The sequence below is a fragment of the Miscanthus floridulus genome, chromosome 12, assembly GCF_019320115.1.
Source record: "Miscanthus floridulus cultivar M001 chromosome 12, ASM1932011v1, whole genome shotgun sequence".
NCBI lineage: Eukaryota > Viridiplantae > Streptophyta > Magnoliopsida > Poales > Poaceae > Miscanthus > Miscanthus floridulus.
This window is the reverse complement of record NC_089591.1, coordinates 65,550,376-65,622,464: the sequence shown is the minus strand read 5'-3', so window position 1 is coordinate 65,622,464 and position 72,089 is coordinate 65,550,376. Positions and strand designations below refer to the sequence as shown.

The 72,089-nt window shown below is 45.2% G+C and overlaps 2 protein-coding genes across 2 annotated transcripts; one reads left to right on the top strand and one right to left on the bottom strand.

Moving 5' to 3' along the window:
* Positions 1 to 58,399: 58,399 nt before the first annotated feature.
* Positions 58,400 to 61,261, top strand: LOC136498407 (uncharacterized). The gene is made up of 2 exons (XM_066494341.1): positions 58,400 to 58,843; positions 60,517 to 61,261. The coding sequence occupies exons 1-2, from the start codon at positions 58,495 to 58,497 to the stop codon at positions 61,050 to 61,052; spliced, it is 885 nt and encodes a 294-aa protein (XP_066350438.1). The 5' UTR covers positions 58,400 to 58,494; the 3' UTR covers positions 61,053 to 61,261.
* Positions 61,262 to 61,607: 346 nt separating this feature from the next.
* On the bottom strand, positions 61,608 to 64,065 carry LOC136498406 (polyphenol oxidase I, chloroplastic-like). Its single transcript, XM_066494340.1, has 3 exons — positions 63,469 to 64,065; positions 63,039 to 63,300; positions 61,608 to 62,866 (listed from the first exon to the last, which is right to left on the bottom strand). Exons 1-3 carry the CDS (start codon positions 64,002 to 64,004, stop codon positions 62,006 to 62,008), a joined length of 1,659 nt encoding a protein of 552 aa, XP_066350437.1. The 5' UTR covers positions 64,005 to 64,065; the 3' UTR covers positions 61,608 to 62,005.
* Between the last annotated feature and the right edge of the window lie 8,024 nt (positions 64,066 to 72,089).

Sequence of the window (72,089 nt, the reverse complement as noted above, 5' to 3'; positions counted from 1 at the left end):
ATCCCCGAAACACTTAAGCATGCAGCGTTGGTACATATAGACCTTGCTACCTCCATCTATCAGCACCTTGGTGAGTAGCTTTGTGTTAATGATCGGGTCGATCACGAGCGGGTATCTTCCCAGCTGTCGGTCCGATCAAAAGTTATGGTGGACTCCAACCATCAGAGGAAGGAAGGCGTGGCCAACTTGGACGTATAGACCTCACGGTGCACATGCTTCTAGCGGCGCTTGAAATCGTAGGCTGTCGACCCTCTATAGATCATGAGGCAGCCATCTAGCGTCAAAAATCCATTGTCCTTCCCCTCGGCGTCATCTGCGTATGGCTTGGCCTCCTTCCTATGCTCCCCTTGTTGGAGCCTCTGGACAAGAACCGCTTCATGATGACGTAGTTCTTGTATAGGTGTTTGACGGGAAAAGCATGGTTTAGGCATAGCCCTTCGAGCAGCTTCCCAAAGTGGTCTAGGGTACCCTTAGTAGGCTTCCGACGCCCTTGTGGTCGACAGTGGCCATGAGCGAGCCCTCATGCCGCTGCTTGTTCTTGTTCTTGTTGGGGTAATTGGGGGCACCTTCGCCGGCATCCTCATCCCACTTTGCCTTGCCCTTGGGGCGGATGATGATGGAGATGAGTGGGAGGGCTTTGGCTAAGCTCACAAGGTTACTATGTCAATGCAAATAGCCAAGAGGGTGAGCTTGAGCCGGCCATGGGGCTTAAATAGAAGCCCCCACAAAATAGAGCTATTATACCCCTTCACTGGGCACAACATGGGGAGACTAGACGCCTTGATCATATTGATCGGACGCTGGACCCTAGCGTTCGGTCATGCGATGCACGTCATGTGTCCCCTCTCTTCAAATACTGAGCGCTCAATCTCAACAGTCAAGTGGTGACCGGACACAGCAGCTCAAAGTGATCGGACGCTGAGCCCTAGCATCCGGTCATTTCTAGTAAGCATCCAGAGACAACTTTTCACGACCGGACGTGTTCGGTTATGCTCGATCGGACTCACTCAGTGTCTGATCACACGGTGACTCTTCTGTGTGCTGCCACATTAGCCAGATCGAACGCACCCTGTCAGTGTCCGGTCACCAAGTGACCCCGCATCTGGTCGAAGACCGACGCCAGTGTCTTTGCTGTATCATTGACTGGACGCACCGGTCCTACTGAGACCGACGTCCGATCACTGCATGACCAGCGTGACTAATTCCTTTTCAACTCTATCTTCTTCACCCTTGCTCAAATGTGCCAACCACCAAGTGTATCACCTTGTGCACATGTGTTAGCATATTTTCATAAACATTTTCAATGGTGTTAGCACTCCACTAGATCCTAAATGCATATGCAATGAGTTAGAGCATCTAGTGGCACTTTGACAACCGCATTTCAATACGAGTTTCACCCCTCTTAATAGTATGTATATCGATCCTAAATATGATCACACTCAATAAGTGTTTTGATCACCAAAATAAAATGGCTTCTACCATTTATACCTTTGCCTTGAGCCTTTTATTTTTCTCTTTCTTCTTTTCAAGTCCAAGCACTTGATCATCACCACGGCATCACCATCATCATGTCATGATCTTTATTTGCTTCGCCACTTAGAATGTGCTACCTATGTCATGATCACTTGATAAACTAGGTTAGCACTTAGGGTTTCATCAATTCACCAAAAGCAAACTAGAGCTTTCAATCTCCCCCTTTTTGTAATTAATGACAACCCTTTCACAAAGATATGAATTTGAAATTAAATTGAATCCATGTTACTTGTCCAAGCATATTTACCATGAACCCCAATTGGTAGCAATTGCTTCCCCTATATATGTGCTAAGAGTTTAGATTGAAGCTTACACATATGCTTAGATAGGAAATATAGGAGACAATGTCTACCAAATGATGCTAAGGTATAAAGATGGACCTTTGAAGTGTGATACCAATTGGAGTGCACTATTATACCATCCTTAGCATGATGATTAGCTTGATACTACTTGAAAACACTTAGAAATAAAATCACTAGATAACCTATGCATGCTAGATTTTCATTTCATCATTCAAACCTATAACTAGCATTCACCACATAAGCATGGATATTGAAATTTAAAACTTGTGCCATGCAAACAAACATATGAGATGCACATTCAAATGCACCATATAAGTTTATGAGCTTGCTCCCCCTAATTGTGTGCTCAAAATTTTAATTGATCATTTTTCTTTGTCATATCTCTCTCCCTATGTCAAGTTCTCCCCCTTGTTATCTTTTCACTATCTTTGTACACTATTTCTCCCCCTTTGTCATCAATGACCACAAAGGTTCAAAATATAAATAGGTTGAGATTATCAATGTCAATCAATGGGGTGAGGATTGGTCCAATCTAGATAATTTGCCAAAGATATTTAACTCAGTTTGATCCAAGGACAAGCTTCTTCACATCTCCAAATCTGGGTTATCTTGTACCATATTGAGTTAAACACTTAGAGCTCATTTTCTAGATTAAACACTAGGTTTACAAGCCCACAAACATGTTATATGCTACCACTAGATCAAGTCAAGCATAGAAGCAATAGTGGTACCATACAAACATCAAATTCATTTGATTTTCATGAATGAGCCTATTAAAATTGAGAGATGACTAGATGCACTAATCATGTCCTTAGCAAGGATATATGCCATGCCAATCAACTTTTAACTTGGATTGCTCGAAGGAGAGGCATGTCATATAAATGGGGGGTGCATCAACACATATTTGAGAAATCCAATATGTTCAACTCATTCCTTAGCTTGCAAAACCTTTTCTCATCCAATGGCTTGGTAAATATATCGGCAAGTTGATCTTTGGTGCCTACACTCTCAATACAAATGTCTTCTTTTTGTTGGTGATCTCTTATGAAATGGTGGCGAACATCAATGTGCTTTGTTCTTACATGTTGAACTGGATTGTTGGTCAATTTGATTGCACTTTCATTGTCACATAGCAATGGCACTTTCTTGAACTTAATTCCAAAATCATTCAAAGTGGCCTTCATCCAAAGTATTTGTGCACAACAACTACCGGCAGATATGTATTCGGCTTCGACGGTTCATAATGCAACACTATTTTGCTTCTTTGATGACTATGAAACAAGTGATCTTCCCAACAACTGACATGTGCTCGAGGTGCTCTTCCTTTCAACCTTGCATCCCGCATAATCCGAGTTGGAGTAACTAACTAGCTCAAACTTTGCTCATTTGGGATACCACAAACCAACATTTTGTGTATGCTTCAAGTACCTTAATATTCTCTTTGTAGTCTTTAAATGACTTTCTCTTGGTGAGGCTTAAAATCTTGCACACATGCATACACTAAACATGACATCTGGCCTTGATGTGGTCACATAGAGTAGGCTTCCAATCATAGACCGATACAATTTTTGATCCCACATATTTTCACTTGCATCACTATCCAAGTTGTCATTTGTTCCCATTGGTGTGCTAATGGCTTTACTATCATCCTTGCCAAACTTCTTGATCATGACCTTGATATACTTGCCTTGACTCACAAATGTACCATTCTTCAATTGCTTGATTTGAAGACCAAGGAAGTAACTTAACTCTCCAATCATGGACATCTCAAACTCATTAGCCATCATCTTTCCAAACTCATCATAAAAGTCTTGATTGGTTGATCCAAATATGGTGTCATCAACATAGATTTGCAACACAAATAAATCTTTTTCAATCTTCTTGACAAAAAGAGTGGTGTCAACCATGCCCATCATAAATCCTTTAGAGAGTAGGAAGTTTCTCAATCTCTCATACCATGCTCTAGGTGCTTGCTTCAAGCCATACAATGCCTTCTTCAACTTGTATACATGATCGGGCTTCTTGTCATCTTTAAAACTAGGAGGTTGCTCAATATATACTTCTTCATTGATGTAACCATTGAGAAATGCACTCTTAACATCCATTTGACAGAGCTTGATGTTGTGGGCATAAGCATAGGCTATCAAGATCCTAATTGCTTCCAATGTAGCAACCGGGGCATATGTTTCTTCAAAGTCAAGACCTTCAACTTGTGTATAGCCTTGTGCTACCAATCTTGCTTTGTTCCTTACCACTATCCCATCTTGATCTTGCTTATTTCTAAAGACCCATTTGGTTCCAATCACATTGTGTCCCTTAGGTCTCTCTACTAATTCTCATACTTGATTTCTTGTAAAGTTATTCAATTCTTCATGCATAGCATTCACCCAATCAACATCCTTTAATACTTCATCTATCTTCTTTGGTTCAATGGATGACACAAACGAGAAATGCTCACAAAATGAAGCCAATCTTGATCTTGTTTGTACACCTCTAGAAATATCACTAATTATAGTGTCTAATGGATAATCCCTTGTAACATTAGTTGGTTGGTGGATTAGAACTTGATTGCTTGCACTTGCTTGATCATTGGGTTGAGATGATATACTAGCCACTTGATCTTGTTCAGTATCATGAGAGCCACTTGCACTAGCTTTATTTGTATCATCTTGAACATTTGAGTTAGAGAGCACTTGCACTTGGTCATTTTCATTATCATTCACTTGCCTAGGCCTCAATTCATCAACATCTATGTTCTTCATGACATTTGAAAGTTGAATGCCTCTAATATTTTCTAAGTTCTCATTCTATACTTTTGAACCCTTGGTTTTATCAAATTCAACATCATGAACTTCCTCAGGAGTACCACTATCCAAATTCTAAACTCTATATGCTTTGCTTGTAGTGGAGTATCTAAGTAGGAATCCTTCATCATATTTCTTGTCAAACTTGCCCAATCTAGTGCCTTTCTTCAAGATATAGCATTTGCAATAAAAACAAAAAAATATGCAATGTTGGACTTTCTACCATTCAAGAGCTCATATGGTGTTTTCTCTTTCAATGGGTGACAATAGTGGCAGTTGCTACAATAGCAAGCCGTGTTGATAGCTTCAGCCTAAAAAGATTGACTCACATTATACTCACTAAGCATAGACCTTGCCATATCAATGGGTGTTCTATTCTTCCTCTCAACAAGGCCATTTGATTGTGGAGTGTACTTGTTTGAGAATTGATGTCTAATTCTAAATTCATCACACAACTCATCAATTCTAGTGTTCTTAAACTCACAACTATTATCACTTCTAACTCTCTTGATGGTTGTTTCAAACTCATTATGAATACCCTTGACAAATGATTTGAATGTTGCAAACATATCACTTTTGTCCATTAGAAAGAATACCCATGTGTATCTAGTGTAATCATCCACTATCACAAAGCCATATTTGTTACCACCAATGCTAGTGTATTATGTTGGCCTAAACAAATCAATGTGCAATAACTCAAATGCTTACTAGTTCTCATCATGCTTTTCTTAGGATGGGTGTTTTTCAACTTGTTTACTGGCTTGACAAGAGCCATAAAGTTTATTTTTTTCAAACGCAGCATCTTTTAAGCCTCTAACCAAGTCATGCTTAACCAATCTATTCAATTGTTTCATTCCAACATGACTAAGCCTTCTATGCCATAACCAACCCATGCTAGACTTAGTGAACAAGCATGTGGATAATTTAGCTTCACTAGCATTGAAATCAACCAAGTATATATTCTCATATCTAAAGCCTTTGAAGATCAAATTAGAGCCATCTACACTTATGATCTTTACATCATCTACCCCAAATATGCATTTGAATCTAAGATCACACAATTGAGCCATGTATAGCAAATTGAAGTTCAAGCTCTCTACTAGCAACACATTGGAAAATGCTCATGTCATTGGATATTGCAATCTTACCAAGCCCTTTGACCTTGCCTTTGCTATTATCACCAAATGTGATACTATCATAACCATCATTGCCATTGGTGTTGATTGAGTTGAACATTCTTGCATCACCGGTCATGTGTTGAGTGTACCCACTATCAAGAACCCAATGCCTTCCTCTGGCTTTGTAATTGACCTACAAAAGAAGATCAATTCTTTTTAGGTACCCAAACTTGCTTGGATCCTTGAAGGTTAGTCACTAAGCTCTTTGATACATAAATGGTTTTATTCTTTGAGCCCATCCATGGTTACCAATGAACTTAGCCTTGACACCATTTGCACCTTTTATAAGCATATAAAAAGAATCAAGCTTAAGGGATGATACATTAGTATTTTTGCTCTTATTTTTGCATTCATGCTCTTTATGACCAACTTGCTTGCAACTAGTGCAAAACTGATCATTGTTCTTCATAAAATTAGTCTTGTGAGGAGAAAAAGCCACCTTACCTTTCTTAGAGGTATAGCCCAATCCCTATTTGTAGAGAGAAGCTCTTTGGCTACCCAAGCACATAAGCAAGCGGTCCTCACCACCATAGGTCTTAACCAAGGTGTGAGTGAGCTTATTGACCTCCTTCTTGAGGGTCTCATTTTCAACAATTAGTGAGGCTTCACAAGTGAAACCATCACTACTAGATGAGGTGGAAGTAGAAATACTACAAGAAGGATTAGTGGGAGCAATAATGATAGGCATAGATACTGATTCATCAATTATATCACAAGTTAAGCCTATATTGCAAGTTTCAACATGCTTCTTTTTATTTTGCTCATCAAGTAAAGAGAAATGAGCCTTTTCAAGCTTTTTGTGAGCCTTCCCAAGCTTCTCATGGGCTTCCTCTAGCCTCTCATGAGATGTGTTTAGCTCATCAAAGGCTTGCTTAAGGGCTTTTAGTTCCTTATGCAAGCTTTTGCATTCCCTTCTCTTGATGTCAAAGTGTTCTTTAGCATCTTCTAGCATGTCAAATAGTTCATCCTAGGTAGGTTCATCATCATCACTATCACTTTCATTTTCATTTTCATTATCATATTCCTCATTACTTCCATCATCACAAATTTGTACCTTAGTGGCCTTAGCCCTGAAGCATGATGGAGTGTCGAAGAGAGAAGGCTTCTCATTGATTGCAATGCTGGCAAGTGCCTTCTTCTTGGTGGTCTTGTCATCATCACTATCATCATCATCACTATCCCAAATGACCACATATGAACCACCCTTCTTCTTCTTGAAGGTCATCTTGTCCTTCTTCTCTTTCTTTTCCTTTTTGTCCTTTTTGTTCTTCTTATTGTCATCATCATTGTCTCTATTATATGGACATTGAGCAATAAGATAATCTTTGCTTCTATATTTGAAGCACCTTCTTGACTCTTCCTTGTTCTTGGATGAAGATTTCTTTCTTCTAGCATGGTACCCTTTCTTCATAATGAACTTGCCAAATTTCTTGACAAAGAGAGCCATCTTCTCATCATCATCATCATCATCATCCCATGAGTCATCATCTTCACTTGATGTATCTTGCTTTGCCTTGCCCTTGGATGATGTGGCCTTGAATGCCATACTCTTCTTCTTCTCATCTTTCTTCTCCTTCTTTTCTTCCTTCTCATCATCATCTATATATGTATCATCGGTCATTATATCTCCTAATACTTGGTTTGGTGTCATGGTGTCCAAACCACTACTCACTAGAATAGTGACCAATGTGCCAAATCTTAAAGGCAAACATCTCAAGAACTTATGGGAGAAGTCCTTGTCCTTCACCTCTTCTCCAAGTGCTTTGAGATCATTGACAAGCACTTGAAGCCTATGGAACATCTCCGGACACACTCTCATCCCCCTTTATCTTAAAGCTTGCAAACTTCTCTTTGAGAATATATGCCTTTGCACCCTTCATGGCTTGAGTGCCTTCAAATGATTCCTCTAATTTCTTCCATGCCTCATGAGCTCTCTCGATATTCTTGATTTGCTCAAATGTTCGTTCATCCAAAGCATCATGGATGGCACTAAGAGCAATGTCATTATTTTAGAGTAGCATTTCTTCGGCGGCAGTGGGAGGCTCTTCATCTTCAATCTTAATCTTTGTCTCTACCACCTTCAAAACCTTCCTATTGATTGACTTGATATAAGTTGTCATCTTAGCCTTCTAATAGGGATAGTTTGAGCCATCAAATTGGGGTGGCTTCTTTGTGTTGTTGATTTGAGCCATTTTACACCGAAGGTTGTTAAGCCTCAAATCACGGTGACCTCGGCTCTAATATCACTTGAAAGGTCCTAATGGCTAGAGGGGGGTGAACAGCCTATTAAAAAATTCTACAACAACACTTAACAAACCGGTTAGACAATTATGAAGCGAAGCAAGTGTTGCGCAAGCCTACTAAAAATGCAAGCCACCGACAACAATTATAGTTTATATAGTTTCTAACCACACAATAGCTATGGCACTACACTAAGTTAGTGTGATCTCAAAGACTAACTAAAGAGCCACATTAACTAAACTAACAAGCTCTCACAACTAGCTACACTAAAGAGCTTGATAACTAGCTTATGGTAATGTAAAGAGAGAGAGCAAGATAGTTATACCGCCATGTCGAGGAGTGAACCAATCAATCACAAGAATCAATATCAATGAAGATCAATCACCTCAGAATCAAATGATGAACATAATGATTTTTTACCGAGGTTCACTTGCTTGCCGGCAAGCTACTTCTTGTTGTGGCAATTCACTCACTTGGAGGTTCACGCGCTAATTGGCATCACACGCCAAACCCTCAATAGGGTGTCGCACAACCAACACAAGATGAGGATCACACAAGCCAAGAGCCATCCACTAGAGTACATTTTGGCTCTCCGCCGGGGAAAGGTCAAGAACCCCTCACAATCACCACGATCGGAGCCGGAGACAATCACCAACCTCATGAGTCAAGGCTTCGCGCCCGTCCATACTGACGCTGAGCTAGATGACATTGAGAAGGAGGTGGGCCCCCCTGGCACATGACCTTTCTTCCAAGGTAGAAGATGAAATCATCCCCCTGAGGGGTTGGTTTAGTCAGATAGGTTAGGCAACACATTTGTAATAAGCGAACAAGTTTCAACCCTTTTGTTTCGTTTAAACAAACTTGTTCTTTTGTTTTAGTTGAACAAATTTGTTCTTTCTCCCTTTTATGTGTAAAAAGGGTTAATGTGTTCTGACCCTTCTCCTATTTATCTAGCATCGATATTAGGGATACCGAAAGCAAGGAGGTTAGTGCCCATGCTGACTTTCCTAGATGAAGCAAGACATATTAAAAGGTCTCCGTCTGACCCTAAGGCCGTGGGGGTCTCACCCAAGGCCGTAGGCTCTACCCTCGTCTGACCCTTTGGGTGCGAGCTCTGTCTCACCCGACCCCAAGGATGTGGTGTTTTGCCTTGCTTGACCCCTTGGGTGTGGGCTCCGTCTCGCCCGACCCCAAGACCACGAGGGTCTCACCCAAGGCTACAGCCTCTGTCTCACACGACCCCTTAGGTGTGGGCTTCACCTCGTCTGACCCCAAGGATGTGGTTTCCACCTCACCTAACCCCTTGGGTACGGGCTCTGTCTTGCTCGACCCTAAGGGCTACAGGCTCTACCTCGCTCGACCCCTTGGGCGCCGTTTCCGTCTTGTCCGACGAAGACCCATACTATCGCCAACCACTCCAGGTCCAAGCGTATGGGCCTAGGTCAAAACTCTAACATCAGAGAAGAGACTAGCATGCCTTGATGTAACATATGCCCACGATGGGACATACCTAAGGATTCACATCAAGAACAGTGTCGGGCGTGCCGGTGCTGTTATGCCTAACCTTCATACGAACACCGACAGGCGTGTCAGTTCACCACGACGTCCGTCGGGATGAATGGAATGCCATGACCGATAGATGATGCCTGTGCATGACGCTAGTGATGAATAGGGCCATGATATGGAGCCATCCCTGTTGACATCTATAGGATTGGTGAGACCAGGATGAAGAAGAAGAAGGACCCGGTGATCCTAGAAGCCTTCTTCTCTCTCTCTCGCTCTCCTCTCGTTCTCGTTCTCTTCTCCTTTTGCTTTGTTGTAACATGTGCTTTCCATTAGCCTATAAAAGGGGAAGCAGGGCACCCCATGAAGGGCGATCCAGATCCGCACGAGACTGAACCATGAGATAAAAGCACAAGAGCATGACACGAGCACACGGCTGAGTAGCGATTGAGCTCTCAGCACTCGTTCACTCCTTTTAACCAGAGACTTGGGATCCCTTCTCTCTCTCGCCTGTTTGTAATCCCAACTACAAACCAAGTACTGGTAACATGAGCAGTAATAAACTGGATGTAGGGATGTTCCACCCTGAACTAGTATAACCCTTGTGTCCTCCGAGCACACCATCTGAGCTAGACGCGCAAATACAAATTTACTCATCGGTGATCCAAAAATGCCGACACTGTTGTTGAGACTATAGAGCTCGAGGTGTGGGGTGAAAAACTTTGATCACACTGGTAAGCAAGAGTGTCATAGCCACTAGGGCCTAGGTTTCTTGCGGTCCGACCAGTTTTACTCAGTGTTCATTTTTGCAAACTTTGCCTCTAGGTTTTTAATGTGAGAAAGGGTCGGGCATGGTGACTATTTTAGAATGCATATATATATACCCTTATCAGCCCTCGAGTGAGGCCTGACTCCTTGCCATTGTCAGGGTCAAGTTTCACTAAAGATCAAGGAGACAATAGCAAAACTGGTAAGAGAAAGCGTTTTTTTGTTTCTAAAATGTTATTCTTAGTTTTTGTACGTACCCCTCCCTAGGATCTGAGCCATCATCCTACAACCGCACATTCGGTCTCCTTGCAAGTCCAACTTCCCTTGACCCCCACACATTGCAGGGGTCCAATTGAGGGGTCAGCTCATCTTTGTGATCGTCATCCCTCAAGTATTTTTTTCGCTAAAACGGAGGGGCTGAGCCGTGCCATGTTTTCCTCGATGGACGAAATATGGTGCTCGGTGAGTTGTTAATGGGCTAGTCTGAGTGGGGCCCTGGGTTCCCATTTGTGGGGGTCCAGCATGGGTCAGTTGGTGACCGACTCTAGATTCTTAGTGGCCAATCCATATAGTTCTTGGGTCCTTTTGACTGGTCCCAAGGGCTCATTGCATTTCTTCGAGGAAACCTCATGGAATGGGAACCGACCAAGACTTGAATGTGGGCCGAGATGCCTGCAGCGCTCATGCACCTAGGTACTAGCCGCTAGTTGGCCCATCTCTTTCCACCCCTCACTCTAAGGGCACCCTAGAGTGGTGGTGAACCCATCGATGGGCTAGACTTCAAACTCCTAGGCCTGAATGGGCCGTAGGAGCGTTTTCAGCTCCATAACCCTCTTTACCTATGATGATTCTCGCGCTTGTCTACACCAATGCTGAGATTGATGACATTGAGAAGGAGATGTCCCCTCTGGCATAGGACTTACCTGTTGAGATAGAGGATGAGATCATCCCCCAAGAAATTAGTTAGGTAGATAAGCTAGGTGGCGAACTTGTAATAAGTGGACAAGCTATTATATTTTGTTATGGCCAAATAGATTTTTAGCTCTTCTCCCCTTTTTGTATAAAAAGGTTAATGTGTTTTAACCCTTTCCATCATTAAAGTTGTAAAGCTTGGGGTGCGGGAGAAAAAACTTTGATCCCGCTGGTGAGCAAAAATATCGTAGCCGCTAGGGCGTAGGTTTCTTGCAGTCCAACCAATTTTACTCGTTGTTCATTTAAGCAACCCTTTCTTCTAGATCTTAACATGAGAAAGGGTCGGGCATAGAGAATGTCTGTCGAATAGATATACTCTTTAATGCATTTTGACTCTTTTAGTAGTTAAGGCTAAAAGACTTGAGGTGCGGGCAAAACACTCTAATCACGTTGATGAGCAAAAACACCATAGCCACTAGGGCGTAGGTTTCTTGCTGTCCAACTAGTTTCACTTAGTGTTTGTTTTGTAACCCTTGCTTTTAGATCTTAATGTGAGAAAGGTTCGGGCATAGAGAATATCTACCAGATAGATACGCTCTTATCAGTCCCTGAGTGAGGCCCAACCCCTTGCTGTTGCTGGGGTCAGGTGTCACTAAAGATCAAGGAGTCGATAGCGAAACCGATAAGAGAAATTATGCGTAGATTAAGGGTAAAAGCGATGTAGTTGTTTGATGTTCTAGGCGTTGATGAAGACTTCACCATCGATGGTCTAGAGCTTATAGGTGCCTGGTTGGAGCACCTCCGCAATGACGTAGGGTCCCTCCCATGGGGGAGAGAGCACTTGTGGTGGTTCTTGTTGCTCTGGACAAGGCAGAGTACCAGGTCCCCAACGTTGAAGGCCCGACCCCACACTCGATGGCTATGGTACCAACGCAACGCTTGCTGGTACTTGGCCAAGCAGAGGAGGACAACATCACATGCTTCATCTAGCTGGTCCATGGCATCCTCAAGGGATGCCTCAGCTCCCTATTCATCATACGCCATGACCCTCGATGCTTCATAATCGAGGTTGGTCGAAAGGATAGCCTCGGAACCGTAGACCATGAAGAATGGCGTGTAGCCGATGGCCCAGCTAGGGGTCGTCCTTAGGCTCTAGACCACTGTAGGAAGGTCCACGACCCATCATCTACCAAACTTATTCAACTGGTTAAAGATCCTAGGATTAAGGCCTTGTAGGACCATGTCATTCATGCACTCGACCTGCCTATTCATGTGGGGGGTACACCATGGTGGCCCAATCAATGTGGATGTGGTATTCATCAGAGAATTGGAGGAACTTTTTCCCGGTGAACTACGTGCCGTTGTCCATGATAATGGAGTTCGGGACTCCAAAGCGATGGACGATGTCAAGAAAGAACAACACGGCTTACTCAGACTCGATCGCAGAGATTGGTCGAGCCTCTATCCACTTTGTAAACTTGTCTAAATGACAAGCAAGTGTGTATAGCCCTTGAGAGGTTTGTTCAGATCGAGCCCCCAAACCGCAAACAGCCACGTTATAAGGATCATTTGGAGTACTTGGGTCGGTAGGTGCATCTACCGAGTGTAGTATTGACACCCTTCATAGGTGCGCATAATCTGTTCAGCGTCAGCTACTTTGGTTGGCCAGTAAAAACCTTGTCGGAACGCATTTCTGACTAGGGTTCTAGGTGCGGCATGGTGCCCATAGACCCCACCATGGATATCACTCAGCAACTGCTTCCCTTGTTCGATGGGGATGCAACGCTGCATGATCCTGATGTGGCTTCTCCTATAGACTTCGCCCTCAATAACAACAAAGGACTTGGTGCGACGCATGAGCCACTGAGCCTTTGTTTTGTCCATTGGTAGTGCCTCATGAAGGAGGTAGTCGAGGTATGGCATCCTCCAGTCGGCCAGAGGGTCGGGCTCTGTCACTGGATCCTCGTCAAGCTCCATGACTTCAGGGTCGAATGGAGCCACCGGCCAATTAGCCCCCGAGCCTAGGGTAGGTGGCTCATCATCGGTCTATTTTGGCTCCTCATAGTGGACTGAGTGTTTGTACTGATCGCTGGTGAAGATGCCTGTCGGCACCGGCTCTCGGCCAGATGCTGTTTTTGCCAACATGTTGGCCGCCTCATTGAGACGCCATGGGATGTGATTGAGCTTGAGACCATCAAACTTGTCCTCTAGCTGGTGGACTTCTTGGCAATACATAGCCATCTTGACAATGTGGCAGCTTGATTCCTTCATGACTTGGTCGATGACTAGCTGGGAGTCACCCCGGACGTCAAGCCATCGGATACCCAACTCAATGGTGATGTGCAGGCTGTTGATGAGTGCCTCATACTCAACCACATTATTGGAGGAGGGGAAATGGATGTGAACCATGTACCTCATACATACCTCGAGGGGCGAAACAAAGAGCAGCCCCATGCTGGCGTCTTTCTTCATCAATGATCCATCGAAGTACATCATTCAATACTCTTGATCAACGACTGCTGGTAGCATTTGGACCTCAGTCCACTCTACAACAAAATCAGCTGGCACTTGGGTCTTGATGGCCGTTTGAGGAGCATATGAAATACCTTGACCTATCAGCTCGAGTGCCCACTTCATGATTCTTCCTATGACATCCTGGTTTTGGACGACCTCGCCGAGAAGGAAGGATGTCACGACCGTCATCGGATGCGACTCAAAGTAGTGACACAACTTCCTCTTGGCAATAAAGATGGTGTACAGGAGTTTCTGGATTTGGGGGAGCGAGTCTTAGAATCGGACAAGACCTCGCAAATGAAGTACATGGGGCACTACACTTTGAGGGTGTGTCCCTATTTTTCTCGCTCTACAACTAGGGCGGCGCTAACCACTTGTGTGGTGGCCGAGCAAAAGCGGTTCTCTGTCGGTTGGGGGGCCAGGATCAGGGCCTTCATCAGGAGCTGCTTGACCTTGTCAAGTGCCTCCTAGGCCTCGGGCATCTATTCGAAGTGGTCGGCCTTCTTCAAAAGCTCATAGAGGGGGAGTCCTCATTCTCTGAGGCATGAGATAAAACGGCTGAGCATGGTGAGGCACCCTATAACTCGTTGTACCCCCTTTTATGTTCTGGATCAGACCCATACTCGTGATGGTCGAGATCTTCTCTGGGTTGGTTTCGATGCTGTGCTTGGAAACGATAAAACCCAGCAGCATACCCCTTGGTACCCTAAAAACGTACTTGTCAGGGTTGAGTTTGATACCATTTGCTCAGAGTTTCATGAAGCTCTGCTCTAGGTCGGCTATGACCTAGTCAGTCAGCTTGGATTTGACCACGATGTCATCAACGTAGGCCTCAATGGTCTGCCCGATGAGATCCCCGAAACACTTAAGCATGCAGCGTTGGTACATATACACCTTGCTACCTCCATCTATCAGCACCTTGGTGAGCAGCTTCGTGTTAATGATCGGGTCGATCACGAGCGGGTATCTTCCCAGCTGTCGGTCCGATCAAAAGTTATGGCGGACTCCAACCATCAGAGGAAAGAAGGCATGGCCAACTTGGACGTATAGACCTCACGATGCGCATGCTTCTAGCGGCGCTTGAAATCGTAGGCTATCGACCCTCTATAGATCATGAGGCAGCCATCTAGCATCAAAAATCCATTGTCCTTCCCCTCGGCGTTGTCTGCGTATGGCTTGGCCTCCTTCCTATGCTCCCCTTGTTGGAGCCTCTGGACAAGAACTGCTTCATGATGACGCAGTTCTTGTATAGGTGTTTGACGGGGAAAGCATGGTTTAGGCATAGCCCTTCGAGCAGCTTCCCAAAGTGGTCTAGGGTACCCTCAGTAGGCTTCCGACGCCCTTGCGGTCGATAGTGGCCATGAGCGAGCCCTCATGCCGCTGCTTGTTCTTGTTCTTGTTGGGGTAATTGGGGGCACCTTCGCCGACATCCTCATCCCACTTTGCCTTGCCCTTGGGGCGGATGATGATGGAGATGAGTGGGAGGGCTTTGGCTAAGCTCACAAGGTTACTATGTCAATGCAAATAGCCAAGAGGGTGAGCTTGAGCCGGCCATGGGGCTTAAATAGAAGCCCCCACAAAATAGAGCCATTATACCCCTTCACTAGGCACAACATGGGGAGACTAGACGCCCCGGTCATATTGATCGGACGTTGGACCCTAGCGTTCGGTCATGCGATGCACGTCATGTGTCCCCTCTCTTCAAATACTGAGCGCTCAATCTCAACGGTCAAGTGGTGACCAGACACAGCAGCTCAAAGTGATCGGACGCTGAGCCCTAGCATCCGGTCATTTCTAGTAAGCATCCAGAGACGACTTTTCACGACCGGACGTGTTCGGTCATGCTCGATCGGACTCACTCAGTGTCTGATCACACGGTGACTCTTCTGTGTGCTGCCACATTAGCCGGATCGAACGCACCCTGTCAGTGTCCGGTCACCAAGTGACCCCGCATCTAGTCGAAGACCGACGCCAGTGTCTTTGCTGTATCATTGACTGGACGCACCGGTCCTACTGAGACCGACGTCCGATCACTGCATGACCAGCGTGACTAATTCCTTTTCAACTCTATCTTCTTCACCCTTGCTCAAATGTGCCAACCACCAAGTGTATCACCTTGTGCACATGTGTTAGCATATTTTCATAAACATTTTCAATGGTGTTAGCACTCCACTAGATCCTAAATGCATATGCAATGAGTTAGAGCATCTAGTGGCACTTTGACAACCGCATTTCAATACAAGTTTTACCTCTCTTAATAGTATGTATATCGATCCTAAATGTGATCACACTCAATAAGTGTTTTGATCACCAAAACAAAATGGGTTCGACCATTTATACCTTTGCCTTGAGCCTTTTATTTTTCTCTTTCTTCTTTTCAAGTCCAAGCACTTGATCATCACCACGGCATCACCATCATCATGTCATGATCTTTATTTGCTTCGCCACTTAGAATGTGCTACCTATGTCATGATCACTTGATAAACTAGGTTAGCACTTAGGGTTTCATCAATTCACCAAAAGCAAACTAGAGCTTTCAATCTCCCCCTTTTTGTAATTAATGACAACCCTTTCACAAAGATATGAATTTGAAATTAAATTGAATCCATGTTACTTGTCCAAGCATATTTACCATGAACCCCAATTGGTAGCAATTGCTCCCCCTATATATGTGCTAAGAGTTTAGATTGAAGCTTGCACATATGCTTAGATAGAAAATATAGAAGACAATGTCTACCAAATGATGCTAAGGTATAAAGATGGACCTTTGAAGTGTGATACCAATCGGAGTGCACTATTATACCATCCTTAGCATGATGATTAGCTTGATACTACTTGAAAACACTTAGAAATAAAATCACTAGATAACCTATGCATGCTAGATTTTCATTTCATCATTCAAACCTATAACTAGCATTCACCACACAAGCATGGATATTGAAATTTAAAACTTGTGCCATGCAAACAAACATATGAGATGCACATTCAAATGCACCATACAAGTTTATGAGCTTGCTCCCCCTAATTGTGTGCTTAAAATTTTAATTGATCCTTTTTCTTTGTCATATCTCTCTCCCTATGTCAAGTTCTCCCCCTTGTTATCTTTTCACTATCTTTGTACACTATTTCTCCCCCTTTGTCATCAATGACCATAAAGGTTCAAAATATAAATAGGTTGAGATTATCAATGTCAATCAATGGGGTGAGGATTGGTCCAATCTAGATAAATTGCCAAAAATATTTAACTCGGTTTGATCCAAGGACAAGCTTCTTCACATCTCTAAATCTGGGTTATCTTGTACCATGTTGAGTTAAACACTTAGAGCTCATTTTCTAGATTAAACACTAGGTTTATAAGCCCACAAACATGTTATATGCTACCACTAGATCAAGTCAAGCATAGAAGCAATAGTGGTACCATACAAACATCAAATTCATTTGATTTTCATGAATGAGCCTATTAAAATTGAGAGATGACTAGATGCACTAATCATGTCCTTAGCAAGGATATATGCCATGCCAATCAACTTTTAACTTGGATTGCTCGAAGAAGAGACATGTCATATAAATGGGGGGTGCATCAACACATATTTGAGAAATCCAATATGTTCAACTCATTCCTTAGCTTGCAAAACCTTTTCTCATCCAATGGCTTGGTAAATATATCGGTAAGTTGATCTTTGGTGCCTACACTCTCAATACAAATGTCTTCTTTTTGTTGGTGATCTCTTACGAAATGGTGGTGAACATCAATGTGCTTTGTTCTTACATGTTGAACTGGATTGTTGGTCAATTTGATTGCAGTTTCATTGTCACATAGCAATGGCACTTTCTTGAACTTAATTCCAAAATCATTCAAAGTGGCCTTCATCCAAAGTATTTGTGCACAACAACTACCGGCGGATATGTATTCGGCTTCGGCGGTTCATAATGCAACACTATTTTGCTTCTTTGATGACTATGAAATAAGTGATCTTCCCAACAACTGACATGTGCCCGAGGTGCTCTTCCTTTCAACCTTGCATCCCGCATAATCCGAGTCGGAGTAACCAACTAGCTCAAACTTTGCTCATTTGGGATACCACAAACCAACATTTTGTGTATGCTTCAAGTACCTTAATATTCTCTCTGTAGCCTTTAAATGACTTTCTCTTGGTGAGGCTTGAAATCTTGCACACATGCATACACTAAACATGACATCCGGCCTTGATGTGGTCACATAGAGTAGGCTTCCAATCATAGACCGATACAATTTTTGATCCCACATATTTTCACTTGCATCACTATCCAAGTTGCTATTTGTTTCCATTAATGTGCTAATGGCTTTACTATCATCCTTGCCAAACTTCTTGATCATGACCTTGATATACTTGCCTTGACTCACAAATGTACCATTCTTCAATTGCTTGATTTGAAGACCAAGGAAGTAACTTAACTCTCCAATCATGGACATCTCAAACTCATTAGCCATCATCTTTCCAAACTTATCACAAAAGTCTTGATTGGTTGATCCAAATATGATGTCATCAACATAGATTTGCAACACAAATAAATCTTTTTCAATCTTCTTGATGAAAAGAGTGGTGTCAACCATGCCCATCATGAATCCTTTAGAGAGTAGGAAGTTTCTCAATCTCTCATACCATGCTCTAGGTGTTTGCTTCAAGCCATACAATGCCTTCTTCAACTTGTATACATGATCGGGCTTCTTGTCATCTTCAAAACTAGGAGGTTGCTCAACATATACTTCTTCATTGATGTAACCATTGAGAAATGCACTCTTAACATCCATTTGACAGAGCTTGATGTTGTGGGCACAAGCATAGGGTATCAAGATCCTAATTGCTTCCAATGTAGCAACCGGGGCATATGTTTCTTCAAAGTCAAGACCTTCAACTTGTGTATAGCCTTGTGCTACCAATCTTGCTTTATTCCTTACCACTATCCCATCTTGATCTTGCTTGTTTCTAAAGACCCATTTGGTTCCAATCACATTGTGTCCCTTAGGTCTCTCTACTAATTCTCATACTTGATTTCTTGTAAAGTTATTCAATTCTTCATGCATAGCATTCACCCAATCAACATCCTTTAATACTTCATCTATCTTCTTTGGTTCAATGGATGACACAAATGAGAAATGCTCACAAAATGAAGCCAATCTTGATCTTGTTTGTACACCTCTAGAAATATCACTAATTATAGTGTCTAATGGATAATCCCTTGTAACATTGGTTGGTTGGTGGATTAGAACTTGATTGCTTGCACTTGCTTGATCATTGGGTTGAGATGATGTACTAGCTACTTGATCTTGTTTAGTATCATGAGAGCCACTTGCACTAGCTTTATTTGTATCATCTTGAACATTTGAGTTAGAGAGTACTTGCACTTGGTCATTTTCATCATCATTCACTTGCCTAGGCCTCAATTCATCAACATCCATGTTCTTCATGACATTTGAAAGTTGAATGCCTCTAATATTTTCTAAGTTCTCATTCTCTACTTTTGAACCCTTGGTTTTATCAAATTCAACATCATGAACTTCCTCAGGAGTACCACTATCCAAATTCTAAACTCTATATGCTTTGCTTGTAGTGGAGTATCTAAATAGGAATCCTTATCATATTTCTTGTCAAACTTGCCCAATCTAGTGCCTTTCTTCAAGATATAGCATTTGCAACAAAAACCAAAAAATATGCAATGTTGGACTTTCTACCATTCAATAGCTCATATGGTGTTTTCTCTTTCAATGGGTGACAATAGTGGCAGTTGCTACAATAGCAAGCCGTGTTGATAGCTTCAGCCCAAAAAGATTGACTCACATTATACTCACTAAGCATAGACCTTGCCATATCAATGAGTGTTCTATTCTTCCTCTCAACAAGGCCATTTGATTGTGGAGTGTACTTGTTCGAGAATTGATGTCTAATTCCAAATTCATCACACAACTCATCAATTCTAGTGTTCTTAAACTCACAACTATTGTTACTTCTAACTCTCTTGATGGTTGTTTCAAACTCATTATGAATGCCCTTGACAAATGATTTGAATGTTGCAAACATATCACTTTTGTCCATTAGAAAGAATACCCATGTGTATCTAGTGTAATCATCCACTATCACAAAGCCATATTTGTTACCACCAATGCTAGTGTATTGTGTTGGTCTAAACAAATCCATGTGCAATAACTCAAATGCTTACTAGTTCTCATCATGCTTTTCTTAGGATGGGTGTTTTTCAACTTGTTTACTGGCTTGACAAGAGCTATAAAGTTTATTTTTTTCAAACGCAACATCTTTTAAGCCTCTAACCAAGTCATGCTTAACCAATCTATTCAATTGTTTCATTCCAACATGACTAAGCCTTCTATGCCATAACCAACCCATGCTAGACTTAGTGAACAAGCATGTGAATAATTTAGCTTCACTAGCATTGAAATCAACCAAGTATATATTCTCATATCTAAAGCCTTTGAAGATCAAATTAGAGCCATCTACAATTATGATCTTTACATCATCTACCCCAAATATGCATTTAAATCTAAGATCACACAATTGAGCCATGTATAGCAAATTGAAGTTCAAGCTCTCTACTAGCAACACATTGGAAAATGCTCATGTCATTGGATATTGCAATCTTACCAAACCCTTTGACCTTGCCTTTGCCATTATCACCAAATGTGATACTATCATAACCATCATTGCCATTGGTGTTAATTGAGTTGAATATTCTTGCATCACCGGTCATGTGTTGAGTGTACCCACTATCAAGAACCCAATGCCTTCCTCCAGCTTTGTAATTGACCTACAAAAGAAGATCAATTCTTTTTAGGTACCCAAACTTGCTTGGGTCCTTGAAAGTTAGTCACTAAGCTCTTTGGTACGTAAATGGTTTTATTCTTTGAGCCCATCCATGGTTACCAATGAACTTAGCCTTGACACCATTTGCACCTTTTATAAGCATATAAAAAGAATCAAGCTTAAGGGATGATACATTAGCATTTTTGCTCTTATTTTTGCATTCATGCTCTTTATGACCAACTTGCTTGCAACTAGTGCAAAACTGATTATTGTTCTTCATAAAATTAGTCTTGTGAGGAGAAAAAGCCACCTTGCCTTTCTTAGAGGTATAGCCCAATCCCTATTTGTAGAGAGAAGCTCTTTGGCTACCCAAGCACATAAGCAAGCGGTCCTCACCACCATAGGCCTTAACCAAGGTGTGAGTGAGCTTATTGACCTCCTTCTTGAGGGTCTCATTTTCAACAATTAGTGAGGCTTCACAAGTAAAACCATCACTACTAGATGAGGTGGAAGTAGAAGTACTACAAGAAGGATTAGTGGGAGCAATAATGATAGGCATAGATACTGATTCATCAATTATATCACAAGTTAAGCCTATATTGCAAGTTTCAACATGCTTCTTTTTATTTTGCTCATCAAGTAAAGAGGAATGAGCCTTTTCAAGCTTTTTGTGAGCCTTCCCAAGCTTCTCATGGGCTTCCTCTAGCCTCTCATGAGATGTGTTTAGCTCATCAAAGGCTTGCTTAAGGGCTTTTAGTTCCTTACGCAAGCTTTTGCATTCCCTTCTCTTGATGTCAAAGTGTTCTTTAGCATCTTCTAGCATGTCAAATAGTTCATCCTAGGTAGGTTCATCATCATCACTATCACTTTCATTTTATTTTCATTATCATATTCCTCATTACTTCCATCATCACAAATTTGTACCTTAGTGGCCTTAGCCCTGAAGCATGATGGAGTGTCGAAGAGAGAAGGCTTCTCATTGATTGCAATGCTGGCAAGTGCCATCTTCTTGGTGGTCTTGTCATCATCACTATCATCATCATCACTTGAGGAAGCATCACTATCCCAAATGACCACATATGAACCACCCTTCTTCTTCTTGAAGGTCATCTTGTCCTTCTTCTCTTTCTTTTCCTTTTTGTCCTTTTTGTTCTTCTTATTGTCATCATCATTGTCTCTATTGTATGGACATTGAGCAATAAGATAATCTTTGCTTCCATATTTGAAGCACCTTCTTGACTCTTCCTTGTTCTTGGATGAAGATTTCTTTCTTCTAGCATGGTACCCTTTCTTCATAATGAACTTGCCAAATTTCTTGACAAAGAGAGCCATCTTCTCATCATCATCATCATCATCCCATGAGTCATTATCTTCACTTGATGTATCTTGCTTTGCCTTGCCCTTGGATGATGTGGCCTTGAATGCCACACTCTTCTTCGTCTCATCTTTCTTCTCTTCTTTTCTTCCTTCTCATCATCATCTATATATGTATCATCGGTCATTATATCTCCCAATACTTGGTTTGGTGTCATGGTGTCCAAACCACTACTCACTAGAATAGTGACCAATGTGCCAAATCTTAAAGGCAAACATCTCAAGAACTTATGGGAGAAGTCCTTGTCCTTCACCTCTTCTCCAAGTGCTTTGAGATCATTGACAAGCACTTGAAGCCTATGGAACATCTCCGGCACACTCTCATCCCCCTTTATCTTAAAGCTTGCAAACTTCTCTTTGAGAATATATGCCTTTGCACCCTTCATGGCTTGAGTGCCTTCAAATGATTCCTCTAATTTCTTCCATGCCTCATGAGCTCTCTCGATATTCTTGATTTGCTCAAATGTTTGTTCATCCAAAGCATCATGGATGGCACTAAGAGCAATGTCATTATTTTAGAGTAGCATTTCTTCGGCGGCAGTGGGAGGCTCTTCATCTTCAATCTTAATCTTTGTCTCTACCACCTTCAAAACCTTCCTATTGATTGACTTGATATAAGTTGTCATCTTAGCCTTCTAATAGGGATAGTTTGAGCCATCAAATTGGGGTGGCTTCTTTGTGTTGTTGATTTGAGCCATTTTTACACCGAAGGTTGTTAAGCCTCAAATCACGGTGACCTCGGCTCTAATATCACTTGAAAGGTCCTAATGGCTAGAGGGGGGTGAACAGCCTATTAAAAAATTCTACAACAACACTTAACAAACTGGTTAGACAATTATGAAGCGAAGCAAGTGTTGCGCAAGCCTACTAAAAATGCAAGCCACCGACAACAATTCTAGTTTATATAGTTTCTAACCACACAATAGCTATGGCACTACACTAAGTTAGTGTGATCTCAAAGACTAACTAAAAAGCCACACTAACCAAACTAACAAGCTCTCACAACTAGCTACACTAAAGAGCTTGATAACTAGCTTACGGTAATGTAAAGAGAGAGAGCAAGATAGTTATACCGCCGTGTCGAGGAGTGAACCAATCAATCACAAGAATCAATATCAATGAAGATCAATCACCTCAGAATCAAATGATAAACACAATGATTTTTTACCGAGGTTCACTTGCTTGCCGGCAAGCTACTTCTCGTTGTGGCAATTCACTCACTTGGAGGTTCACGCGCTAATTGGCATCACACGCCAAACCCTCAATAGGGTGTCACACAACCAACACAAGATGAGGATCACACAAGCCAAAAGCCATCCGCTAGAGTACATTTTGGCTCTCCACCGGGGAAAGGTCAAGAACCCCTCACAATCACCACGATCGGAGCCGGAGACAATCACCAACCTCCGCTCAATGATCCTCACTGCTCCAAGCCATCTAGGTGGTGGCAACCACCAAGAGTAACAAGCGAATCCCACAGCGAAACATGAACACCAAGTGCCTCTAGATGCAAACACTTAAGCAATGCACTTGGATTCTCTCCCAATCTCACAAAGATGATGAATCAATAATGAAGATGAGTGGGAGGGCTTTGGCTAAGATCACAAGGTTGCTATGTCAATGTAAATGGCCAAGAGGGTGAGCTTGAGCCAACCATGGGGCTTAAATAGAAGCCCCCATGAAATAGAGCCATTGTACCCCTTCACTGGGCACAACACGGGGTGACCAGATGCTTCGGTCATATTAACCGGACGTTGGACCCCAGCGTCTGGTCGTGCGATGCATGCCACATGTGTCCCCTCTCTTCAAATACTGAGCGCTCGATCTCAACTGTCAAGTGATGACTAGACGTAACAGCTCAAAGTGACCGGACATTGAGCCCTAGTGTCCGATCGTTTCTAGTAAGCATCCAGAGACGACTTTTCATGACTGGACGCATCCGGTCATGCTCGACCGGACTCACCCAGCGTTCGGTCACACGGTGACTCTTCTATGTGCTTCCACATGAGCTTGACCAGACACACCCTATCAGTGTCCGGTCACCAAGTGACCCAGCGTCCGGTCAAAGACCGACACCAGCGTCTTTGCTGTATCATTGACTGAACGCACCGGTCCTACTGAGACCAGCGTCCGGTCACTCCATGACCAGCGTAACTAACTCCTTTTCAACTCTATCTTCTTTATCCTTGCTCAAATGTGCCAACCACCAAGTGTATCACATTGTGCACTTGTGTTAGCATATTTTCGTAAACATTTTCAAGGGTGTTAGCACTCCACTAGATCCTAAATGCATATGCAATGAGTTAGAGCATCTAGTGGCACTTTGATAACCGTATTTTGATATGAGTTTCACCCCTCTTAATAGTACGGCTATCGATCCTAAATGTGATCACACGCACTAAGTGTCTCAATCACCAAAACAAATTGGCTCCTACCATTTATACCTTTGCCTTAAGACTTTTGTTTTTTTCTTTCTTCTTTTCAAGTCCAAGCACTTGATCATCACCATGGCATCACCATCATCATGTCATGATCTTTATTTGCTTCGCCACTTGCAATGTGCTACCTATGTCATGATCACTTGATAAACTAGGTTAGCACTTAGGGTTTCATCAATTCACCAAAACCAAACTAGAGCTTTTAGCGAGCCCTTATGTCCTAGCTTGTGAACTAGGGACTCATAGGTGGTCTTGAATAGGAAAGCTCCTATGATGTTGACGTCTATGACATCGGGCAGCTCGTTGCACTGCTAAGAGAAGCACCAGATGTACCCACGAAGAGTTTCCTTAGACTTCTATTGGTGATTTTTGAGATCCCATAGGTTCCTAGAGCATGCGTATGTGACCTAGAAGTTTCCCACGAAGATCTCTTTTAGGTCCGCCTAACTTTGGATTCGGTTGGGTGGAAGGTGTACCAACCACGTTCACGTCGAATCTGAAAGCATCTAGGCCCCTAGTTGGATTTCGGTGATTAATGTCAATACAAGATTACTATGACTAACGTGTGTTTTGCAGAGGCAATTAAGTTAGGTCATGGTAATGGAGATCGATTGGGCAATCGAGGTTGTCATGCCCCTACGATGGAAATCGTTTCGGTTTTCAAAGGATGGACGACAAGGTTAAGGATAACTAGTTCTAAGTGTCGATTGGAGTTGGAGAGACACTTAGAGTAGTTTAGGACTTTGTTTTTCCTTTGGCCGTACTATGAAGGGGGGTATGAACGAGTAGCTTGACCTAGTTGAGTCTAGTGAGTTAGGTGTGGTGCACACTTGTTAAAACTAGCTCTAGGTAGCTCCTATGAATGCCTAAGATCCTTTGGAGCAAACTTCATTCACATATGTTCGAGAGTTGAAAGTGAATGGAGGGTCAAACACTGACCGGACGCTGGCTCCGGTGCGACCGGACGCTGGCCGCAGGGTCCGGTCAGTTCGTTTGACTCAGGTGGTTAAGTCTGTTGTGACCGGACGCTGGAGGGTCGTGTGACCGGACGCTGAGAGCTAGCGTCCGGTCGACTCCAGTAAGGGTCCAGACTTGGAAAAGTGTGACCGGACGCGTCCGGTCAGTGCGACCGGACCCTGAGGGTTCAGCGTCCGGTCGAGTACAGTAAGGTTCCAGTAAGGGTTTTATGCGACCGGACGCGTCCGGTCAGTACTGACCGGACCCTGCCAGCGTCCGGTCGACTCTTTAAATACTGGTTCGCGGGTAGAACTGACCGGAGCGTCCGGTCATCACGACCGGAGCGTCCGGTCACCCCGCAGAAGCTCATAACGGATAGTTTTTCAGGCTGCCTTATAAATAGAAGCTCCACTCGTGAGTGGAGTGACTTTTGCTCATTCCAACAGCTGAGAAACACGTTTGTGAGTGCAAAGAAGAGCAAGGTCCTAGTGGGGTGTTTGTGATTTGAGAATCCAAGAGAGTAGCCTCACTAGCAAGTCAAGAGTAGCAAAGTGTGCATCCATCGTCTCATTAGGCTTCGCGTGGTCAAGTGAGAGTTCGTGCTTGTTACTCTTGGTGATCGCCATCACCTAGACGGCTTGGTGGTGATTGGGAGTTTGGTGTTCACCCGGCGGAGCTTTTGGGTGACCCAACTCAAAGTTGTGAGCGGCTTTGGGTGATTCGCCGCGACGGAGTGTCGAAGAATCAACCCATAAAGAGCACTTGATCCTTGCGCGGATCAAGGGGGAGCTACACCCTTGCGCGGGTGCTCCAACGAGGACTAGTGGAGAGTGGCGACTCTTCGATACCTCGGCAAAACATCGCCGCGTTCCTTTCTCTCCCTATTTACTCAGAGCACTTACTTTAAGTATTTACTTTGAGCAATTCAATACTTGTTTTACATCCATAGAATTGCTTGCTTGAGTAAGGTTGGAACATAGGTGGTGAGTTCGTTGTGCATTAGTTTGATAGAAACACTTTTCTAGGCACAAGGGGTTAATTGGGCTATCCGTAGGGTTTGTTTATTGCAAGAGAATTTCGAATTAGCCCAATTCACCCCCCCTCTTGGGCATCTTGATCCTTTCAATTGGTATCAGAGCCTCGTGCTCACGTTTATAAGCTTAATCGCTTAGAGCAAGATGTCTCACGGGGATGGACCTCCTCCTATCTTTGAGGGAGATGATTTTCCATATTGGAAAATCCGCATGGAGGCATACTTAGAAGCTCTAGATGTTGGAATTCTTAGAGCCGCCTCTCAAGGGTTCCCCGCACCTAGGAATGCCGCACAACTTCAAGGCGATGAAGTAAATTATGAAAAATGGAATGCAAAGGCTCGCAACACCATTTTTAGAGGTCTTTGCAAAGAGGTGTTCAATCGTGTAAGGAACCACAAAGACGCCCATGCACTATGGTCGGACGTTTGTGCGCTCCATGAGGGAACCAAGAGTGAGCGTGAGGAACGCTATCATCTTGTGATTAAAAAGCTAAATTCTTTTGAGATGTTTCCCAAAGAAAGTGCTAATGAGATGTATTCTCGATTAAATGTTCTTGTAGAGGAAGTCAATGGGCTTGGACTTACTCAAATGTCACCATCCGACGTTGTGAGAAGAATCTTGAGTGTCCTCCCCATTGACAAATATGGGCACATTGTGACCGTGCTACATCAAGGTGATCTTTCCGCCGCTACACCGACACAAATCTTGGGAAAGATCAATGCTCATGAGATGTACATGCACATCACACCACAAGATGGCTCATCCTCTACAAAGAAGAAAGAGAAGGACTTAGCATTCAAAGCTAGCCAAGACAAGGGCAAAGCAAAGCTTGAGTATGAGAGCTCAAGTGATGAAAATGATGATGAAAGCCTTGCCCTCATGGTGAAGAAGACCACCAAGATGCTAAAAAGGCTAAATAAGAGTGGCATCAAGTTTGATGGCAAGAGAAAGAAGTTCTTCACAAGCTCAAGAAGAAAGCCAATCTCCGAGATGGATTGCTACAATTGTGGCGAACTTGGCCATCTAGCTCATCAATGCACAAAGCCCAAGAAAGACAAGTTCAAGAACAAGGGCAAGAAAGATGATTCAAGTGATGAAGATGAAAAGAAGAAGAACAAGCCATACAAGAAGAGAGATGGCAAAAAGAGGGACTTCTACAAGAAGAAGAAGAGTGGCAAGGCCTACATTGTCGGTGATTGGCTCACGGACATTGATTCATCAAGTGGATCATCCGATGATGAAAGTGACGATGAAAAGGTGGCCGCCATTGCTATTGATCTTGCATCTTCACCACCACCATCGCTATCATCCTCTACACACCTATGCCTTATGGCCAAAGGTGAACGCAAGGTAACTAAGAGTGATGATAGTAGTGATGATGAACATGCTAGTGATGATGATAGTGATAGCGATGATGATGACTCACCTACATATGATGATCTTGTCAAAATACTAAGAAAATATACTAAGATCATTAGAAAGAGTAGAGCTACAAATGAAAAACTTGATGCTAAAAATGATTCACTCTTAGCTAAGTGTGATACATTAGAAAAGGCTAATGATGAGCTCAAAGAAACAAATGATTCTATATCATCCAAACTCAAGGAGCTCAAATCTTCTAAGAAAGAGCTTAAAGATAAAAATGAAAAACTTGAGTGGGTGCACAATGAGCTTGTCACTAGTCACCATAAGCTAAAAGATGAATATACAACTCTAAAGATCAATTATGATACCCTTATTATTGCACAAGAATTCTTACCAAATGAGCCACATGATGCTACTAACCATGTTGTTAAGATTGATATAGCTACCTCATGTGATGATTTAATTGATGAAAGCATTGAGCATGGATCTAGTAGCAAGGGCAAGCAAGTGGTTGAGTGCAATGACTATGATGAGTTTGTCAAGCTCAAGAGTGGCAATGAGAAGCTCATGAAAGATCTTGAAGAAATGAAAAGTCACAACACCATTGTGCTAGAAACTCTTGATCATGACAAAGAGGTGATCCTTGAGAATGAGAAGCTAAAAGAAGAAATCAAGAAACTCAAGGAGGAAAAGAACAATGATATTCTCAAAGAAGAGAACAAGAAGCTCAAGATGGAGAAAGAGCATCTCAAGGTGGGATTGAGCAAGTTTGCTAGAGGCAAGCATCTCCAAAGTGAGCTACTCATGAATACCGTCATGAAGATGGATAGAAGTGGCATTGGATATATGGCAAGTGTAGAGAAGAAGAAGGTTCAAGCTCAACACCAACAATCAAAGCCAAAGCCAAAGCCAAAGAGATGTTTTGAGTGTGGACAAGAAGGCCACTTTGCTCATGAGTGTCAAACTCCACCACCACAACCCTTGCCCAAGCATGCTAGACCCTTTGCTTTCAATGCTCACTACATGCTTAGAAAAGATTCGAGTGGAAAGATGAAAGTCATGTTCTTAGGTCCCCCCAACAAGAGTAGGCCTAAGAAAATTTGGGTGGCTAAGTCACTTGTTGAGAAGGTGAAGGGCCCTCAACAAGCTTGGATCCCTAAAGCTTGAATCTCTTGTGTGTAGGTGAACTACAAGACCGGTGGAAGTCATTGGGTTATTGATAGTGGTTGCACTCAACATATGACCGGTGATCCTCGTATGTTCACCTCACTAGATGAAGAGGTAGATGGTCAAGAGAAAATAACATTTGGAGATAATTCAAAGGGCAAGGTCAAAGGATTGGGCAAAGTGGCAATATCAAATGATCATTCCATCTCCAATGTGCTCTATGTTGCTTCATTGAGTTTCAACTTGCTATCCGTTGGACAATTGTGTGATCTTGGCTTCCAATGCTTGTTCACCGAGAAGGAGGTTGTTGTATCCAAGGTAGATGACAAGCAAGTGATATTCAATGGATTTAGATACAACAACTTATATCTAGTTGACTTCACCTCCGAAGATGCAAACTTGAAGACTTGCCTATTCACCAAAACAACACTTGGGTGGCTATGGCATAGAAGACTTGCTCATGTTGGGATGAGCTCACTCAAGAAGCTAATGAAGAATGATTTGGTGAGAGGATTGAAGGATGTCAAGTTTGAGAAGGACAAGCTTTGTAGTGCATGTCAAGCCGGCAAGCAAGTTGCAAACACTCATCCAACCAAAGCCTTCATGTCAACCACAAGAGTGCTAGAACTCCTACACATGGATTTATTTGGACCAACAACATACAAGAGTTTGGGAGGAAATCTCTATTGTCTTGTGATTGTGGATGACTATTCAAGATATACATGGGTGTTCTTCCTTCATGACAAATCCGAAGTTGCATCATGTTTCAAGAAGTTTGCCAAGAGAGCTCAAAATGAATTTGAAGTGAAACTAAAGAAGATAAGAAGTGACAATGGCAAAGAGTTTGACAACACAAATATAGAAGCTTATTGTGATGAAGTTGGAATCAAACATGAAGTCTCCGCAACCTATACTCCTCAACAAAATGGTGTAGTTGAGAGGAAGAACCGGACTTTGATCACTCTTGCAAGGACAATGCTAGATGAGTACAACACCCCCGAAGCTCTATGGGCGGAAGCAATCAACACCGCATGTTATGCATCCAACCGCCTATTTCTTCAAAAGTTCCTTGTCAAGACACCATATGAGTTGCTCAATGGGAAGAAGCCGGACGTCTCCTTCTTTAGGGTGTTTGGTTGCAAGTGCTACATCTACAAGAAGCGGCAACACCTAGGGAAGTTTCAAAGGCGTTGTGATATAGGTTTTCTTGTTGGTTACTCATTGAAGTCCAAAGCATATAGAGTATTTAATCATGCCACCGGCTTGGTTGAAGAAACATATGATGTGGAATTTGATGAATCTAACGGCTCCCAAGGAGCACATGAGAATCTTGATGATGTAGGTGATGAACCATTGAGGGAGGCTATGAAGAATATTCCGGTGGGAGACATCAAGCCAAAAGATGATGAAGATGATGTACAAGTCATTAATCAACCCTCCTCATCAAATGTACCACAAGATGGTGAAAAAGTTGGGAGAGTAGAAAATGAAGATACTCATATCTCCCATGAGCAAATGGTGGTACAAGCACAAGATGTTGATGCTCCACAACCTCCTTCTCAAGTGGTCAATAGAAGAAATACACCTCTCCTACAAGATCATCCACAAGATCTCATCATAGGGAGTCCAACAAAGGGGGTGATGACTCGATCTCAAAAACTTACCTCATTTATTGCTCATCACTCTTTTGTCTCTTGCTATGAGCCTACCAAGGTAGAAGATGCTCTTAAAGATCCGGATTGGATAAATGCCATGCATGAAGAGTTGAACAACTTCACTCGCAATGAAGTTTGGAATCTTGAAGAGCGACCAAAAGATGCAAGAGTCATTGGAACGAAGTGGGTGTTCCGCAACAAGCAAGATGATCAAGGTGTTGTTGTGAGGAACAAGGCAAGACTAGTAGCAAAGGGGTTCTCTCAAGTTGAGGGTTTAGATTTTGGAGAAACCTTTGCACCGGTTGCAAGATTAGAAGCCATCCGTATCCTTCTTGCATATGCATCACATCATGAAATGAAACTATATCAAATGGATGTGAAAAGTGCATTCTTAAATGGCTTTATTAATGAACTAGTCTATGTTGATCAACCTCCCGGGTTTGAAGACCCTAGATATCCTAATCATGTTTATAGGTTGTCCAAGGCACTATATGGGCTTAAGCAAGCCCCAAGAGCTTGGTATGAGCGCCTTCGGGACTTCCTCATTGAGAAGGGCTTCACCATTGGGAAGGTCGACACCACACTATTCACCAAGAAGCTTGATGGGCATATCTTCATTTGTCAAGTATATGTTGATGATATCATCTTTGGATCATCAAATGAAGACTCATGCAAAGAATTTGGTGAATTGATGTCTAAGGAGTTCGAGATGTCAATGATTGGTGAGCTTACATTCTTTCTTGGTTTTCAAGTCAAGCAAATGAAAGAAGGCATCTTCATCTCTCAAGAAAAATACACAAAAGATCTTCTCAAGAGATTCAAGATGGATGAATGTAAGCCAATCAAGACCCCAATGCCTACCAATGGACATCTCGACCTAGATGAGGGAGGTAACTCGGTTGATCAAACTCTCTACCGTTCCATGATTGGTAGCTTGTTATATTTAACTGCATCTAGGCCCGACATCATGTTTAGTGTGTGTATGTGTGCTAGATTTCAAGCTAGTCCTAAGGAAACACATTTAATTGCCGTAAAAAGAATCCTTAGGTATCTTAAGCACTCACCAAGCATTGGCCTTTGGTATCCCAAAGGGGCTTTATTTGAATTAATTGGCTATTCCGATTCGGACTACGCCGGATGCAAAGTTGATAGAAAGAGCACATCCGGAGGGTGCCATTTGCTTGGTAGATCTCTTGTGTCTTGGTCCTCCAAGAAACAAAATAGTGTGGCCTTGTCCACCGCCGAAGCGGAATACATTGCCGCGGGTGCTTGTTGTGCACAAATATTATACATGAAACAAACTTTACTAGACTATGGAGTAGTTCTAGAGAAAGTACCTCTTTTGTGCGACAATGAAAGTGCGGTAAAACTTGCAAATAATCCGGTTCAACACTCTCGCACCAAGCATATAGATATCCGCCATCACTTTCTAAGAGATCATGTAGCCAAAAATGATATATCACTAGAAGGTGTAAGATCCGAAGATCAATTAGCGGATATCTTCACTAAACCGCTAGATGAAGCTACATTTTGTAGATTACGGAACGAGCTCAATGTACTTGATTTTAGTAACTTCACAAAAAATTGAGCTTGTGTTGTCCCTTGCATTCATTGTAAAATACAACATGTTTAATTTGTGGCAATGCATATAGGGCTTGTCTAACATGGTTAAGATAACCGCCGAAAAGCGTGTGAAGAAGCTTAACCTTGGATCAAACTTGACAAGCAACTAGATTTACTTACAAGCATTACATTTGCATGAATGTTGTTTTGTCGTTTTGTTCCATTTGCCCTCTTGCTGCCTACTTTCTTAAAAAGAATTATAGCCTAAGGCAAAATATTTTGAAAAATATGAGGGTTTGAGAGAGGTCACTCACATCAGTCCCAATTGGTGTTTATTTTGATCTTATTCAAGTTGGGACTTGATTGGGAACAGGTAGCGCGAAGGTATGTTGAAGAATTGCTGAAAAAGGTGCACCGGACGCTGCACCGGACGCTGATGTCCAGCGTCCGGTCAGTTCACAGGAGGTGAACTGCTGTTGAAGGAGTGACCGGACGCTGCGTCTGTGCGTCCGGTCAGAAAGGGCTCAGCGTCCGGTCGAACGGAGGATGACAAAGTTGTACTGACCGGACCCTGCCTGCGTCCGGTCAAGGACCACCGGACGCGTCCGGTCGCGATTCCAGAGGATTTGGACCTCTCTGGAATCGACCGGACGCTGGGTGGTAGCGTCCGGTCGCTACCACCGGAGCGTCCGGTCAGTAGATCTCGCGCGTCTTAAGGACTCTTTTCGGTTTCCCTTTCTGTCGCGTTCGGGGGGTTATTTATCCGTGCCGTGTTCCTCTGCTCCGACCTAACCAGCGCCGCCACCTTCTCGCCCCCAATCTCGCGCACGCGCCGCCGCTGCCTCGCCGAGCCGCCGCCGCGCCCAAGTCGTCGCCGCACCACTGCGCCGCAGCCTCCTCGCGCCTCACCTCTCGTCCGCGCAGCCGTGCCCTAGCCCGAGCCACTGTCGCAGCCCAGCCACGCGCCACCTCTCCGGTCAGCCTGCACCCGCGCCACCGTGCGCCTGACTGGCCGCGCCGTCGTGCCTTGCCTCGCCGCGCCTCCACGCTCTGCCCCCGCTCGCCAGTCGCGCTCCACCCAGGGCTATCCTCCCATTGATTGGTATGGCAATCTTTGCAATTCAATCTTGATCTCAACTGTGACCTAGATCAAATTCTAAATTCACTGTTCCCCATTGCATTTAGGGCATTTGACCTAACCCTAGCCGGTTCCGAGATCCCCCACGTGACATCTTACCTATTCTCGGATTGCTGGTTCGTCAGGTAGAAAGCCATACGATTCAATTTCGCATCTACATTGCTTTCTCTATTAGGATTTCGCAACTATTAGATATATGGTATTTATTTGTATATCCATCTATTCTATCGTGCAGCGAGTCGGTTCCGTTGTGTTTCGTCTGGCAGTTGGCAGTAAACTCGGAGCCAAGCTCGCGAGTAAGGATCGAGGCCAAGCCTCGAAAGCGGCAGATTGACAGTTGATCTTCATCAGCGACAGTTCACCATCTTGTCAGCTCAGATGGCTCGCACCAAGAATGTTGGTGGTGGCCCAGGCGATGATGATCGGAGGCCCCCGCCTCGTCAGCCAGCCGGATCCAAGGGCAAGTCAACCAAGCAAGTAACATCCAAGAAGCGCAAGTACCCCGACGCCGAGACAGCGAGAGCAGCAGCTGTTGCAGAGGCCGCAGAGCGTGCAGAGAGAGGTGGTACCCGCAGCGGAGTTGTTATTGCAGATCAGCCAGTTTCACCCGCACTCAGAGCTGCGATTGAGGAGGCTGAGCGTCGTCATGGTAGTCCAGCTGGGACTGCCACGTTGGCAGGACGACGGGTTGCCATTGAGGAGGGTCCGTCAGCACAGCAGCAGTCCCCACCAGCAGAGCCTCAGCCAGCCCAGGAGACTCAGGAGAGTCAGGAGACCAAGCCGGCACCTCAGCTACGCCGCTCGAGTCGTACCAGTGCTACAGTTCCACCGAGGCCAGTTACACGGCGCAGGGGTTCACGTCCCCCGCCCAGACCAGAGGGTCCGCCTCCAGTGGTACACCTCGACTTGAGGGCCGCTACAGCCAGGCAGGTTCAGCAGCTGCGGTTTGTTGAGTTCGAGATCTGGTTTCCTCCGAGGAGGGATGAGAGAGCAGCTGAGGGGTTCTACACGCCACTGCATGAGGATTTCTACAATGCATATCTTAACAGTGGGGCAGTGTTCAGGTCACAGAGGGTCTGTCAGATAGAGTCCATTGTGGCAGCAGCCGGAGAGAGCATTCGGCAATACTTGTCATATTTGCCAGGACTGTCAGATCTAATTGGACGGACGGGGATATATGTACCATCTTGGGTCCGTCAGTTTTATGCCTCGCTCTATGTTGATCCTCATCACAGATTCATTCACTTTGCCTTCAACGGCAAAGACCATAGAGTGACTAGTGCCAGAGCCAGGGAGATACTGAGACTACAGGAGCAACCTATAAGGATGCATGAGGTTTGCTATGGTCAGCAGGGACCTCCCAGGCGTCCCCATGGAGGGTTGGTACCCCCTACAGACTTAGTGCGGCATTGCTTCAAGGAGCCGTTTGGTGAGGGGTCGAGCAGGAACCCCAGTGACTTGACTCCTACAGCGAGGATACTAGAGGCCATCATCAGGAGGACACTGCTTCCCAGGTTGGGATACAGGGAGGGCCTGACTCGCTTACAGCTCTGGCTTCTCAATGCCATCATGCAGATGACAGTGTTTGACATCTGGGACCTCCTTCTTTCAGAGATGGAGGATACTATAGCTGAGGGATTCAAGGGTCGCAGGCAGCTTCCCTATGCTCACTGGATCACTTTCCTCATCCGCAGAGTTGTGATGGATAAGCCCCCTGGCATGATGGATGAGTATACAGCTGCCACCACAGAGTTCCCAGCTTACAACCTGTCACAGCGGATCAGACACACCACTCCTCAGGCACCCAGTCAGCCCAGCCGTCGCCCCGACGTGCCAGAGTCTGCAGCTCAGCAGGATGAGATTATACGAGGGATTGCAGCTACTGAGGAGGCGGAGCTAGAGGCACAGCAGGAGGTGAGCGAGTACAGTGATAGCTCCGACGACGACTACCAGCCTATACCTCAGATGCCTCCACGCAGACACGATGCAGAGGCCGGTAGCTCCAGTTCTGCTCCACCTGCTCCACAGACAGACCCCGCTCTCATTGCTATTCTTGAGCGGATGCAGCAGGATCAGACACGACAGGCACAGGAGACAGCTGCCAACTTCGCACAGTTTCAGGCTCGTCAGGACGAGTTCCAGCGACAGCAGCAGCTCCTTCAGCACCAGCAGCTACTACTGCAGCAGCAGCTCATGGGATTCATGCAGCATGTAGTGACAGCTATTGGGGTCCCAATGCCACAGCCTTCGCCCCAGCTTGCACAGCCTCCTACCACTTCGACGACTCCAGCAGTACAGCCCATCGGGCTTCAGAGTCAGGGACAGCCTCCAGTTCAGTTCACGTCACCTCCAGTACAGGTGTCCCAGTGGTTAGCCTCACCGGGTGTTGCCCCGCAGTTCACGCCCTTTCAGACGGGCTTTACACCAGAGCAGTCTTCCTCGCTGTTCGTACCTGAGTCTTCAGTCTCCAGGAGTCTTGGAGCATCATTCAGCGAGTTGACCGGCATGCCTACTCCGCCTCACATGCATACTGCCGGACCATCTACAGCAGCTCCACCTATCATGACCACTCAGAGGCTCCCCTCGTCTGTCGCCTCGTCAGATCCTACGACAGACTTACTTGCAGCGTCACAGGCAGCACCAGCCCCAGCTCAGACCCAGACCGCTTCAGTGACACTTCCTGCTTCAGAGGGTCAGTCAGTTCAGAGCTCAGGATCAGATGATGATGGCGCCCAGTTCCATCTTGCTCCACGTACTTCAGCGCCCGACTCGTCCGCTGCAGCCCCGCCGACCGACCCTTAGGTTTTGGTGTTTGACGCCAAAGGGGGAGAGGGTTTTGGGTATGTAGACTCAGGGGGAGCGAGCTTTAGGGGGAGCTAGTTATCTAGTATTAGATTATTATATACATTTGGAGTTTTATTTGTGTGATACACTATTACTTATGCATTTGTGTGTTTACTTTCATGCATACTACTATATATATGTGATAGTGTTATCTACGTGGTTGTGATATTTGACATGTGTGATTTCTACTTTGCATTATCTATATGTCATATCACTTGTGTAATGCTCATTTGCGTTTGCTTCCGCGTTTATACTTCGAAGCAAATGAGCTTTATTATTAGTACTCATGCTTAATTCATATCCTTTGAGTACATTGTGTTGGCTTGGGTCATATAAGCTTGACTAACTCTTTTGTTCTTACTGACAAAAGCTTATATGAACCAAGCCCGTCAAAAACCTCACTCCATAACATACTCGAGGTGGTATTGTCATCAATCACCAAAAAGGGGGAGATTGAAAGCATCTAGGCCCCTAGTTGGATTTCGGTGATTAATGTCAATACAAGATTACTATGACTAACGTGTGTTTTGCAGAGGCAATTAAGTTAGGTCATGGTAATGGAGATCGATTGGGCAATCGAGGTTGTCATGCCCCTACGATGGAAATCGTTTCGGTTTTCAAAGGATGGACGACAAGGTTAAGGATAACTAGTTCTAAGTGTCGATTGGAGTTGGAGAGACACTTAGAGTAGTTTAGGACTTTGTTTTTCCTTTGGCCGTACTATGAAGGGGGGTATGAACGAGTAGCTTGACCTAGTTGAGTCTAGTGAGTTAGGTGTGGTGCACACTTGTTAAAACTAGCTCTAGGTAGCTCCTATGAATGCCTAAGATCCTTTGGAGCAAACTTCATTCACATATGTTCGAGAGTTGAAAGTGAATGGAGGGTCAAACACTGACCGGACGCTGGCTCCGGTGCGACCGGACGCTGGCCGCAGGGTCCGGTCAGTTCGTTTGACTCAGGTGGTTAAGTCTGTTGTGACCGGACGCTGGAGGGTCGTGTGACCGGACGCTGAGAGCTAGCGTCCGGTCGACTCCAGTAAGGGTCCAGACTTGGAAAAGTGTGACCGGACGCGTCCGGTCAGTGCGACCGGACCCTGAGGGTTCAGCGTCCGGTCGAGTACAGTAAGGTTCCAGTAAGGGTTTTATGCGACCGGACGCGTCCGGTCAGTACTGACCGGACCCTGCCAGCGTCCGGTCGACTCTTTAAATACTGGTTCGCGGGTAGAACTGACCGGAGCGTCCGGTCATCACGACCGGAGCGTCCGGTCACCCCGCAGAAGCTCATAACGGATAGTTTTTCAGGCTGCCTTATAAATAGAAGCTCCACTCGTGAGTGGAGTGACTTTTGCTCATTCCAACAGCTGAGAAACACGTTTGTGAGTGCAAAGAAGAGCAAGGTCCTAGTGAGGTGTTTGTGATTTGAGAATCCAAGAGAGTAGCCTCACTAGCAAGTCAAGAGTAGCAAAGTGTGCATCCATCGTCTCATTAGGCTTCGCGTGGTCAAGTGAGAGTTCGTGCTTGTTACTCTTGGTGATCGCCATCACCTAGACGGCTTGGTGGTGATTGGGAGTTTGGTGTTCACCCGGCGGAGCTTTTGGGTGACCCAACTCAAAGTTGTGAGCGGCTTTGGGTGATTCGCCGCGACGGAGTGTCGAAGAATCAACCCATAAAGAGCACTTGATCCTTGCGCGGATCAAGGGGGAGCTACACCCTTGCGCGGGTGCTCCAACGAGGACTAGTGGAGAGTGGCGACTCTTCGATACCTCGGCAAAACATCGCCGCGTTCCTTTCTCTCCCTATTTACTCAGAGCACTTACTTTAAGTATTTACTTTGAGCAATTCAATACTTGTTTTACATCCATAGAATTGCTTGCTTGAGTAAGGTTGGAACATAGGTGGTGAGTTCGTTGTGCATTAGTTTGATAGAAACACTTTTCTAGGCACAAGGGGTTAATTGGGCTATCCGTAGGGTTTGTTTATTGCAAGAGAATTTCGAATTAGCCCAATTCACCCCCCTCTTGGGCATCTTGATCCTTTCAGAATCGGCCAGGAACAATGGAAGATTGCAAATAGTGAAATTATCACTATCTGCTCCACTGGCTTGGCAAGCAAGCTGATAATCCTCGAGCCACAGTCTGGGGTTTGTTTCCCTGGAGTATTTTAGGATGTTGGTAGGCGGTCAGTACCACACTGGGAAGACGACATTGAGGATGTGTCGGCCAAAGGCCAAAGGTCCCGGCAAGTCGGGGCTTGGGCTTTGGTCCTTGCCACTATTGTAGCATCTGCTATGATGTGGGTGGTAGCCGTGGCTAGCCTCCTCCCTCTCATCACCGCAGGAATGCCTGCGGGCATCAAGGGTGTTGCACCCGTCATAGTGGAGGTTGAGACACTCATGCACCGGGGCCACGGCGCATGGCCAGCCGCCTTGCTATGCCTAGTGGACTGACACGTCCTTGTTAGGTCGCTCTAGGGGCACGCACTGGCTGGTGTCAAGCTCGCGTCGTCGGGATAGTGAGCTTTCAGCCTACTGCGTCGTCGTACGCTCAAGTAGCGTGTGAATCTCATAATGGGCTCGATGTTTCTCAGGTGTTGTGGACTCTAGAAGCCCGTAGAGCAAGGACGCCGAGGCAGCGATATTTTGGCTTGCTCGGGTGAAGTGTGGAAGGGCTTCATCGTCCTCGATGATCCTCTGGTTCACGTCATGGGCCACAACGCGCGCACGCCCACCGTCTCTGTGGCGCTCGAGCTCCGCGCGTTCCTGCTCGAGCTAGAGTCACTCTTCTTCGAGCTCTTGGTGACGCGCCCTTAGCTGCTCTACCCATAGGCGAGGTGGGGCCCCTGCATCCCCCTTGACCTCGTCGTTGAGGTCGTCTGTTGGGGTAGCCCCTCCCTCGTGGATGCTTTCGATGTGTCCCTCGAGGGTACCTACCATGAAACATTCTCATGAGGGGTGATGGCTCCCTCTGCTAGAGTTAGAGTCAGAGGGCGACTCCGATTCTCCCACGAGAAGGTCATGAAAAGATTCCGCGATGTATTCGGTCATCCCCCTGAACTCGTCATTCGTAGGGGATGGGGACATGCGCTGCACCACAAGGTGGCCAACGGTCTCTATGGCATTGCACAGACCGAACGGGAGCGCTGTCGGGGCACTCCGGATGAGGTATTCTGGGGATGGCGGCTCTCCTCTGGCAAGCTGTGTTATGACATTGGCAAACAAGAAGATGAGGTGGCGTAGGTCCTCTCGGGACGGTCGGGGTCCTAGGAAGGCACCGAGCTGGTGCTCTAGCCTTCGGTAATCAAAGCCGAGAAGCTAGTCGCTCCTGGGGGCATGGGCCTCCAGTGCGTGCAGTTATAACTCCTCAAGCATCTTGGCGATCACGTCGAGGCCGGTGGAGTGGAGAGGATGGATGGCAGTGGGAAACTGCATCAACTCTCCCTCCGTCGTAACGATGAAGTCCAGTTTCCTGAAGCACACGTGTGCACCTGGGACCTAGCTGGCTCCGTGACTAGCCATCCAAGGTCTGATGTGGAGTTGAGACGTGCAAAAAGCCCCTACCAGGCGTGCCAACTGTCGGTGTTTTTGAACCACCGACGAGTAAATTTGTATTTGCGTGTTTAGCTCGGATGGTGTGCACGGAGGACCTAAGGGTTTATACTGATTCGGGTGGAACGTCCCTACGTCTAGTTCGCTGCTGCTCGTGTTACCGGCACTTGGTTTGTAGTAGGGGTTACAAACAGGCGAGAGAGAGAGGATCCCAAGTCTCTGGTGGAAGGAGTGAACGGGTGCTAAGAGCTCGCTTGCCGCTCAGCCATGTGCTCGCGTCATGCTCTTGTGTCTAGATCCCCCCAGATCTTTCCTTTTAATGGGGCGCCCTGCTTCCCCTTTTATAGGTGAAGAGAAAACACGGGTTATAGAGGAGAAAAAGGAGAAGAACGAGAGAGAGAAGAAGGCTTCTAGAGTTATGGGTCCTTCTCCTTCATGCGGGTACCGCTGATCTTGTAGATATCATCAGGGACGTCTCCATATCGCGGCCCTGTTCGTCACTAGCACCATGCGCAGGCGTCATCTACCGGTCATGGCGTTCCACTCTGTCCTGACGGACGTCGTGGTGAACTAACGCGCCTGTCAGCGTCTGTACGAGGATTGGGCAGAACAACACCGCCACGCCCGACACTGTTCTTGATGTGAATCTCTAGGTATGGCCCATCGTGGCCACGGGTTACATCGAGGCGTGCCAGCCTCTTCCCTGGCGTCAGAGTTTTGACCCAGATCCATACGCTTAGACCTAGAGTGGTTGGCAGCGGTATGGGTCCCAGTCGGACGAGACGAAACCCGCGTCCTCGAGGTAGAGCGAGACGAAGCCCGTGACCTTGGGTGAGACAAAAATTGTGTCCTTAGGGTCGGGCGAGATGGAGCCCGCACCCAAGGGGTCGGGCGAGACGGAGCCCGCAGCCTCGAGGTCGGGCAAGACGGAGCCCGTGGCCTCGAGATCGGGCGAGACCTTTTAATACGTCTCGAGCCATCCAGGGAAGTCAACGTGGACGTTAACTTCCTTGCTTTGGGTATCCCTAATATCTATACCCGATAGGTTGCTTCAAGGAAAATAATATTTATAATAGCATATGAAAATCAATAGATTATGAAACATATTTTCATAGGTTGCTTCTTTGTGCCTTAGATTTTAATATTATTCTCTATAAACTAGCTTAAACTATATATAGTTTAGAACTTGTTTGGTAGAGCTCGTCTTCAAGTGAGGAGTCATTTTTCGCAGCTTCGGTTCTAGCTCCTCTACTGTTCACTAAAAATACTCTTCCTTAAAAAGTGTTTGATACGACTCCTCCACAAAAGTTGTTGCTAGAGTCGTGCCATACATAAAGTCAATACATGTCCTTAATTTTGAATAGGACCAAAAATAGTTATGTTTTGGAACAGAATGCGCACTTTTCCTTTTCTATTATGGATGTAAAAATCCCTAGGGAGAGTATATTTAATAGCTAGCTACAAAATAAGTTATTTTGTATCCACCTCCATTTACGATAATTTTATATAGTAATTTACGAGAATGTCAATACATATTTACGATAGTTGGGTTACTATAACATATGGGGATATTTACCATAACGTTATAGTAAACCACTTAGTAAGAAGTTACTATAATCTCGTAAATTAATATAGTAATTATCGTAACTCAAAGTGGTTACAAAATAAGTTATTTTGTAGCTAACTACATAATAGTAGTTCTCTCTCTCTCTCTATATATATATATAATCAATAGATTATTGACCCTCCCAATTTGATAAAATATGTGTATTTGCTCTATTTCAAAACATATTTCTGAAAAATACTCTCCGCTTTGCATATCCCATGTATAAGGTGATGGCAAATGTGTCTTTTATTGATTGAGAAGAGGAAAAATCCTGAAAGAACTAGGGGCCGATTTTCTAGGACTATAGGAATCTGGCCATAGGATTTTTCTCATCCATTCAGGAGTCTCCACCATTTTGGACATCTTGCAGTTTTTTTTATCTGAATTTTAAAATTTCAAGAGTATTCAAACGGGCCCTTAGTACACGCTAACAAAAACAACTGAATCTCCCTATTTAACGGCTATAGGCTCAGATCGATCCCTCAGAGACATGATAAAGTACATGTACATATTGAGTAGTCCAGGCCTTCTTTAGATTGCCTCAAAATTTCAAGTTTTTTCACTCTCTTTACATCACATCAATTTTTGAACGCATGCATGGAGCATTAAATGTAGGTAAAAAAAATAACTAATTACATAGTTTTGTTATAAATTACGAGACAAATCTTTTGAGCATAGTTAGTCCATGATCGAACAAAGTTTATCAAATAGAATGAAACGTGCTGCAGTGTCCAGATTGCAAAAATTTATAATCTAAACAAGTCCCAGCCAGCGATCGGTCCATGAGCAAGTACATGTACAGCAGTGTATACACACGTAGACACTGTAGAAGAAAAGCGAGTAGTATAGTACCCTACCCTGTCCTGTCTTGTCGTCTCTGGGCACAGCTCCGGCCACGGCCAGAGGCGCAGCAAGAGCGAGGGCGAGGCACGTCGCCGCCTGACAAGCGTATCTCCAACACTCCTGACCACCTCTACGTTCGCGCAACCGAATCCTTCGCTGCCGCCGTGCCGCGCGAATTGAACACGCTCGGGAGTCGCGAAGCACAAGCCTACCATGGTCGTTGTCGTGCTGCGTGCGCCGGACCTCTAGCAGCTGCTACTGCTGGCCTGCTGCCGCTGCCGCCGCCTCCTACAGTACTTACTCCGTACTACCTAGTAGTAGGTGTAGCTACGTATTCGCTCGCGCAGCGGGCGCAGGAACGACTTCTGTCTCCTGTCTTGTTGGTGCTACAGTCAGTGGATATAGGCATGTACAGTACCTTGTGCAGCGCTGCGGTTCGGGCAGCTCGAGCTCAGGCGCTCGCCTGCCGTCCTTGCCTTCCGCGCTGGCACAGACAGGTAGCCGATGGCAACACGGGATACATGCCTGATGCCGTCGCGTCCAACGGAGGGAATTTGCAGCGTCCAGAGCTCGCTTCCATATACTACTACCACTCCCCTTCATGTGTAGCCAGTAGTAGCCCGAAGAAGCTTGCGCATAGCTGAGCTTGACTTATAACAATATTTTCAACCATAACTTATAAATCAAACAAGCCTAAACGAACAGGACGAATATGAATTCACTGCCTGCATAAGCAGTGCGTGTAATCCACAAGCTGGCATGCACGCAGCCTATTCGATTGGCTGGTTCGTGAATAAGTACTGCTGTCTAGTTTGTGTGAAAGAAAAAACCAGTTCCGGCTGAAAATTTACGATCGTTTACGACAAGCCACAGCCAAACGAACAGGCTGACGGTATCCAGCTCTGAACATAAATACTACTCTCTATAATTCTAGCATTCAAATAGTACTGTTTCAGAAAGAATTGAACTCTACCTTAGTTACAGTTTATGGATCCTTTAACGTACTGTAGGTAGTGTGCCCTAAAAAGGTGTGTTGTATAGCAACAAAGTATAGAGTTTGTGGATGCAATAATTAATTTGTTTTGGTATAAGCAACACATGGGAGAATAAAAGGAGTACTCTCTCGGTCCAAAAAAAAATATCATCCTAGATTTGAACTCGGTCAAAATTTCTATACTTCGACAGAATTTGTATAAAATTAGTCTTGTTCGTTTGAGCTTATTCCGAGCTATTTTTCAGTCATGAAACAATATTTTTCTCTCACAATATTTTAGCATAAGCATCAGCATAAGCCAAATTTTAGCATCAGCGAACAGGATGAATATTGTAAACATAAACTTGCTAGTTTATTAGTATCATAAGTATTAGTACTGTTTATATAAATTAATTAAAGTTAAGATTAATTGACTTCTCAAAAACAAAAATAGCATTTTTGGGGACGGAGGGATCCTACGCAGCAAACAGCCAAGCAGGAATGGCTGCTGCCACCACTAGAGCAAGTGAGCAATAAGTGCTTGGTACGCACAGCAGGCACGGCCTTGTATACCAGCTATCGCAGACCTTACTCCAGTATATTACTGGTATATAGCCAGGGGCGGATCTACACGGGCTCTCCTACAGCTGATGCATCAATGAAAATATAGAGAGAGTGAGAGAGAAAAAAGATATAGAAAAGAAGAAAAATAGAGAGAGAAAAAAGAAGAGACCATCCGCCACTGTATATAGCACTATCAGCTTGTATGTTTCAATCTTTCAAAAAAATAAGCACTAGCATCTTGTCAAAGGCTGGTATTTGTACAGTGAACAGGCATCAAGCGTGTAGTGCAGTAGTGCTGTGCGCCTGTGCGGCAGTGTGGCCAGCCGGGCAGCTCTAGCCTGGCGGCCGGCAAATCGACGATCCCTAGAGCTTCTGCGCCAGCGTAGCCAGCCAGTGCAACACGGGCAGTGCCGGCCCTAGGGCAGGGGTAGGGCACAAGGTGGGACGGTTGAATGCTATCTCACTCTAAATTAACGTGCAATCTTATCTGGCAGCTAAAACTCAAACAACATAGAAGCATATTAGAGGGCACCTCATCCTATAGAAGTCATCGTCGAACCCACAAACGTTGCTTAACTGAAAAGGAAGTACGCCCTCTCTACCGTGCGGCTTCCACTCCACCTGCAACATGTCCAAAAAGGATGTTACATGGTATACTAATCATTTTTAAAGCAGCATAGAAAATAAAATTTACTTACACTAGACGCCGTCAGCGTGTCTAACTCATTCGTGAACTTAATGTACGCCCGATCTAACCTCGTGTACGAAACCCTGACCTGGTCCCAAAGGTACGCCCACATCGGCTGGCGACTTGGAGGCTGACCTTGGAACCACTCACGACGAGCCAGAACCTCTAGACGGCCAACTAGAAGACGAGCCCACATCCACAACTATAACAGGTACACACATCCACCAAGTGACGGGTTAGACGAAGACCGACGACACCCCTCGCACAGCTACCGGTATAGAAAACACAAGACTGTAGAGCCTCAGCTGTAGTGACCCTCCTGGTCCGAGTCACTGAGGCAGTGGATCCACATCTAGGACGCACTGTCACCCGTGGCGTCGGGGAAGAGAACGCAGACAAACAGGTGTAGGATCCACGCCCTGCAGTAGTACCCAACTGTCTCCTCATCTGTCTCCTCGGGGCACTGTGCGAACTCTTCCCGTAGCTAGGAGATGGGAACTCCAGAAGTGCGAGCCCCTTGCTCGCCAAGCTCACGCCCAAGGAAGGGCTCCACTCGTGCTCTTTGTAGGAAAGGAGTGTACCTATCGGTGTACCGCATGTCCAAGAACCCATTGTGGGTTCTAGGACGAAGGAGCGAAAGGTCCTGCATCGAATAAAATAGTCTCATATTACTTCACGAACACATATACGCTCACCAAATTTTGAACAAAACTTAACGATTATTACCTTCCCCAGCACTATGAGACGTCCTCGGTGGGTCGCCTCGTACGTCAGGTCGAGCAGGTGGAATTGCTCAATCCTAGAAAAAAGTGAATGAATTAGAATTTTAATATACAATGAAACATAAACATAGAAATGTATAAGTAATTGACACAAATACAAGCACAAATTGAGACATGCATAATTAATTAAATGAATACGATAAATATAAAATAATAAAATCAACCAATAGTCCCACCTCACAAATCTACCAATGGCAACTTCGCGAATTATGGCCAAGTCTACCGCACTTGCCGTACTCGTACTGCTCGGGGTCAGTAACAAATGGAGTTCCTCTCCCACGCCTCATTCTTCCGGGTATCTGATCCATAACTATTCTGTGCCTCGTTCTCTGCCTTGATCCACGCTTGTTCCAACGGTAAGCTAGGTTCGCAATATACTTTGGCCCATCATATGGAGGCCACTCTCTAGGGTCCCGGAAAGGCATGAAGCGGGGGCTCCATGTGTGCACAAGCGTGTCGACACTGAACTCGTGAGGTATCCTCCTCTCAATATTATAGTTACGATGCCTAGCTGCTACCACCAAATGAGAACATAGAAAGTGGTACTGCCTTGGTTTACCACAAGTGCACTTAAAATCTTGGAGGACAACCACATGTATCCTCGACTCTCGAACCTCGCCGTCGGACGTTGTACCGCTCCTATGCTCGACCTGATATGTCCCTGTGGCGTGGTCAAAGCTTGTAACCTCATGTGTGCCAGCCCTTTCTCTTGCCTTCTCTAGGTGTGACTTTGGTTTCGGAGCCTATATCTCTCCATCACTCTACAACTGTAATGCATGAGCATGTCTATCGTTGAACCAGGCAACAAGCTTATAGAAGGTGAATTGAACGATTACATTCACGGGCATATCACGTATCCCCAATAGCAACTTATTGAATGACTCCGCCATGTTGCTACACTGAAACTCGTACCTCCATCCACCAGCATTGTGAGCTCTCGTCCATTTCTCCAAATTCCTCATCAAACTTGTGATCCATTGTCTACCTTCTGTATTTGATGCGGTTCTAACCTGCTTCAATTTTTCTAAAAGTACTTGTCCTCAAGTTGTCGAGCAGCCTCCTGGAATAAATCAAAGTTACCGTTCACACCATCCTTCTGGAGTAGATTCTCGGTAAGGTGTTGAGTACACCAATGATGGTGCAAAGGTGCATACCCCTCTATCTGCTCTCGTACTCACATGGCATTAAGTATGCCCTGGTGCCTATCAGATATGACACCAACCTCCCTGCTAGACCCAACCACGTGTATCCAGACTAGCCTCAAGAACCATCCCCAACTGTCATTGTTCTCCTTCTCAACCAAAGCAAATGTCAAAGGAACTAACTTGTTGTTCGCGTCATAGGATATGGCTATAAGAAGTGTGCCCTAGTATTTGTCAATCAAGAACATACCATCAATGGAAAAGACAGAACGACAGTGCCTAAATGCCTTGACACACTAAGGGAAGCACCAGAAGGCATGGAAGAATATCTACCTCCCATCCTTCCATGCATTAGGTTTTGGGATGTACTCATAATGCATACCTGGATTCACCGCTTTGATTGCATTGAAAAGAACTGGCAGCTGCTCATACCCATCCTCCCAGTTCTCATATATCATCTTCCACGCTCGCTGCTTAGCCCTCCATGTTTACCATAAGTTATCACATATCCTCCATACAACGTCTCAACGGTCCTAATAATTGTCATCGCCTTCATGTTGGGTTCTCCCTACAAATTCTCATCAACCACTTGGCAATGAGGGTAGATGTCAACTATCGATGCCTTAGTGTCAGCTCATGGTCAACACAATTGTGTGGCCCAACAACTTTTGTGATCTTCCATTTTCCGGTTACCTGTTGCTTCCTTCCACAAACCCTTCATGGGCAGCGTTCCTTGTCATACATAACTATGTAACAGCGCTCCGCATATGAATGCAATATCCTATAAGGCCTCTTTCGTATCACTACAAAAGCCTGCAACCACCTCTTCAAAGCAGAGAGGTCATTGAACACCCTCCCATTCTCAATTACCATGTTAGGACCAGTCTCAGGAGCTTCTAGAAGCTCATCATTATGTCCTTCTGCAAACACCTGATCGGGATGAGCAAGATCGTTGAACTCGTGAACTCTAGGATCACAGGCGACCAGGAAAGATACGCCTCATCATCTCAATATCACTCTCCGTTAGCTCTCCAACAGGGCGATCATCATCAGAATCAACAGCCCTAGCCATCTCATATGGCTCCGAATCATGCATAATTTCAACACTATTGGAGCCATGGAATCCATCTTTAAAGTGCACTTGCGCAGCAATAAGGGCCATATCCACATTCTTAGGAATGTCTCCTGCGACATCAGTAGAGAAATAAGGAAAGAATGAAAGAAATAGATATAAGGAATGGGGTAAGCTCTCAAAAACCATGCGGTTGAGACACTTACTTGGATGATTCTGTGTCCAAGGGATCTCATAAGGAGGATCTGCCATAGAAACATGAGTCTGACAACCATCTCCAACTACCGCATTGGGGGTAGATTGAGCATTGGGAACTGTAGGTGCAATCTGCACATGCAGATAAGGTTCCAGAACGGGAGGGTCGATGTGTGTCTGATGATCCATTACTGGGGTAAACTCATGAGGGATGGGATCGACTAACACCCGACGCACAACCACGTCCAAACATTGCAGCTAGCTTTTCATAACCGATCTCACATAGTTCTCCCACTGATCCACACAAACAATTGAGATCATTCACCTGAATATGTTGGGAGGAGAACCTAGGTGCAGTACACCATCAACTGCAATGACATCATCTCCAAGGCAATGCAGCTCCTCCCGAGCCCTTGTGATGAGGACATGACCTCCATATATATGACCATGTTTGGAGAACCATAGGAGACCAAGGAGATCAGTGAGGGTGTCCTAAGCAAGAAGGAGGCCCAAAGCTCATCCAGTTCGAGTCACCAATGTGGAGGTCCAAATCAAGTTCAAGTCTATCTCGGCCTCCAGGACTAGTCTGCCTTAAACTGGTCACTCAGGACGCATCCGGACTCTATTTTTTATAATCCACATATGGATGGCAAGCTAATTTGATAAGGAAGCCAATCCAAGTGATTTAACATCAAAAGCTCTTCATAATCAATGGAAATCATCGAAACAAGTCAGCGTCCAGAATCTGCCAGGGTGCCACGACACCTTCTTTTGGTCCGTTGGACCGTGTATCGTGTTTGAGCCCATTAGAGGGTGCGTCTAGGGGGTGACTCCCAAGACTCTATAAATACCAACCGTCGCTCTCCTTAGGGTTTGAGTTTTGTTTAGTTCTTGATTTTCTTGTGAAACAGACATTGTTTTGCTGCAACTGTGCCGCCAAGACTGCTTGCTGTAAACTAGGGCCTCAGTTCTTAATCTTGTTCGCCTGTGGTGATTAGTCCTTTCGAATAAAGACTTGAACTCCTTCTCGTTATCATAAGCCTCATATTTATTTGCAATTTCAGATTACGTTCATCCCGTTCTTGCTTATGTTCTCGATTCGCTTGCAGAAAAGTCTTCTCGGCGAGGTCAATCGTGTTCACGTGGTTGATAACCAATGGAGCAGTGGTGTAACGGTTACGGGGGTCCGAAACAGTCTTGGTTCGAAGCCTAGATCATGAACATTGAGTCTCCACCAATCGACGCTATCGTACCTTTCGGAAGATCGGGCCTAGTCTACATCAAGTGGTATCAGAAACCTTGTTGCCCGTTAGGTATAACTTTGTTTTTCCTTTAGATTGTTACTGTTTTTGCATTACCTATAGTCCACAAAAAGCCAAAAAAATATACACCACCACATATTCCTTGTCCTATAGCCTCGTTGTGCCGTGCAATTTCATCTCTATGTCGCGTGGTTGAGTTTGTGCCATAGGTCAAGCTCTGGTTGATGGTTTTAGATTGTTTTTTAGTCTAGTTTATGTTTTTTTCTTTGTTTTTCATCATAATTTGTGAACACCTTCAATTCTTGCTGTGTTTCCTTTATATCCATCAAACCCTAGTCTACGCCAACTAATTTGTTATACTTGTCTTTACTATTTTTATCAAATTCTTGTTGCCGTGACCAATTTTACGCGCATTGTTCCCGTTTTGTCCTCTAATTCGGAGTCAGTTCATAAAACTGGTCTAGTTTTCACATACGAACTCGGATTTCGACATTCCATGTATCAAAATCGATTAGAAAAAAATTTCGGATGCGTCCATCCACCACGTTGTTAGGGTCAGAGATTTTATTTTGATCAAAAACTGGTCACAAGATCCTCTTTTCGTTGTCACAAGCTTTTTGTCGATTTTGAGCACGTCTTCTAAAATTTCCACAGGCCACGACTTTCACTTATTTAAGCTCATATTTTCTATGGTTACTTCTTTTGTGCTCCTAAGTGAAAAAGTTGAAATTTCCCAAAAAAACAACGACAACCCAAAAATAGAGAAAAAAAGAGGGGCAAAAGTGGAACAATATCTAGAGGAGCACATAGAGAGCGCCATTTGAGCTGTGTTTGCATGTACTGATTTTTGCCTTGTTCCTAATCATATTTTTATTGTTCACATCACTTGATACATCTATTACTTGGAACGCGAGTAGGCCAGCAACTAAGACAAGTATTTGGGATACTTATTCAGCTTTGCCATTCAGTTATGAATTTTGCTATTCCTTGCTACTATATTGTGCCTGTCCAAGCTTCATTTTCTTCTAACCAAGTACAGGTTCACTTTGCAACTGTTACACTTAAGCTACAACGGTATCACAGTCACCGACCGATTGCACCGTCTGTTGCTTTGGTAAGAACACTTGTAAGACCGTGGTAAGACGCTTGAGAGTGTGTGACTTTACTCCTTGACCACATCCTATAGTAGTTCATAGGAAATACATACTTGTGTGTTTTCTTGTTTGATTCTAACAATGACAGATTATTCATATCCACCGACTTATGATGGTATAGGTGCTGATGAGTATATGGAGTGAGAAATTGCCATAGATAATATATTGGCTACTCGCTTTATGTGTCCAAGGAGGAAGGTAAAAAATGCATCTAGTATTTTATGACATTCTGCTTTATCTTAGTGGGAGTCTTTAGATCCTTCTGATAAACCTCAAACTTGGAATGATATGAAAGATCTTATGAGAGAAAATTTTGTTAATCCATCTCTTGTAATTAATTCAAATGATGAGGTGCATCAACTAGATCAATCTCTTGTTATTCCTCCTGCTATGTCTAACCTTTTGTAGGATAATGTACAAAAGAGCAAGGATGACGTGACAGAAAATGAGATCCTCACAGTCTCATGTGATAATTCAGAACCATCAACTATTACTCCTATTGAACATGAGAGCAAAGGTAAAACCTATGATGCTAAACTCACGGAAGGTGAGAGTTCTCTTGATGTGCTGAATTTTTTCACCAATCATGCTATGATAGAGCAAATTTTAGTAGAGCCTTCGCTTGATTTATCATTGTCACAAGATGATTTGCTTGATGTTTTTTGTGACGAAGATGACTTGCATGATGATATTTATGTTATACCTATGCAATCATTGAAGAATGATCATGCTATATGTGTGCTGAAATCGAGCACTTGTGCTGAAAATAGACTTGTTATTCATAATGCTTGTGAAGTTGATGAGCTGAAATTGTTGTCTTCTTTAAATACTTTGGGTTACATTGAATTTCATGTTCCGTGTAATCTTAGTTCTTTAGAGGAGAAACTTTATGCATATGCTGATTTATCATGGTTCTCTAGACATACATATCATATTTTTGGTAAATATAACAACCAAGGACAATATTTGATACAATGAGTTTATATTTGTACAAATCCGAATTCTCCTTTTGTTGTGCAAAGTAATGATCAACTAGAGGATAGTAAAATCAACACTGTTGTTATGCCATATTCCTCTAGTTTTGCTTTTCGAACACAAGTGAAATCCAAAGAAAGGGAGCATATGTTTCTTGTTAGTACTAATCTTTTGTAGGATAGTATTGACAAAGATCGTGTGTATTTCAATCGAGCAGACTACATGTCTGTAGGACAAAACATGCTACAAATTTAGACATATGGTCATATTCTTTCTCACAACATTGTCTATTTCCATTATTTTGGAAACCTTGTTTGTCCTCATGTTGTGTAGGATCGACTTCAAACAAAATCGACGCCGAGGATGGCTTTTCGTCAAGAAAGGGAGGATGATAAGGACATGACCTTCATACATATGACCATGTTTGGAGAACCATATGGAGACCAAGGAGATCAGCGAGGGTGTCCTAAGTAAGAAGGATGCTCGAAGCTCATCCTGTTCGAGTCACCAAGGTGGAGGCCCAAATCAAGTTTGAGTCTATCTCGGCCTCCAGGACTAGTCTGCCTTAAACTGGTCACTTAAGACGCATCTGGACTCCATTTTCGATGATCCACATATGGATGGAAAGCTAATTTGATAAGGAAGCCAATCCAAATGGTTTGATATCAAAATCTCTTCAGAATCAATGGGAATTGTCGAAACAAGTCAGTGTCTAGAATCTGCCAGGGTGCTGCGACATCGTCTTTTGGTCCGTTGGACCGTGTATCGTGTTTGGGCCCATTAGCGGGCGCGTCCAGGAGGATGATGCCCAAGACTCTATAAATACCAGCCGTCGCTCTCCTTAGGGTTTGGGTTTTGTTTAGTTCTTTATTTCCTTGTGAAACAGACATCGTTTTGCTGCAACTATGCTGCCAAGGCTGCTTGCTGTGAACCAGGGCCCCAGTTCTTGATCTTGTTCGCCTGTGGCGATTAGTCCTTTTGAATGAAGACTTGAACTCCTTCTCGTTATCATAAGCCTCATATTTATTTGCAATTTCAGATTGCGTTCATCCCTTTCTTGCTTGTGTTCTCGATTCGCTTGCAGGAAAGCCTTCTCGGTGAGGTCAATCGCGTTCGCGTGGTTGATAACCAACGGAGCAGCGGTGTAACGGTTACGGGGGTCCAAATCAGTCTTGGTGGTTCGAAGCCTAGATCGTGAACGTCGAGTCTCCACCAATCGACGCTATCATACCTTTCGGAAGATCGGGCCTAGTCTACATCACCTTGCAACCATCTCACTAAATAAAGGCCTATCATTGAATAGCACATGCACGCTTTGCATGTCAACAAACTCAACATATCCATAGCGATTGCTTTCAACGGTGCCTCCATGATATATGATAACTAGGTTGTCCATCTAGTTCAAACACATAACGAAACATATGTCATTTAGTCCAAATTAGACAATAGATAGTACCTAACAAGTACTTTCTAACTGCAAACTAAGTAAATAAGATAATAACTGCGTATATATATACAGTGTACTCACTAAATAGCTAGATCATATGTAGTTAACTAAATATGTAACTACATATCTAAGTAGCTATCTAACTATATCTATGTACCTATGTATCTATGTTTCTATCTATCGACATATATATCTCACTAGATCACTAACTAAATCAACTACCTAAGTTATCACATTAACTAGTAAATAACAAATGCCAACTAATGCCCCGTTCGTGTGCCCTTAGACCCGGCTTAATCCGTTTTTTTCATCCGAAACAGTGTTTTCCTCTCACAAATTCCTCTATAATTCCTCTAAACCATCCAAATTCCTCCAGAACCATACCATCCGAACGGGGCATAAGTAGGTACATTGCATATTCATAATTTTTACCTTTCCAATGACTGATCCGCGGACGTCGACGGAGTCGTGGCGGACGAAGGGCGTGGGTCAGGCCGACGATCCGGGCCGGCGGTGGCACGGCTGTCCGCTGTAGGTGGCGGGGTCGGCGGTGGTGCGGCCGACAACAGCAGTGGCGCGTGACGGGCGCGGGATGCCCGGGGCTCCGCGCGGCGAGTCCGGCTCGACGGGCGCGGGAGGCACGGTGGCCACGACCGAGGGCGGTGGTGGAGGGTGGCAAGGCGGGGCGAGGCCGGTGGTGGAGGGAGGCAAGGCGAGCCACGACAAGGCGGGGCGCGGGCCATCCGCTAAGGCTCGGCGTGGGGCGGCCTCGGGGCGGCCACGGAGCTCGGGGCGCTCGAGCGGGCGTGGGCGTGGCGCAGCGTGGGCGAGGGCGGCCGGTGGAGGAAGGGTGCGGGCGACGGCGGCGGCGCGGAGCTCGGCTATGCTAGGGCGAGAGAGGGAGAGGAAGAGAGGCACGAGCCATAGGTATTAAAGGCTCGGCGCCAGTCACTCTAGCACCGAGTTCGACGCCAGGATCTACGGCGCCGAGCTCGACGCCAGAGTGACTGACGCCGAACTTACTGCCATGTCATCTACCGTGCCCAGGAGCTTGGCGCCAAAGATGCTGGCGCCGAGACGTGTTAGCTCGGTGCCAGCACCAATGGCGCCGAGCTAAGGGTCCATTTTCTGAGTTCTTTCCGCCAGCGGTCTATTTATGAGAAACTTTCAAAAAAGGGCCATAATGTAAAAAATTCGGCGGGATCGAACCGTGGTCGGGGAACGCGGGCGTTGGCAGCTGGGGCGCAGGGGGTTGCTTGTTCCTGGAGAACCATTGAAGGATGACCGTCGGATATGGTTGAGTAAGGAGAGAGAACGAAGAAGAGTTAATCTGGTTCATACGTTTCTAGGGTGGTGTATTTCTGGGTGCATATATTGGTGTGGACGTAGTTAAGGTCGTGACTATAAAGTGAGTAATTGTTGGATGGATCTAGTATAATTTGAAGTGGTGTATTATAGGGGTAGAGGTAGAGATAGAGATAGAGATATGGTAGTTTATACTTTATATATGTAGTTGCATGCCATGTGTGGTATATATATGATGATGCCTGTATCTCGGTGTGGTAATTTCGCAGCGTATTAAAAGCAGGCGCTTTTTGTTTTTGCTTGGTGCTGTTTCGGCGCCAATTGCTTTGTTGCTGTTTTGAGATTTTTTTGTTGGTGCTGTTTCGAGCTGTCATGATAAAAATTAAAATTTATCAATTTTCATAGCTCGGCGCCGTAGTAATTGGCGCCGAGCTCAGCGTCAAGATCCACAGCGTCGAGCTCATACCACGTCCACGCCACGCAAGCAGCTACGTCAACGACACGCATAAATGACTCTGGACCTCGGCGCCAAAGCAATTGGCGCCGAGACGTGTAAACTCGACGCCAATTGTCACGGCGCCGAGATCGAGGTCTATTTTTTAAAATGATACTGTCAGGGACGTATTTATGAAAATCTTTAAAAAAAAAGGGCTGAAAAAACAAAAAAAAATCGGCGGCTATGCACGCGTTGAAACTGTTGCATCTGGACGGTGCTAGCTACATTGCCAACATTGGCCGCACTCGCCGGCTGTGCACCCAATTTGATGAGATCCTTTTACATATTCGGCCTGTTCGCTGGTTGGTTTCTGGGCTGGTTTGGGCTGGCTGATGCTGGTTTATTGTGAGAGAAAAACACTGTTGGCTGGCTGATTTAGGCTGGCTGAAACCAACAAGCAAACAGGCTGGTTCATTCATGCGGTGCTTTGCAAACTTGGTTTTACCTATTTATTGTGTCAGCCAACGGCTATAAGGTTGAACAGAGAACGAAAGCATTTCAAACAAGAGACGGGATTTTCTTTTAAATAAGAGACGGGATTTTCTAAAATAAATAAATACATAAATAAGAGACGGGATTAGTTTATCTCATGAATATATGGATAAATGCTCAGTATGGTTTGACTTTCTTAGTGCCTGTTTAACCTAATCATGATCTGACGGTAGATCCATCCAACCGTCTTATAGAACTTGATCAGAAAACGGGAAAAAAAACAAGATCATGCATTCCAAAATTAAAAGCACCTATAGATGTCTCATATCTCAGTAAATCTAGGACATCCACGTCATACCTAACGGCAGTGGCGGATGCAGGATGAGGATTAATGGGAGCTAAATAATAAAAATTTAGGACTAGAGTTAAAAATTAATGATGATTTAAGACTAAATAACCGTAGCCTAACAAAGAAATAAGGCTCACCGGAAGGGGCCGTAGCCCCGGCAGCCCCCTTTTGATCTGCCCCTGCCTAACAGTTGACACAGGGGTGGGGCTGCCGGGTAGGCGAGTTAACCAAGAAGAAAAATAGTTTACATCCAAACAAACAAAGAGAATTGAGACACTAGCATACTAGCATCATATATTCATATTCATATATACTGTATATATATGTATATGTTTGGTGTACAAGTGTGTTCATTTAATGTACTGCATACTAGCATCATATATTGAGACACAGTAAAATGGTTTGTAATGAATGTGCCGTATAATTTCGTAGGCGTGGCGACCCCTCTACGAATCATATCGAAGTTATCTCGGAACTGTTCACGTAAAGCACAGTGGAATGGAATCCTTTCAGATGTGCTCGTCGATGAGCTTAGAGGGGTTGAGTTTATCCACTGAAATACATTGTGTAATAGGGTTGCCCATGAATTAGACCAACATGTAAACATCTCTGTTCCTAGGGTTGCCCATGAATTAGACCAACATGTAAACATGTCTGTTCCTAGGGTTGCCCATGAATTAGACCAACATGTAAACATGTCTGTTCCAAGGTGTGGATCAAGAGAGCGCCAGACTTTGTTGGCTGATGCTTGTAACCCTGTTCATCTTTAATATAAACAGCCTGTTCGGCAGGCTGTATCTGTCTATATCTGGCTTGGCTTATCAGTCAGTCAATAGTGTTTTTCTCTCACACCAAACCAATCAACAGTACTTCAGCCCATGACTTATAAGCCAATTCAACCGAAACGACCGAGATGAAAGCTCAACCTTTCCCCGAAAAAAAAAACAATCTGGTCTCGGTGGCAGGGCGGAAAAACAGGACAAGAGCGCGCAAGTACTGGAGCTGCTGGGAGCAGCGGACAGGCAGCGCTGGCGATGGCATCAAAATTTTGTCCCGCGAAGGATAAATGCCACCGATTTGTTTTTTTAAGGGAAAAAAACCCAAGTGAATGAAAAAATGCTACTTACTCCATACTCCTACAAAGGAAACAAGGGCTTGACGCGCCATCATTTCGTCGGACGCAAACGTACGCCGTTGGCCCAGCAGCGTGCGGGAGGCAGGCCGCGTCTATTCCGTTCGCGTGGGCCAGCACCAGCCACCATGCCTAAGTCTGGCCCGCCCACTACCCCGTGTGGCCCGATCGAGTACTAGTAATAGCTGGCGACGCCCGTTTGCCGGTCGTGCATGTTTCGCCGGCGGCACGGTTGGGCGATTGCGTCGCGTTGCCCTTCAGGCCTTGTTTAGTTGAACTTCAAAGTCCAAAAAGTTGCTACAGTACCTGTCACATCGAATATTTCTGGCCCGTGTATGGAGTATTAAATGTATATGAAAATAAAAACTAATTGCACAGTTTGGTGGGAAATTGCGAGACGAACGTTTTGAGCCTAATTAGTCCATGTTTGAATACTATTTGCCAAATAAAAACGAACGTGCTACAGTAACCCCAAAATCCAAATTCACCCAACTAAACAAGGCCTCATTTGCCCTGGCCACTTCTCCCACCATCCCCATGCAAATGCGATGCGAGCAGCACGAGCGCAGTGCGCTGCAGCTGCACGACGGGCCACTGATCGCTTCGCCATCATTGTGTTGTGTCCCGTGTTTCACGTCCTCTCTCTCTATCTTCACTAGTGCATGCGCCTTCCCTCTCATTCCAACACCGTCGTACCCGCGCCTTGCCTGCCTGCATGGCAGCACGCAATGGGTCGTGGATCAGGAGTCGGTGCGAAAAAGGCTGGCGCCTTTGGGGTGGAAATTCGAACAGCACTACCCTGCAGCGCAGTCTCACTCGGCAACGAGCCATCATCATCATTCGTCGGCTAAACCTAAACCCTAGCCTTGCCCTGTACTACTACTATTGGTTTGTAGGCCACTTGTACCCTGCATCGACGATCGATGGACAAGAACGCAATGCCACGTTCGGCTCGCTTTGGTTTATACTTATCGCATTATCTAGCCGATCACACGAGATGGGAGAAGTCACCGTGTGTTGGGCATGTTTGGCAGAGCTCTATCTGATTCTGATTCTCTATGAAAGTTGATTCTCTTAGAGAAGTAACTCTGCGGCCGAAAGTAATTCTCTTTAATTCCTTATCATATAAACTTTTAAAACCACGATAGAGAATCACTCCACAGAATCAGAAGAAGCTCTTAGTTTATTACAGAGAATCACTTCATAAAATCAGCAGAGAATCACTTTTGCTGTAAAACTGTTTGGCAGAGCTCGTACTAGATTCGATAGAGAAGCAGCTTTGTGAGCTCTGCTAAGAAGGCCTTAACACAAAAGAGAGCTAGCGGGCGCGAGAGGCCGGGACAGGAAGAATCATGTCACGTCGGAAACCTCGGCAACTATTGGCTGGCGACTGACTTGCATGCGTGGTGATGAGAGACTGTCAAATAATTTGTACGACGACACAAGTGCTGATCGATCGATGTGAACCAAAGTTTCGTTAAAAGACTACAACAGTCAAATTGCACGAGAGAGACAACGTAGGCACGGTATAGCTCCTGGCTAGCTGGCTGGCTGATCCATCAGCACAAGTTGCATTGGGATCGATTGAGACGAGACAGCGCGACACCGTCCTATTCGGATGTCAACCAATTGTTTACTCTCAAAAGCTAACGTATGTGCAACGTACGTACCCGGGCCATTTCTCGCTAGGACCGTACGTATATATATATATATATATATATATATATATATATATATATAGATATATATATATATATATATATATATATATATATATATATATATATATATATATATATATATATATATATATAGACTGCTCGTGCTCGATATATAGCTTTGTCTCTCACAAACCCCAGCAAGCGTGGATCAGTGTAACTGGGTCTTTCTAGTACAGTACTCCATCTGTTTCATGTTATAAGACGTTTTGACTTTTCTAGATACGTTGCATTTGCTATGTACATAGATATATATACACTATGTCGAAATACATAGCTCAAGCCATGTATATATAGAAAAGCCAAAATGTCTTGTAATTTGGAACAGATTAAGTAGTTTGATAGTTTCCTCCAACCGTTTTCTATCTTGGTGTATGAGCTGCTCTGCTGGGAATGCCGAGAAGCAGCGTTCATCATCAGTTTTTCTAGCAAAGGCAGCGCTCATCATCAGTTCCTCCTCACCCATTTTGAAGCTGGGCCGAAGCCTTCCAATATCGCTTGGATACACCCTTGTTCCCTGTTGATAAGCCCAGCCTGCATCCTCCTAGGGAAAGCCCACTTGAGCCAGCCATACGCCATATAGCCCATCTCTTCTACCGGAAGGAAACCACTACGGGCTACGCTGCCTGCGATCGCAACCGAACCCAAGCTCTCCTCCCCCCTTCTACCCTTCTCACCGCCGCACCGACCAAAGCCCTAACGCGCGCGGCGAGCGTCCGGGGGAGAGCCATGGCGGCGGCGGTGGCGACGCAGCAGCGCAAGTACCAGTGGGGCGAGCTCGCTGACGATGACGGCCCAGGCGACCTCGGCTTCCTCCTCCCGCCGCGGGTCGTCGTCGGGTCCGACGCGGGCGGCCTCCGGAGGGTGATCGAGTACCGCTTCGACGACGAGGGCAACGAGGTCAAGGTCGTCACCACCACCCGCACCTGCAGCCTCGCGCGCGCGCGTCTCTCCAGGAGTGCCGTCGAGCGCCGCTCGTGGGCCAAGTTCGGCGACGCCGTCAAGGGGGACGACGCCGGCTCGCGCCTCACCATGGTCTCCACCGAAGAGGTCCTCCTCGAGCGCCCACGAGCCCGAGGTAGTAGCTCTTCTGTTCTCACGGTTTCACCCCCATGCGTTTCTTCCGGCCTAAGATCTGCTCTGCGTTGATTGATTTATCTGTCAACCATAAGCATGGACATGTTTTGTGTACACGAATTATAGTCTTATAGAACATCAAGACTGCCATCTACCTGGGAAGAATTCTCTTTCCATGTGCTCAAAATGGAATCAATGTAGTTAGTGTTACCAAACAACCAAAATTCGCGTCCTCATCTTCTTATGACTCATCATTCTCCCTGAATTATGTATTATTCCAGTCTAATTAATGATAGTGTGTACATAAATCAATCTCTTTTTCTTGATTGAATTACAGTACTTGCATACAATGCATAATTTTCATTGCTAAGCATATTATGTCTCATTCTACCTTACATCTGTTCTGCAATATTGATTCATCTGTTAACAATGTTAGTACAAAGTCTGTAGGTCATGCATGCTTTCCAGTTGGAGTACTATGGAAGGAACATGTAGTTGCTATCATTCCAGTTGCTTCTGATGCAATTAATGATACTATGACTGTTAAAAATGGACTAAAATTTGCGTTGTGAATTTTAATCTCTTCATTCTCCCAGTCATCTTGATAATGTAGTATTCAAGTCTAGCTAATAGAAATAATGTTTAGTATGTTAAAAGGAGGTGGCTCACCCTTCATAGACATATGTGGGCACATGTTTCAGTTTCACCATGTAGACTCAAATCCCATACTATGATTCAGTGGTGATCTTGTTGTTAGTTATGAACATCTACCATGGAAGGAACATGCCTTCATAGTTCATTATCATTCCAATTGCTTCAGGTGCAATCAGTGATTGCATTACAAACACCCAAAAAAATTAGCATGGTTCAACTGTGGAGATTTACTGCAGTTGTTTCATCAACTGCAGGTGATCCATGGCAAAATATTCAGTGCAAACGCTCTAATCAGTAGAATCGTGAAAACCCTTTAGAAAAACATACTAGGAAACTATTCACATCCATAGTGCATATATAGATATACATTGTCATAGAATTTGAGATTCGAACTCGTCTTGTAAAAATTCACATGAAAATAACAAATTTCATGTGCATATGCACTAGAGGACAAAATTCCCTTGGAATTTGTCATTTCCATATGAATTTTTCTAAATTGAGTTTGGATCTCTATTTTTGCGATAATGTGCATCCATAGATGCACTATAGATGTGCATAGTTTGATTTTTTTTTTTGAAAACTTCTAAGTATGTTTTTGTAAAGTGTTTTCATGATTCCACTGAGTAGATGCATGGTTTGCACTTAATATTTTCCCGTGATCTAATTCCACTGTAGAATTATGTCCTCCTGAATGCAAACTCAATATAATCTAACACGATTACTTTACTACTACGTTACTAGTTCGTTTCCAGACATTCACAAGTTTTAACACAATTACTGTTGATCAAAACCAAACCTGGTAAAGAATATGTCACTGTCTGCTCAATAGTTTACATCTTGTGGATATAGAGATATTCTGCAGCCATGACACTAATCTTTATAATGTAGCTGACAGTTTATCTTCCTTTTCTTTATAACACATACATCTCCTGCCCCTTGTTTCTGAAGCCTCGAAACTTTTTTGGGTGTTGCTTTAATTTGTATCTACGTGCCATAATTTGTTAGTCCTCTCAATTGTAGGGAAAAGGGCCGAGGAACCATGTACTTCTGATGATCCACTGGATATGGCAAGTACAACAAGTGGCATTCTCATGGTTTGCCGAACATGTGGGAAAAAGGGTGATCATTGGACGTCGAAGTGCCCCTACAAGGACCTTCCTGCACAGACACAAGGTCTTGTCGACATTCCTTCTACTGCCGATGGCCTGGCAGCACCACGTGGTACTGGTGTGCGAGCATATGTTCCTCCAAACAAGAAAGAAGGTGCTGATACAAGTGGAGCAAGTATGATGAAGAGAAGGAATGACGAGAACTCTATCCGTGTGAACAATCTCTCAGAGGACACCAGTGAGTTCGACCTCTTTGATCTCTTCTCCAAGTTTGGCCCTGTAAACCATGCCTTCGTCGCAAAGGATAGGAGGACTGGATCAAGCAGGGGCTTTGGCTTTGTCAACTTCGTTCGCAGAGAGGATGGTGAGAAGGCTATCAGCAAGCTCAATGGGTATGGTTATGATAACCTTATCCTCCGAGTTGAGTGGTCAGAAAAGAAGAACTAGATTTTGCTTCTACCTACTAGCCTGGCATATATTCACTGAAGTGTTTACCAGTATATGGTCGGAAATAGTACCGTGGTAATGGCGCATATCCTGCGTTCTGAACTTGTGCAGGTTATTTCGTTTGAACGAGAATAGTTGTATGTCGCTGGTGTTTTTTTGTGCCCGCCACTCTTTCGAATGGGTATATTGGAGAATGGATGAATTTCGTATGTCGTAATTTCTCTAGAGCATTTCCTTGAGTTGGTTAATGGATGAGTTTTGTATGTCGTAATTTGGTTTCGTTTATTTGCATGCGATTCTGCCAACTTTTGAGTAATCAAAATGGCACTTTGCACCCACATATGACATATCATGTTTGTCCTTGTCTGCCTGCCTTAATGTCCACCCTTACACATACTAATTACGAATGCCCTTATAAGATGTCCACCCTTACACTACTAATTACTAATACCCTTATTTATATTAAACATAATCATTGATGTCGATTGACCCATATTAAAAGGGGTGTACCCAGTGCAGAGAGCTCTCGCTCTGTGCGGGTCTGGAAAATGGATGTCAGTGACAAGCCTTACCCTCGCCTGTGCAATACAAGGAGACCGCGACTCGAACCTGCCTTACCCTCACCTGTGTAATACAAGGAGACCGCAACTCGAACCTGGGACCCGCCTTACCCTCGCCTGTGTAATACAAGGAGACCGCGACTCGAACCTGGGACCTTCCAGTCACAGGCGGTAAGACTCTACCGCTTGGACCAGGTCCGCTTGACCCATACTAGATATATATAAATCATGGTGGCACAAACACAATACCGGAGTCGTCGATACACGTAGGTATACTCCTACTGTCCTACATCACACAATTATTCATGTATATATACCTCATATATACTCGTAGAGCAGATGTCGCTAGGCGCTAGCACATTTACTCGTAGGACGGTAGGAGGTAGTAGGACCTCACTTAACATACTCGATCCTGACGCCTCCGACAGTGACCATGTCCCCGGCGCACCTCGGCACCAGCGACACGACGATCGTGTTGTCCCCGTCAGCGCCGATGTCGTCGAGCAGGTCGCAGATGCCGAACCTCGCCGCGGTCTTCACGGAGCCCCTGCCCTTCCCGGGCCGGACCAAGTGCGGCGTCATCGCCACGCTCCCGGCACACTGCACCGCCGCCGCCGTGGCGCCGCCCCCGCTCTGGGACTCGTTCACGAAGACGTCGAACTTGACGAACCTGCTGAAGTGGTCGGCGACCTCGATCCCCTCGACGACCAGCACCTCCTCCTCCGCGTTCTTCTCCTGGCGGGTCCTCGAGGTCCTGGGCCGCGTCACGGCCACCCTCACGGTCTGGTTCAGGGTCGCCGGGAGCGAGCCCGCGGCGGGCGCCGGAGACCCGGCCTCCGTGGTCGGTTTGGCGTTCAGCCACGGCAGGGCGACGTCCTGGTAGGTGTAGCCGAGGGCAGCGGTGTCGAGGCAGTCCCGAACGCGGACGCGCACGAGGCGGGCCTCCTCGTCGTAGAACAGGAAGCTGGCGTCCAGCCAGTCGGGGTCGGTGAAGTTGGTGTTGCCCGGGTGGAGGCCGTTCCAGACCGACCACAGGCGGTCGATGTTGCCGTGGTGTGCGAAGAAGAGCGGATCGCGCGCGGCGGAGTAGAAGTTGGCCATGTCCTCGCCGTTGGGCTGCCTCGGATCGCCGCTCCAGAAGTGTACTGTGTTGTGCGGGATGAGCTCGACGCTGCCTGCGCCTGGGTCTGGCTGGTCACCCTGGTGGTAAGGCAGCCCAAAGAAGAGTTCCTTCTTCTTGGCACCGGAGATCATCTGGCTCAGAGATCAAGTGTTCAATTTTAGAGTTTTATAAGATCAAGTGTTCGATTACGTCCAAGAACTGAGTGTTCAATTATGTCAGTGCAGTGTTACACAAGCAAACTTGACACCAGAGGGTGTGATATTGTGTACAAATAGACAGCTAGCTAGCTATTCGAACACTGACCTGACGGTACATGATCATTAGGTTGTGATCGATCTGCTGAGGTCTTGGTATGGTTGGCTCGGTCCCGTCGTAGTCGAGGTCCAGCGTGAATGGTGGCTGGTGTGCAGGGTCACGCCTTTCGTCGTACAGCGGGGAGGACTTGTTGGCGTAGATCGCCGGCAGCGACATGCCGCCGGGCGTGTCCCAGTTCCAGAACGGCAGCGCAAACTTGTCGTCGCCGATGAGCTTCCCAAGAATCCTTTCGTGGAAGTACAGGTAGAACCTGCACGCGTTGTCCAATTTGTGAAACTAATTAAGCAGTGCAACGACGTTCAGGTTCAGGCGTCGTTCAGCACAAAAGTTGCACGTTATTAATCGCTAAAGCATACTACACGAGCAAGTCCACATGACACCCTACACGTACGCCAGCATGCATGGATCCGACGGTCACCTGTGCCATGGGAAGAAGAGCCAGCAGTTGTGTATCTGGATCTCCAGGTCCGGGAACCCGACCTGGTCGAACGCGCCGTCGCAGTAGGCGCAGTGCACGCGCCACTGGTGCGCGAAGCTGCGCGGGTCGTCGTCCGGCAGCTCCTTCATCAGCGCCACGGCCTTCTCGTATTTGGCCAGGTACTCCTTGTTCACCAGGTGCGCGGCCGGGCGCACGCGGAGCCCGAGCGGCGGCGGCAGCGTGAAGTCGACGATCGCCGTCCCCGCGCCCGGCGGGCAGCAGTTGACGTCGCTCACCGTGTCGGGGAGGTCGGGCGGGTGGCAGTTCCGGAGGTCCGGCGCCTGGATGGGCGCCGCGAGCGCACCGCCGCCGCTCGACGACGACGACCTGAGGAGGCCGGCCGCCGCCGCCCCGCCGAGGCCGAGGAGCACGTCGCGGCGGTCGGCGCCGCCGGTAGCCTTGCACCTGAGCGTCTGGAGGCTGCGGCATGGCGCGCGAGGCGCGTCGAAACCTCGTGGCATGGTGGCGCTCAACATGGCGCTTGCTGCTGCTCAGTGGTGAACGTGCTGTGAACGAAGTGTGCACTTGTGAGCTGCGACCGGTGCCGTGCCATGGTTTAGCGAGTGGCTATATATACAACGTGTGGGCATATGATCGATCGGCTAGTTGTGCTGGATGTTTGATTTGGCTGTTTGTTACGTGCTACTGCTACATGTGTCGTGTCGAGGTTTGGTTCGTTGCCAACAAAATGCGTGCTACGTCTATATAGTTCCTCGTAGACCAAGAGAAAGTGACTGTATTTTGCGATGCACGGCACATGCTTTAAACCGACCAAACTTGCTTGGCAACCGAACGGGCCGGGCCGCCGGGGGTGTGGGGGGGTGTGGGGGCGATCGTCGTAACATGCTGCTGGTATAGACCCGCGTAGCTATTCTATACTACTCTATGTACCACATCTCACACGCAGAATGTGTAGATACCTAAGTATGACGCGAAATTCACCGAACACACCAAACCGTGACATGCTTAGCTATCTATACTCTCTGTACCACATCTCGCACGCAGAATGCTGTCAGCTTCGTTTGTCACACGCGCACGAAAGTTCTACTGCTAACCCCCGTAGGATGGAGATCACACAGTTCACATTCGCTATCAGTTCATTAATTCCAGACGAAAAAACAGCAGCTATAAACATCGATTGACAAGCGAGTCACGGAATGGTAGAATAGTTTTTATATCCCTTCATTCCAATTATAACTTGTTTTAACATTTGTTTATATATATTGCTTTTAATACTTCATCCATTCTAAATTATAAGACATTTTAGACTATTTCTAAGTATACTATTTCTACTATGTACCTCAACATAATATATCTAAGTGCATGCCCCCCCCCCCCCCCCCCCCCCCCCAAAAAAAAAAAAAAATCAACCTCCGTGGGCTATGACAGCCCCCGATTGTTGACGCCAGATGGTGTTCCGGATCGCACACTAGCAAAGGCTAGCACGTCTGCGGTCGACGCAAGACCTTGATCACAGCAAAAACGTAGTGAACCGACCAGCCCGATCTAGAGACCGGTTATGCCAATGTTGAGTCCGTTTTTCGCATGTTAGACTCCTGAACACCTCTCGGGAAGACCCGTCGGGGAGGAGCACGTGGAGGGTGTCCTAAGACCAACAAGGCCACCTAGAACGCTGCCAAATTTCGTCGGGAGACGTGACGAATAGCAAGGTAGAGAAAAAAGAGGGTAAAAGGCTTGTAGTAGATCTATTTTGACGATTGAAAGTTGAGATCCTCAATCGGTCGTGATCCAGTCACATACATATAGGGGGATAGTCTTATCCCAGAAAAAAGTTCAAACTGCGTTCTCCAAGTTTTCCACGTTCAAGATAGGTCCAAAACCGATTTGGAAACCAAAATGACTCGGAATAGCAGTCAAAGTCGGCTGAGCCGACTTGGGAGTCGGCTAAGCCGATTTCCATGGGCTCGAGCATTGTGGCTCGGCTGGCATAGAGGGGGAGTCGGCTTAGCTAACTTAGGCCGTCAGCTAAGCTGATTAGGGCACGAAGAACCGGCTCTGCCGGCTATGCAAGTCGGCTAAGCGACTCTGCTAGGGTAGGCGCCACTTTCTTCTTTTTTTGTTTGATTCCTTCATTGTTTGTTGCGCCAACTATTTTCCAACACCTCTGGGATGTCAGGAACGTGTGGTTATGCCCACATTTTATGTTGGGACACTTTTGAGTGTCAACATCGGACATTGTGCTTAAGAAGAAGACTTTTTTCACGCAGGTCAGGCATTGTGCTTAAGAAGAATATCTTTTCACGTAGGTCGAGAAAATTCCGAATCCCTGTCCCACCCATACACAGCGGCACCGTAACCCATGTGAGACTGGGACGGACCTTAGACCTGTGCTTTAGCGTGGGATGAACGAGGAGATTTTTTTTACAATGAGCAAACCTGCGCATGCGGAGGTGAAGAGTCGAACCCCTGATCTGGAGCATCCCACGACGGGGCGCTTTACAAATCGAGCTATCGGCTCGCCCGCATAACCAAAATTATATATTAGAAAAGCTAAAATGTCTCATAATTTGAAACAGAGGAGTATATATATCTAGACATATATAGACATAGTAATATATACATCGTGGGTACGTATGATCTGAGTATGTGACTACTGGATGCATGCCTGTTTGGTTTGACTGTTTGTTATATGCAAGTGATGCAATGTGTCGTGTCTTCTCCTCCAGGACCCAGAGAAAGTAATGGCGATATATGAAGAAACGGTGCACATATATATGCTTTATTTAAACCGAACGAAACTTGGTAACGAAACGGAGCCGATCGTAACATGCTGGTTGAGTGGTACGTATGGGCCTGCGTGCTGTGGGCACATATGATCTGAGTATCTGACTAGTGATGCAATGTGGCGTGTCTTCTCGTCCAGGACCCAGAGAAAGTAATGACATGAAGAAACGGTGCATATATATATGCTTTATTTAAACCGAACGAAACTTGGTAACGAAACGGAACCGGTCGTGACATGCTGGTTGAGTAGTACGTATGGGCCTGCGTGGTGTTTGACGCAAAGTTCACCGAATACACACCAGATCTGGCTTGCTTATCTATCTACCGAATTAATTACACACACGCAACAATTTGTGAGCGCATAAAGTGCTACTATATAAAAAAAAACTCGACCGGTGAGGGAAGAACAGCCCATATGAAGGGACTGTAGGACTCCGGTCGAAAAAACCCCTGAACCCTGACACATACCCCGAAGGGCCAAGTGAACCGAGACAGATGATCATCATGCCGGCGTTGCCAGAAGGCGCACCGTTGCCGACGCAGTCACCAGGCTCACGTGCACAGCGAGAGGATTTTTTTAGGTGCGAGACCGGAGATTCGCTACCCCGAAGGGCCAAGTGAACCGAGACAGATCATCATGTCAGTGTTGTCAGAAGGCATACCGTTGCCGACGCAGTCACTAGACTTGCGTGCACAGGGAAGTTTTTTTTAGGTGCGAGACCAGAGATTCGCTTCCCGTGGGAATTGAACCCTGGCCGGCAGCCTCCAACCGAGCAAGGCCTGCCACCCGAGCTAGGCTCGGTCCGCATAAAGTGCTACTATTAGCATTAAATCTGTTCGTTCCTAATGAAAAAGTTAGCAGTTTTGTAAAATATCCAGATGCGAGAATCACGGACCGATGGGTGAACACTACCTTTAATTTTCCTGATCTGTACGTGCGGTTAGCTCGGACCGGAGAAGGAAGAAGAACAGATGAGAGGTTTCTATATCTTGGTTGAGATGGAGAGATCATTTGCAGTACAGGGTATATATGTAAAGCAAAAGGGATCGGACGCTGTCGAACCAAAACGAACGTAGCTACCTGCTACAAGACCTTTAGCGCTTGTTTTGCTTGGCAGCCATAAGATGCCACGGCTTAAAAGGTTAATTAGAACAGCCAAATTTATTGAGAAAACTCAAAATGTAGCAAATTTAGCAAGGCGTTATCGAGGAGGCCGGCCGGCCGCAACCGCCCCGCCGAGGCCGAGGCGCACGTCGCGGCGGTCGGCGCCGCCGGTAGCCTTGCACCTGGCGTCTGGAGGCTAGCTACGGCATGGCGCGCGACGAGGCGCGGCGAAACCTCGTGGCATGGTGACGCTCTCCATGGCGCTAGCTGCTGCTCAGTGGTGAACGTGCTGTGAACGAAGTGTGAACTTTTGAGTTGTGACCGGTGCGCCGTGCCATGGTTTAGCGAGTCGCAATATATAGAACGTGTGGGCATGTCGTCGACGATCGACTAGCTAGTTGGGCTGGATGTGCCGTGCCATGTGGTCTAGCTAGTTTTGTTACATCTCACACACGCAGAACGTTTGTCAGCTTCGTTTGTCACATGCGCACGAAAGTCCTACTGCTAACCCCCTACGATGGAGATGAGTCAGATGACAGGTTCACATTATTCCGTATCAGTAACAAATTCTCGACGAAAAAGCAGCAGCTGTAAACATCGAACGGACTGGTAAGAGCATCTCCGGCAAGTGAGAAAAAACTGTTATCGTGGAGATTTTAGCTTCAGCATTTTCTCAAACCTAACCTCAATGAGAAAAAAGTTTTCGTCAGTCTCTTAAACCATAGCCTCTCAAGTAAAGAGGAGACCTCTCCTATCTTAGTCCACTATTTTTTTTATTGAGGATTAGATTTTCTCGTTCTGCTGAAAAGAAACTTTCAAAATCACAAAAGATGTTTTATATCTCATCTAATAATTAGTTTTTTGGGTTAGAGTTTTCTGCTACTGCTGGACTCTGAGTGGCAACACTACTTTTTCACGATACGTGCGATTTGCTCGGACCAGAGAACCGATGATAAGTCTCTTTTTAGAAGAAGAAGAAAAAAGGATTCGCTTCTACTAAAGCAAGGGCGGTTGCTGCAAAAGGCACTGTAGATGTACTCACACAAGTTACTGTGTGCGTGGCTGCAGTGCATTGGCTTATTTTGACTTATTCGAACACGCTCATGTCGCCCTCTGAATGTACGGAGTATATACTTAGCCTGTCTCCGATGATTTTCAAATAGGTAGTGTAGGAGGAATTTTATTGCCAACAGATGAAATAGCTAGTGTAGTATAATTTTTTAGAAACAACTCTCTCACAGCTTAGATAACCTTTGCACTAAAATATTTTTTATTTTTTATTTTTAAATCTCATATTCATAAATTGTCATCGAGGACGCCCTTAAACCATCCATTATTAAATTCGGCTGTATACTCAAAACCATTTATTGTTAAGGTTTGGGTGGAGTAGACTCAACAAACGGAACAGTAAGTGATAAATCTATCGACGAACTGATCTTCGTAGATCAGTTGTTGGGTTTCTTGTGGTGATACATGTTCACCCGGGTTTAAGTTCTCGATTTGATAAGTATGCTTGTATTTTTCTAGGAGTTAACGGAGCTATGTTTTCAGTGGTAGACGACGTCCCTGTTGACAGCATGGCACCTGTGGTGACTTTGTAAGTCTCGAGATGATCCGCCGACTTAATTCTTTGGAGGTGCTTTTAAGAATATGATTTACGTACGTGTGTTCATAATAGAAGTGAGTTTACGTGCATGTGTTGGATGACTTTCATCCATGTCCGGTGAGGATATCCATGACTGTCGTTTCCAGCATCTTATCTGAGCATTCTACTTTTGCAACAAGGACCCTAAGCTCATTCCGTATGTGGTTCTCTATATACGACGACGACCTGCATGTAAGAGTGAATTCTCTTTATGTTAGATTAATTCAACATCATTTCTACTCAAACAAACAGACCAACAAGCTGCATTTGCTCTCATTTGGGGACGTATTTTTGGGTCTATTCCTTGCAACCAATTTCGAAACGAGTTATATATACCTACATTCACTAGTGATCGTAAACCAACATGCAATTTGGATTTTTCTCGAAATAAATCTTGCTACGTGACAAGAAAAATAAATGTTTTCTTTGCTACAACTTCAGAAACAACAAATTTACTACATTTCCATTTATATGTAACTAGAATGTTTTTTCTCAAAATAAATCTTGTTACATGACAAGAAAAATAAATGTTTTCTTTGATACTACTTCAAAAACAACAAATTTACTACATTTCCATTTCTATTTAACTAGAATGTTCTCAGTTAATATTACATCTTTTAGTTAAGAACCAAACAAAGACCCTTAATTATTTTTTAAAAGGATTTATTTGGAGGCAACATGTTTATTTAGCAAATTTACTACATTTCCACTTATATTTATCGATTACTGCTCTCAGCGCTCCGGCTCCCAAAACACTATATATTTTTATTTTAACATTTTTTAAAACTATTTTTAAATCTGACACTATATTTTTTATTTTCAAATCTAAAAGTTTTGGCCGCGCCTATTACCACGGCGCAGCCAAACAATCCTGCCGCGTCATGCATGGCGGCGTGGCAGGACCGGGGACGTGGCGACGGCCCGGGAGTGGACCGGTGACGTGGCAGGCGTTGCCGCGCCACATATCTTGGCCCACGGCGCATCAGGGCCTGGTACAAGCCCACGACGCGGCTTCATCTTTCCTCTCTCTTTCCATTCTATCGTTTTCGCTAGACGCTCGCCCGCGCTCATGCCCGTGCCCATCGCCGTCGCCCGTGCTCACTGTCGCGCGCCGCTGTTGCCCGTGCCTTGGCTCGTCCACCGCCGGCCGTGCCTCCCTACCTGTGCCCGCGCCAGCTCCCCTAGTGATAGGCTGGGGGTCAGTCCCTTGGCCGCCCACGCCGCCTCCCTTGGTGGGCGGCCATTCGGCCACCGCTGCTGCTGGCGAGGACACCGGTGGCCCTCTTCGTCGTCGGGGCTGGCCCCCAGGAGCTCTCCCCGTTGTTGCTAAGGTGTTCCCCCATCCAAGACCCTCATTTTGGTGATTAAATTTTGAATCAATTGATTATTGTTAGTGATTTGGTATTGTTAAGTAGTTAGGATTTAGGGTATGATTAGGTAGTTAGCCTTTAGGTTTTTGTTAGTTAGGATTTTGGATTTCGAGTTTCGTTAGTAATTTAGGGTTTGGGTTTTTGTTAGTTTGGATTAGTGGTTTAGGGTATAGGCTATTGTTAGTTAGGACTTTGGGTTTAGAGATTGGTTAGGTAGTTAGGGTTTACTTAGTTTCTAGTAGTAATGGTAATTAGTCTAGATACTAGTTTTCATGTGTTGGTACTTAGTAGTGCGTGATACAACGATTTTAATGACTTGATGAAGTTTTCTTAAATGCTTTTGTAGATGGATTGTTGTGTCTGAGTTTTTTAAGGAGGAAGTGTTAGAAAAGAAAATGGTATGTTTGAGGATATAGAAGAAGAATTGGAATGGTTTGATGAACCTCCTAGCTTCAATGACCTTTGTGTTCATTTGAATACAAAGTTTGGCGGTGATTTCACACTAAAGGGGAGGTTTGATAGTGGAAAGACTAGGGCAAACTATGTCTTGACGCCCTTGCGTGACCCTGCTCACTAGTCCCGCTACAATAGGATGCTCCAAGGTTCCAATATGCCCATGGTTGAGGTGGTGGTGGAGAATGGGTACATGATGTAGGGTCTTCATGATGGGCCGTCCAATGACGGTGTTGGAGGCAATGAACAAGAATTGGGGGTTGAAGAGGAATGAACTCAGGGTAACATGGATTTAGATGATCAGTTGACGTAGGAGCAGTTTCATTCAACTCTAATAGGCTGTATAAATAATGACTTCGATGTGAACAAGTTCGAACGAAAAGAGGAGTAGAATGAGGAGGACAGGATCGGTGATGTAGTTAGCAGTGATTTAGATGATTCTGATGATGACTAAGAAGGTACAGATGCTATGCCATCACTAGTTCATGCCATGCCAGTACCGGTTCATGCTATGCCATTACCAGTACCAACTAAGGTACTTCATGCTATGCCAGCTCAGGGTAGACTAGTGATAGATTTGCCAGAGAGTTGTACCCCCTATGATTCATAGGGTACAATTAGCGAAGTACAGCAGTACATTCCACCACCACCTTACACAACAACAAAGCTTATGCAACTGAGGTCGATAAATATACCTTTTAGTGGCATTCTGAACTATAGGGATGTCAGCATGACGTATATGACAGTTTGTGACACCGGTCTATAGATGTGTAGGAAATCATTGTATGACTATAAGAATAAAATCCTTAGCAAGGGGATGATATTCAATACAATGTCAGAGATAAAGTTGTTCCTTCAGGACTATGCTGTATATCACCATAGGTCGTACACCACCATTCATCGGACCAGGAGTTGAGGTACCACGTGATATGCAAAAATAGTTGTATGTGGAGGTTAAATGTACTAAAGAGACAGAGTGATGGCAAGTGGAGGATAAGTAAAGTGGTCCAACCCCACACTTGCCTATCAAATAAGGAGAAGGAAAATCATCAGCAACTCACTGTATGTTACCTTGCCCGTCATATATTGGGGCTCGTTGATGACAATAACAACATTTCGGTGTCTTTGTTACAACAGTCCATATCTGGATTCGTTAAGTATGAAGTGAAGTACAGAAAGGCTTGGCGTGCTAAGTAAATTGCCCTGACTATTCGTTGGGGTAGCTGGGAGAAAGACCACAATA

Coding starts and splice junctions, on each gene's coding strand:
- LOC136498407 (XM_066494341.1), top strand. CDS start 58,495: ATGGCGGCGGCGGTGGCGACGCAGCAGCGCAAGTACCAGTGGGGCGAG. Junction 58,844..60,516: donor CGAGCGCCCACGAGCCCGAG/GTAGTAGCTCTT, acceptor TCTCAATTGTAG/GGAAAAGGGCCGAGGAACCA.
- LOC136498406 (XM_066494340.1), bottom strand. CDS start 64,004: ATGTTGAGCGCCACCATGCCACGAGGTTTCGACGCGCCTCGCGCGCCA. Junction 63,301..63,468: donor CTCTTCTTCCCATGGCACAG/GTGACCGTCGGA, acceptor CAACGCGTGCAG/GTTCTACCTGTACTTCCACG. Junction 62,867..63,038: donor TAATGATCATGTACCGTCAG/GTCAGTGTTCGA, acceptor TCTCTGAGCCAG/ATGATCTCCGGTGCCAAGAA.